Genomic DNA, 72089 nt, shown 5'->3' with positions numbered 1-72089 from the left:
GACACATGCTCCACCTTGTTCATAGCAGCCTTATTTATAATAGCCAGAAGCTGGAAAGAACCCAGATGCCCTTCAACAGAGTAATGGATACAGAAAATGTGGTACATCTATTTGAATAGCACTCAGCTATGAAAAACAATGACTTTATGAAATTCATAGGCAAATGGAGGGAACTGGAAAATATCATCCTGAGTGAGGTAACCCAATCACAGAAAAACACACATGGGATGCACTCATTGATAAGTGGCTAATAGCCCAAATTCTTTAATTGCCCTAGATGCACAGAACACATAAAACTCAAGAGGGATGATCAAAGTGTGAATGCTTCTTTCCTTCTTTAAAAGGGGAACAAGAATACCGTTGGGAGGGAATAGGGAGGCAAAGTTTAGAACAGAGGCTGAAGGAACACCCATTCAGAGCCTGCCCCACACGTGGCCCATACTTATCCAGCCACCCAATTAGATAAGGTGGATGAAGCAAAGAAGTCCAGGCTGACAGGAATGGGATGTAGACCTCTCCTGATAGACACAGCCAGAATATGGCAAATACATAGGCTAATGCCAGCAGCAAACCACTGAACTGAGAATGGGACCCCCGTTGAAGGAATCAGAGAAAGGTCTGAAAGAGCTGAAGGGCCTTGAACTCCATGTGAACAACAATGCCAACCAACCAGAGCTTCCAGGGACTAAGTCACTACCCAAAGACTATACATGGACTGACCCTGGCTCCAAATTCACAGGTAGCAATGAATAGCCTTGTAGGAGCACCAGTGGAAGGGGAAGCCCTTGGACCTGCCAAGGCTGAACCCCCAGTGAATGGGATTGTTGGGGGAAGGGTGGCAATGGGGGGAGGTTGGGGAGGGGAACACCAAAATAGAAGGGGAGGGGGAGAGGTTAGGGAGATGTTGGTCTGGAAGCCAGGAAAGGGAATAACATTTGAAATGTAAATAAGAGATACCCAATTTAATAAAGATGGGAAAACAAGAAATTAGCTGACATTTAAGCAGTTTCTCATGTTGTGGTGATCACAAACCGAAATCATGTTTTACCTGGATATGATGGCACACACCTACAATCCTAATACTTGAGAACTAGAGGTATTTAATCTTTTTTTTCTTCCTTTTCTTTTTTTCTTTTTGAGACAGTGTCTCACTATGTAGCCCTAGAACTCAGAGATCTGCTTGTTTCTGCCTCCCAAGTGCTGGGGTGTGTGCCACCATGCTTGGTCTTCTTGGTACCTTTTAGAAGAACAGAGAGTGTTCTGCATTGCTGAGTCATACTTCAGCAACCAAAAGGGCTTGAGTAATCCAGGAAACTCCCGTGCTTCTCTTTGTTTGCTGACGATCCAGATTCTAGTCCTGTTCCTATAATGTTCACATTCAGATGACTGTGTATGGTGGGGCTTTTGGGGGTCTCACGTGTGATTCATGTGTTTGTGGGTATATGTGTTTGTGAATGTGTATGTATGTATGTATGTATGTATGTATGTATGTGGTTGTGTGTGGTGTGTGTGTGTGTGTGTGTGTGTGTGTGTGTGTGTGATCTGAAGAATTCAATAGGCTGTTTGAATGGACATAGCCGGGGGCCTTATTACTGAAGCATGGGCAACTTGCCAGTGGCTACACCAGTGAAGAGAATGACTCCTCTTTCCCCATCCACTATGACAATAGTTTCTTAGGGAGGGATGGGGCCTTTGAGTACTTTTGCAAAAATAATCTCATGCTCTTGAGATTTCACCCGACGAAAAAGAAAAGGAGGGTAGTGGGTTAAGAGTGGTTGTTACTCTTTTAGAAAACCAAGTTTAGTTTACAATACCCATAAGGGACAGCTCACAGCTGCCTATAGCTGTAGCTACAGGGATCAAACATCCTCTTCTGGCCTTCACAGGCACAACACTCACATCCACAGTCCCACAGATACACAAAGATAATAACAAATCTTTAGAAACAAAACTAAAAGAAGACACAATGATTTTTATCCCTCCAGACCTAGTCCTGCCTCTGGGAACATTCCTGATAATTGTAGTTTAACAGGACCTCTTCAGGAGTGTCTCAGTCTGGCTTGGGGAGAAAAGAATGTTCCTCCAGTCTAAGGTTTTTGAAACTTTAGTCCTTATCTCTGCACTCTTGTATGACTTTGTTGTGACACTAGGATTGTTTTTTTTCTTTTCTACAAGGTGTCTACAAGGAAAAACCCATCCTTTCTGCCCCACCAAGTGTTATGGTCCCTTTATGAGAATGTATTGTGGAAAACATTTGTACTGGCTGGTTTTGTGTGTCAACTTGACACAAGCTGGAGTTATCACAGACAAAGGAGCCTCAGTTGAGGAAATGCCTCCATGAGACCCAGCTGTAAGGCATTTTCTCAACTAGTGATGAAGGTGGGAGGATCCAGATGATTGTGGATGGTGCTGTCCCTGGGCTCCTAGTCTTGGGTTCTATAAGAGAGCAAGCTGAGCAAGCCAGGGGAAGCAAACTAGTAAGTACATCCCTCCATGGCCTCTGCATCAGCTCCTGCTTCCTGACCTGCTTGAATTCCAGTCTTGACTTCCTTTGGTGATAAACAGCAACATAGAAGTGTAAGCTGAATGAACTCTTTCCTACCCAACTTGCTTCTTGGTCATGATGTTTGTGCAGGAATAGAAACCCTAACTAAGACATCTCAATCCAGGTTTCTATCCCACCTTTGATCATTCAATTCCCAATAAAAGACATACAACTTTTATATTGATAAGCCTTGATTGGCATTACAGCTGGGCAGATATCTACCCTCTAAGCTATAATCTGTTTCCCCATCAATAGCCCTAAATTATAATTTGCCATGTTCTGTCTGGGATACTCTTTAACTTCAGTTGGCCAGCCCTCATGGCCATGCTTTCATGACTTACCTAATCCATGGTGTTTTCCTTTTCTTCATCTTCTCTCTCCTCCTCATGGTCTCTGTTTCTGACCCCAAGCCTGGGAACCCCCCCAAACCCTACCTATCTCCTGTCCAGCTATAGGCCATCAACATCTTTATTTACCAGTCAGGAATAACTTGGGGGTCAAGGTCAAATAGTGTCACGTAGGTCCACATGCACATTTTTTTGACCTTGGGGGCAATCAGGCCTTGGGGGCCAGTATTTAGCATTATAATACACAGAAAAAGATCAAACCTCAACAACAGGGGCTCTTAACTTTCCTAATGCTTTGACCCTTTAATATAATTCCTGATGAGGTAGTGACCCCCAACCATAAAGTTATTTCATTGCTACTTCATAACTGTAATTTTACTACTGTTAAGAATCATAATGTAAACATCTTTTTGTAGGCTATCTGATATGTGACCCCAAGGGACAGGGTCAATTGATCCCAAGGGAGTCGCAACCCACAGGTTGAAAATCTCTGCTTAAGAAAGAACTGTGACCTTTCATTGTCTTTTGCCAGACACCTAAGACCATTTCTTCTGTTTAAAGAAGAAATGTTATCTTATTTCCAAATTTTATCCAAGAAAGACTTCCAAATATGCTTTTTTCTCCTGGGACTACGCAGGGCCCTACCCATGCCTTGCTTCTGTCAATTGTTCCACAAGCGGTCAGACCCCAGTGACCCGGAAGTGATTGCTACAGGTGAGGAAGCCGCAGTCCAATCCAATACCTTTTCAATTGGAGGATTCCCTGTGACTGTTTGGGTAATGCTGGGGTGCATTGAGTGCAGGTTTTACTAGTGTTCTGCTGTGGTGAGACCAAAGGATTGGAGATGAATGACAAGGAGGGAAAGTTATTATGGAGGAGAGCCATGCCATGTGAGGTTGGGCTGGCTGCAGGCAAGAGAAAGGAGAGATGGGAAGGGGAGAGGGGAGAGGGAAAGGGGAGATGGAGGTAGAGTCAGGATCCTTTATTCTGGTTTTATGGGAAAGGTAGGATAAAAAGGGTTCGGAGAGATTCATTTGAATAATTTTAGCATTTCTGGGGTGTATGGGTCATCTTAATTCTTGGTAGCCTGATTCTGTAGCATGGAATGGAATGGAGTGGTAAGTTGGAATGGAGTGTAGGTATGAGAGAGGGTGGGCTCTGGTTTGATAGGTTTGGTGTGAATAGTGCAATGGTAGCCCTGGGATAGGAATTCTCCAAAAGGCCAAACAGACTCTAAGATCCCAGACCATAAGGAACAGAACAGTCAATTCCAGAGGCCACAGAAGTGACCCTCAGGGGGTCCCAGCGAGCACAAGAGAGATCAGGTTCTGAATTTCTGACCTCATAGAACATGCAGCTTGGGACTATTGGAATTGGTTTCCTAGGTGAGGTGAGTTTTTGAGGGATGGGTTAAAGTTGGGACTATAGGGAGAATGGGGAAACTTCAGAATCCACATGACAGAAACACCAGACAAACAGATGGCTGAGACGTGTATTTAAGGTAGCTGAGTAACCGCATTGCTGGGTTTACAGGAGAAACAGGAAGTGGGAGGACTTTGTAGAGTGAGTTCAGCTGGGTCAGGAAGTTGCTGGCCATCAATTTAGCTGGCTATCAGGCAGGAGGGGGTGGCTCATTGGATGAAAGATAATATTAGGAAGTTGTCAGATGTCTGCAGCTGAAAACTTCCCTTTAGGTAGAGTGAGTTCTAGTTCTTAAAAACAATTAGGTTCCTTTTGTCCTCAGCAGGGGATAAGCATGATTTGCTCCACAGGGTTTCTATGGCAATATTAGGGATATGATGGTCGTCATGACTAGGGAGGGAGTAGTGTAACTGCTTACACAGCGAGTGAAGTTCCAGGACACTGCCAGAACTGAATAATAGACTGGTATCAAATACAATTTTAAAGACTGATTCACAAAGATTTTCCTTGTGTACATTTATTACATTATGTACATTTAATGACTTTATTATTGGAAAGAGCATCCATGAGTATAACACTGTAGGAGCTGGCTTCTCCCTGGGACCCAAGGCAACACTCACATGCTTTTAGGTCTTTGATTTGCATTTCCCTTATGACTAAAGATATTGAATATTTCTTTAGGTGTTTTGCAGTCACTCGGCATTCCTCAGCTGTGAATTCTTTGTTTAGCTCTGAACCCTATTTTTTAAATAGGGTTATTTGTCTCCCTGCGGTCTAACTTTGTGATTTCTTTGTATATTTTGGATACAGGCCCTCTATCAGTTGTAGGATTGGTAAAGATCTTTTCCCAATCTGTTGGTTGCCATTTTGTCCTAACCACAGTGTCCATTGCCTTACAGACGCTTTGTAGCTTTATGGGATCCCATTTGTTGATTCTTGACCTTAGAGCATAAGCCATTAGTGTTTTGTTCAAGAAATTTTCTCCAGTGCCCATGTGTTCGAGATTCTTCCCCACTTTTTCTTCTTCTTTATTATTTTTTTCCAACTTTATTAACGAGTATTTCTTATTTACATTTCGATTGTTATTCCCCTTCCTGGTTTCCGGGCCAACATCCCCCTAAGCCCTTCCCCTCTCCTTCTATATGAGTGTTCCCCTCCCCATCCTCCCCGCATTGCCACCCTCCCCCCAACAATCACGTTCACTGGGGGTTCAGTCTTAGCAGGACCAAGGGTTTCCCCTTCCACTGGTGATCTTAATAGAATATTCATTGCTACCTATGAGGTTGGAGCCCAGGGTCAGTCCATGTATAGTCTTTGGGTAGTGGCTTAGTCCTGGAAGCTCTGGTTGTTTGGCATTGTTGTTCATATGGGATCTCGAGCCCCTTCAAACTCTTCCAGTCCTTTCTAAAATTCTTCAACGGGGGTCCTATTCTCAGTTCAGTGGTTTACTGCTGGTATTCAGCTATGTATTTGCTGTATTCTGGCTGTGTCTCTCAGGAGCGATCTACATCCGGCTCCTGTCGGCCTGCACTTCTTTGCTTCATCCATCTTATCTAATTGGGTGGTTGTATATGTAGGGGCCACATGTGGGGCAGGCTCTGAATGGGTGTTCCTTCTGTGTCTGTTCTAAACTTTGCCTCCCTATTCCCTCTCAAGGGTATTCTTGTTCCCCTTTTAAAGAAGGAGTGAAGCATTCACATTTTGATCATCCTTCTTGAGTTTCATTTGTTCTAGGCATCTAGGGTAATTTGAGCATTTGGGCTAATAGCCACTTATCAATGAGTACATACCATGTATGTCTTTCTGTGATTGGGTTAGCTCACTCAGGATGATATTTTCCAGTTCCAGCCATTTGCCTACGAATTTCATAAAGTCATTGTTTTTGATAGCTGAGTAATATTCCATTGTGTAGATGTACCACATTTTCTGTATCCATTCCTCTGTTGAAGGGCATCTGGGTTCTTTCCAGCTTCTGGCTATTATAAATAAGGCTGCTATGAACATAGTGGAGCATGTGTCTTTGTTATATGTTGGGGCATCTTGTGGGTATATACCCAAGAGATGTATAGCTGTATCCTCAGGTAGTTCAATGTCCAATTTTCTGAGGAACCTCCAGACTGATTTCCAGAGTGGTTGTACCAGTCTGCAATCCCACCAACAATGGAGGAGTGTTCCTCTTTCTCCACATCCTCGCCAGCATTTGCTGTCACCTGAGTTTTTTATCTTAGCCATTCTGACTGGGGTGAGGCGGAATCTCAGGGTTGTTTTGATTTGCATTTCCCTTATGACTAAAGATGTTGAACATTTCTTTAGGTGATTCTCAGCCATTCGGCATTCCTCAGCTGGGCATTCTTTGTTTAGCTCTGAACTCCATTTTTTAATCGGGTTATTTTTGTCCCTACAGTCTAACTTTGTGAGTTCTTTGTATATTTTGGATATAAGGCCTCTATCTGTTGTAGGATTGGTAAAGATCTTTTCCCAATCTGTTGGTTGCCGTTTTGTCCTAACCACAGTGTCCTTTGCCTTACAGAATCTTTGCAGCATTATGAGATCCCATTTGTCAATTCTTGATCTTAGAGCATAAGCCTTTGGTGTTTTGTTCAGGAAATTTTCTCCAGTGCCCATGTGTTCAAGATGCTTCCCCACTTTTTCTTCTATTAGTTTGAGTGTGTCTGGTTTGATGTGGAGGTCCTTGATCCACTTGGACTGAAGCTTTGTACAGGGTGATAAGCATGGATCGATCTGCATTCTTCTACATGTTGACCTCTAGTTGAACCAGCACCATTTGCTGAAAATGCTATCTTTTTTCCATTGGATGGTTTTGGCTCCTTTGTCAAAAATCAAGTGACCATAGGTGTGTGGGTTCATTTCTGGGTGTTCAATTCTGTTCCACCGGTCTATCTGTCTGTCTCTGTACCAATACCATGAAGTTTTTATCACTATTGCTCTGTAATACTGCTTGAGTTCAGGGATTGTTTTTCGCCTAGAAGTCCTTTTAGTGTTGAGGATAGGTTTAGCTATCCTGGGTTTTTTGTTATTCCAGATGAATTTGAAAATTGTTCTGTCTAACTCTCTGAAGATTTGGCTTGGAATTTTGATGGGGATTGCATTGAATCTGTAGATTGGTTTTGGCAAAATGGCCATTTTTACTATATTAATCCTGCCAATTCATGAGCATGGGAGATCTTTTCATCTTCTGAGATCTTCTTCAATTTCCTTCTTGAGAAGCTTGAAGTTCTTATCATACAGATATTTCACTTGCTTGGTTAAACTCACACCGAGGTATTTTGTATTATTTCGGACTATTATGAAAGGTGTCATTTTTTAAATTTCTTTCTCGACTTATTTCTCTCTTGGGTGGAGGAAAGCTACTGATTCATTCGAGTTAATTTTATACCCAGCCCCTTTGCTGAAGGTGTTTATCAGGTTTAGTAGTTCTGTGGTGGAAGTTTTGTGATCACTTAAGTATATAATCATGTCATCTGCAAATAGTGATATTTTGCCTTCTTTTCCAATCTGTATTCCTTTGATCTCCTTTGGTTGTCTGATTGCTGTGGCTAGGACTTCAAGAAATATATTGAATAAGTAGGGAGAGAGTGGACAGCCTTGTCTAGTCCCTGATTATAGTGGGATTGCTCCAAGTTTCTCTCCATTTAGTTTAATGTTAGGTACTGGTATGCTGTATATGGCTTTTACTATGTTTAGGTATGGGCCTTGAATTCCTGTTCTTTCCACTACCTTTTACACGAAGGGGTGTTGAATTTTGTCAAATGCTTTCTCAGCATCTAATGAAATGATCATGTGTTTTTTATCTTTCAGTTTGTTTATATAGTGGATTACATTGATGGTTTTCTGTATATTAAACCATCCCTGCATGACTGGGATGAAGCCTACTTGATCATGATGTATGATTGTTTTGATGTGCTCTTGGATTCGGTTTGCAAGAATTTTATTGAGTATTTTTGCATCTATATTCCTAACAGAAATTGGTCTGAAGTTCTCTTTCTTTGTTGGGTCTTTGTGTGGTGTAGGCATAAGAGTAATTGTGGCTTCATAGAAGGAATTTGGTAGCACTACATCTGTTTCAGTTTTGTGGAATAGTTTGGATAGTATTGGTATGAGGTCTTCTATGAAGGTCTGATAGAATTCTGCACTGAAGCCATCTGGACCAGGGCTCTTTTTGGTTGGGAGACTTTTAATGACTGCTCCTATTTCTTTAGGAGTTATGGGGTTGTTTAAATATTTATTTGATCCTGATTTAACTTGGGTATCTATCTAGGAAATTGTCCATTACCTCCAGATTTTCAAGTTTTGTTGAATATAAGCTTTTGTAGTAGGATCTGATGATTTTTTGAATTTCCTCAGGCTCTGTTGTTATATCTCCCTTTTCATTTCTGATTTTGTTAATTTGTACACAGTCTCTGTTTCCCCTGGTTAGTCTGCCTAAGGGTTTATCTATCTTATTAATTTTCTCAAAGAACCAGCTTTTTGTTCTGTTCATTCTTTGTATAGTTCTTTTTCTTTCTACTTGGTTGATTTCAGCTCTGAATTTAATTATTTCCTGCCTTCTACTCCTCCTGGGTGTATTTGCTTCTTTTTGTTCTAGAGCTTTTAGGTGTGCTGTCAAGCTGCTGACATATGCTCTTTCCTGTTTCTTTCTGCAGGCACTCAGTGCTATGAGTTTTCCTCTTAGCACAGCTTTCATTGTGTCCCATAAGTTTGGGTATGTTGTACCTTCATTTTCATTAAATTCTAAGAAGTCTTTAGTTTCTTTCTCTATTTCTTCCTTGACTAGGTTATCTCTGAGTAGAGCATTATTCAACTTCTATGTGTATGTGGGCATTCTTTCCTTATTTTTATTGAAGACCAGCTTTAACCCATGATGGTCTGATAGGACGCATGGGATTATTTCTATCTATCTGTATCTGTTGAGGCCTGTTTTATCACCGATTGTACAGTCAATTTTGGAGAAAGTACCATGAGGTGGTGAGAAGACGGTATATCCTTTTGTTTTAGGATAGAATGTTCTATAAATATCTGTTAAGTTCATTTGGTTCGTGACTCCTCTTATTCTGTCTACATCTTTCTTTAATTTCTGTTTCCATGATCTGTCCATTGATGAGAGTGGGGTGTTGAAATCTCCTACTATTATTGTGTGAGGTGCAATGTGTGCTTTGAGCTTTAGTAAGGTTTCTTTTATGTATGTAGGTGCCCTTGTATTTGGAGCATAGATATTTAGGATTGAGAGTTCATCTTGTTGGATTTTTCTTTCATGAATATGAAGTGTCCTCCTTTATCTTTTTTGATGACTTTTAGTTGAAAATCAATTTTATTCGATATTAGAATGGCTACTCCAGCTTGTTTCTTCAGACCATTTGCTTGGAAAGTTGTTTTCCAGCCTTTTACTCTGAGGTAGTGCCTGTCATTGTATCTGAGGTGTGTTTCTTGTAGGCAGCAAAATGTTGGGTCCTCATTGCATATCCAGTTTGTTAATCTGTGTCTTTTTATTTTGGAATTGAGTCCATTGATGTTGAGAGATATTAAGGAATAGTGATTCTTGCTTCCTATTATATTTGTTTTTGGATGTGATATTTTGTCTGTGTCCTTGTCTTCTCTTAGTTTTGTTTCAAAATGATTAGTTTCTTGCTTTTTCTAGTGTATAGCTGACCTCCTTGTGTTGGGCTTTACCATTTATTATTTTTTGTAGGGCTCGATTTGTAGAAATATGTTGTGTAAATTTGGTTTTGTCATGGAATATCTTGGTTTCTCCATCTATGTTAATTGAGAGTTTTGCTGGATACAGCAACCTATGCTGGCATTTGTGTTCTCTTAGGGTCTGTATGACATCTGTCCAGGATATCCTGGATTTCATAGTCTCTGGCGAAAAGTCTGGTGTAATTCTGATAGGTCTGCCTTTATATGTTACTTGACCTTTCCCCCTTACTGCTTTTAATATTCTTTCTTTGTTTTGTGCATTTGGTGTTTTCACTATTATGTGACGGGAGGAATTTCTTTTGTGGTGCTATCTATTTGGAGTTTTGTAGGTTTCTTGTATGTTTATGGTCATCTCTTTCTTTAGGTTAGGGAAGTTTTCTTCTATGATTTTGTTGAAGATATTTACTGGTCCTTTGAGTTGGGAGTTTTCACTCTCTTCTGTACCCATTATCCTTAGGTATGATCTTCTCATTGTGTCCTGGACTTCCTGTATGTTTAGGGCTAGTAGCTTTTTCTGTTTTACATTATCTTTGACAGTTGTGTTGATGATTTCTGTGGAGTCTTCTGCTCCTGAGATTCTCTCTTCTATCTCTTGCATTTTGTTGGTGATGTTTGTATCTATGGCTCCTTGTCTCTTCCTTTGGTTTTCTATATCCAGGGTTGTCTCCCTTTTTGCTTTCTTATTGTTTCTATTTCCATTTTACTTGTTTATTTGTGTTTTCTTGCATTTCTCTAAGAGAATTCTTTATGTCTTTCTTGAAGTTCTCCATCGTCATGATCAAATGTGATTTTAAATCTAGATTGTGCTTTTCTGGTGTGTTTGCATATTTTGTGTTTGCTTTGGAGGGAGAATTGGGCTCTGAAGAATCCATGTATTCTTTATTTCTATATCTTGGGTTCCTGTGTTTGCCTCTTGCCATTATGTTGTCTCTGGTGTTACCTTGTTCTGCTATTTCTGACAGTGGTTAGACTGTCCTATAGGCCTGTGTGTTAAGAGTGCTGTAGACCTGTTTTCCTCTTTTCTTTCAGCCAGTTGTGGGAAGAGTGTTCTGCTTTCAGGTGTGTTCCTGTCTACTGGTCTTCAACTCTTCCTGTGGGCCTGTGTCCTGAGTCCACCAGGCAAGTTGCTTGGAGCAGAAAAGTTGGTCTTACCTCTGGTCTCCAGCCTGGAGTTGCTTCTTAGAGCTGGGTTTCAGCACTCCGTGAGGTCAGCAACCAGCAGGGCCTGCCCCGCCATCGCTTGGGACCCTGTGCACAGGTGGCCCAGATGGCGCTAGGCATTTTCCTCTAGAGTCAGAAATGTGGGCAGGGAGTAGTCTCCTCTTGCTTCCCAGGTGTGTCTGCTCCTTTGAAGGTCTAGCTCTCCCTCCCAAGGAATTTGGGGGCAGGGAGCTGTTTAACTGGGTCCCTTCAGATCCGGGTGGTGTCTGGACTGTAGTGTTGAGTGCCCCTATCTTCCTGTTCTCAGAGGCCCCATACAGTTTCCTCTTGGGCCAGGGATTCCATAATCTGCTTTTAAGTTGCATTATTTTTGTTTCTGTTATTTGCATTGTCAGTGTAGGGACTTTGCTGTGTAGTTATTTGCTCAGAAGAGTTACCGAGAAATGCACATATTGCAGAAGCATTGCTTTTTTTTTTTTTTATTATTAACTTGAGTATTTCTTATATACATTTTGAATGTTATTCCCTTTCCCGGTTTCGGGCAAACATCCCCTCCCCCTCCCCTTCCTTATGGGTGTTCCTCCCAACCTCCCCCCATTGCTGCCCTCTCCCCAACAGTCTAGTTCACTAGGGGTTCAGTCTTAGCAGGACCCAGGGCTTCCCCTTCCACTGGTGCTCTTACTAGGATATTCATTGCAACCCTACGAGGTCAGAGTCCAGGGTCAGTCCATGTATAGTCTTTGGGTAGTGGCTTAGTCCCTGGAAACTCTGGTTGGTTGGCATTGCTGCACATATGGGGTCTTGAGCTCCTTCAAGCTCTTCCAGTTCTTTTCTCTGATTCCTTCAACAGGGGTCCTGTTCTCCAGTTCAGTGGTTTCCTGCTGGCATACGCCTCTGTATTTGCTGTATTCTGGCTGTGTCTCTCATGAGCGATCTGCATTCACATTTTGATCATCCGTCTTGAGTTTCATTTGTTCTAGGCATCTAGGGTAATTCAAGCATTTGGGCTAATAGCCACTTATCAATGAGTACATACCATGTATGTAGAAGCATTGGTTTTTATCGTTTCTGGCTCTACCCTCCTGTAATCCAAGTTGTCTTATTTCATCTCTGCCTGTTTCCCATCCAGACTATTCTGACTGTTCCAGTAGATTTGTGGGTTATTTGGGATCCACGTTTTCTGCTTGCATCTCACTGTTTTCTCTCAAACATTGACAAGAATATACATATATGGGAATACCAGAGGATAGTATATCTATACATATAATATCTTTGAGAATTTAAAGCCTGAAGAGACAGAATATAAAGGAACCACTGCCTGCCTGGCCTCTATATGTGGTATAGAATTAAGAAGTCATAGACATGGATTGTGCAAGAGTTTATGCCCTTCCTGTTTTGTTGGATGTCATAATTCTTGACAGGGTTTCCAGGAACCAGTCTGCTCTATCCGATGGGTGTGTCCCCCTGTGCAGAGAGTGTCACTAGTTCTCTGTGTGTGGATGTGGAGATCTGGCACAAATCATTGTCATGGGCCTTGGGGCTGCTCTTCTTGGATTTGGTAAGTACTACAGGAGTCATTATTCTTAGCCAGAAGGTAATTAATACAAACTCCAAGGTTTAAAACTCCCTCCCTCTCCCCCCCCCAAATTCTTCCTTTAGGAAGACCTGGCCTGATGGCTGCAAAATGTCCATTCCTGACCTCTGCCTGTCTATCTTGCCCTGCTGTTTTTAATCTGAACTCTGGGTTGGGATCAGTGTATAACAGGGCAGACTTCTCTCATCAGATCTTTTTTTCCTGTTTCAGTGTGTTTAATAGAGCAGAGGATCTGGGCACACTATGGTGAGTCTGTTTCTATTTTAGCCCTGGGGAACTGAATTTTGGTTTGGAGTAGCATTGGAAGTTTAGGAATCTTGAGCAGATCCTGAGATGCAGTTTATATTGGCAGCCACCTTTATACCTCCTTCATATTTAGTCCTTACTAGTGTAGCCATCTTTGGGGTATGGATCTTTCACCATGGGCTACAAAGACCTCCATGCTATCCAGTCTAGAAGGATATGGAGGAGGGGGCACCCAGACCCTTGTTTATTCCTTAGGATTCAGGCATTTAATTTTGAATTTAATTTGCTTTCTTTTTCTTCTCATCTCTTCTCATGTGTGCTGTGTCTGGCTCTCTTACTGAGGCCTGCTCCTAGGAAGACACATCATCAATGGGACAGAGTTGAAGTAAATGCTTTCTAATAAGGGGGCAGCACAAAGGAGGTTCATTTATATTCAGAGGCTCCCAGGTTTTTTTTTTTTTTTTGTGAGATTGGAGTGGTAGATAATGGTTGGTTTTTACAGAGAAGCAAGAGACAAAGAAAGACATAGGTCAGTGATTTAATGGAACATCATGCTGACTGGCCCATGGAAATGTTAAGGTTTGGTGATAAGAATGTCAATCCTCAGGGTTGATTCCCGGGCTGGCAGGAGACAAGGAGAGAAGTCACTTGATAGCACTAAAGTATGAGAGTTATCCCTATGTTGTTTGAAAACAGTAAAGATGATTAGGCCTATTGAAACATGCCAGAAATTCTGCTGGTTTGTTTTCATTCAACATGACATAAGCTAGAGTCATCTAGGAAGAAAGAATGCCAACAGAGCAATTGCCTCCACCATACTGGCCCTTCCACCTGACTGTGTGACCATTTTCTTGATTCATGATTGATGTGGGAGCTACTCTATAACTTTCTGGAACCAGGCTCTCCTGACATTAGATGACAAGAAATCTTCTGTGTCTCTGTAGGACCATCTCCTTATCTTTCAATCTGGGCAGTACCAGGAACTGTGATTTCCACAGGCAGTACAGTGACTGTCTTCTGCAGGTCCCCTCCAGGAGTGACCAACATGCGTCTACAGAATTATTTACACAATGAAATATGGTATGATAAAACCCCACAGGGAGACCAGGAGGTTTTTGAGTTCAGTCTGCAGAATATCATACACACCCATGCTGGGATTTACTACTGTTACTATTACAATGGAGGCAAATGGTCACAAACTAGTGACAAATTGGAGTTGATTGTGACAGGTGAGTAATTGCCATGAACACTGTTCTTCAGCTTTTTGCCTACCTCAGTGAACTGCACATGCCCCATCACAGGCCCTGCCCTGTATGTCTGCTCCTATACATTGATCTCTCTTCTTTCTTTTCCTCTTTTGTCCTATCCTCCCTTTGCTTCCTCTTCTCTTATTTTATCCTTTCCTTTTTAATTTCCATTTTCTCTACTTCTTTTGGAAACAGGATCTCAAATATCTCAGTCTGATCTTGAACTTGATGTGTATCCACACATAATCTTGACCTTCTGCTCCTTCTGATTCTACTTTGTTAGTACTAGCACTATATACTTGGTCAGCCACATCATTCATTTGATGATGGGCATAAAACTCAGGGCATTGTATATATTTGGCAAGACCTCACCAACCTAGATTCATAACCTGATCCTTTGTAGGTTTGTGATCCTTCCTCTGTGCTAACTGTAGCCTAGGCTCCCTTCAGAATGGTGACTATGGTCCCTAAGTGATGGAGATCATGGGGAACGACAGCACATTCTGTAACTACATAGAACCTTCTATGGTTGTTTTTCATAGAAAATAATATGAGCATGCTTCGTGATATTTATAGATTGATGAATTAACTTTTGGTTTCATATTGTCTTTTATAAGACTGAATTTTATGGTCAATTTTAATAATGTCTTTATTTTTAAAATTTTTAATTTTTAAAATAATTTTATTTTTCTTGAATATTTTATGTATTTACATTTCAAATGTTATCCTCTTCTCTCCTCTCCCATATCCCTTCCCTCTCCCCCTGCCTTTATGAGGATGCTCCTGTTGCCACCCACCCACTCCAACCTCAATGCCCTGGCATTACCCTACACTGGGGAAATAAGCCTTTACAGGACCAAGAGCTTTTCCTCCCATTAATGCTGGACTATGCCATCCTTTATCTCATATGTGGCTGGAGTCATGGGTCCCTCCATTTGTACTCATTGGTTGGTGGTTTAGTCCCTCGGAGCTCTGGTGGAGTCTGGTTGAATGATATTATTGTTCTTCCTATGGGGTTGAAACCCCTTCAGCTCCTTCAGTCTTTTCTCTAACTCCTCCACTGGGGTCCCCTTGTTCAGTCCAATGGTTAGCTGCAAACATTCTCTCAGGTTAATTATGTTTTTAAATAACAGGGTCTTTTTGTGATTTTGAAATCTCTATTTAGAGCAGGATGATTTCAAATTCACAGAGATTTACCTGCCTCTGCTTCCCGAGTCCTACCTAAGATTAGAGGTCTGTGTTACCATAAGCAGCTAACCACAGGGTCTTTCCACTTCTAGGTGCTTACAAGGAGAAACCATCTCTTACTATTGATTCAGGACCCCAGGGATTCTCAAAAAGAAATGTGACCCTGGTCTGTCACACACATCATTTCTTTGACCTCTTCATCCTCTGCAGAGATGGAAATGCTTCCTTTCCTCGGAACTGCTTACAACAGGACCATAACACATTCCTCATCTCCCCTGTGAGCCCAGGGTACAAGAGGACCTACAGATGCTTTGTATCTCCCAAAGTCAATTCCTATTTGTGGTCATTGCCTAGTGACCCCCTTGAGCTTTTAATCCCAGGTAAGAATATCTGATAGTTGGTCATTGTCTCTGTGCTTAGAGCAGTCCCAAAGGATGCCATGTGGGATATTATTGCATCTGGACTATGAAAAATTTCTGCCAATCATGTGAAATTAGGTCAGATGCAGGTGTATTCTTTTGGAGAACAGATATTACCCAGCATAGTACATGGTGTTCTACATAGTTGTGACTTTGTAACTTACTTCAGTGTATGCACAGGTGTGCGCGCATGCACACACACACACACACACACACACACACACACACACACACACACACACCTCTCCCTAGCTAATAGTGATATTGAAAATGAAAGAGTCTATGCTAGTTTCTTTATTCAGGAAGTCTTGAATCTTTTCTCACAACATCTTTTGTGAGCACAGTGCTGTGTCTAAACTGCCATGATGGGCATTATGTGTTAATTATATTTTTTGGGGACAGATGCAAGTATAGTCATGCTGGGGGTAACAGTACTTACCTATCCATAGTAAGATGCATTCGGAAAGATGCTGTACCACTTGTTTACTGTTACCCATCAACATTCCTTTCTGAATCTTGTGCGTGACAAGTACAGCACTAGTCAGTCAATGGTGACCGAAAATTTGAGTTTGTGCTAATGTTTTCATTGGAGGTGATTTTCCAGAACTCAAAAGATCTTCACCTTTCTTTTCTTTACTTTTATTTTTTAGATTATAATCTATTTACATTATTTTCTCCCTTTTAAATCCACCCATATACCCCTCCTTGTTGTCTTTCAAATTTATGGTTTATTTTTCCATTAATTGTTATATATCTATCTATACATATTACACATATATCTCTACCTCTGTCTGGGCCTGTCTATCTATCTGTCTGTCTATCTATCTATCTATCTATCTATCTATCTATCTATCTATCTATCTATCTATCTATCTATCTGAAACCTGCTCAGTCTGTACAATGTTCTTGTTTGTATGTTTCCAGAGATGATTTTTTTGTTGTTGGATAACCAACTGATGTGCTATTCTCTGGGGAAGACTATTTCTCCCATTCTTAGCAGTCTTAGTTCCCTCTAGTTATTTTTGTAGGGTTTAGCCCATACCCTTTGATATGTCTACTTTGTTGTTGTTGTTCAGTGCATAGTTAGGCAGTCATGTTAATGAGACTTAACATGTGTTGCTTCTGACATTACTAGAAGTCACAATCTCACAACAAAATCCCTTATCCTTTGGCTCTTATAATTTCCCCCCCCTTCTTTCAAAATGTTTGAGTCATTTTGTAGATGTATTCATTGTACCTGGGCCTCATACTGTCCATTTGTTTGTAATGTTATACATAACATAATGTGCAATGGTCTTCATCTGTTGAAGGGAACTTTCCTGGATGAGGGATGAGGACTACACTTATTTGTTCCACCACCTTTTGTCATCACAGTGCTACCTCTGAATAACCATCAGTCCAGCAGTGTCAGACTGTGTGTCTGCCTCCATGCTGGGGTGCCTGATCATTGCTGGCAAGCTGTTTAGGGGAGGAGAACAGCCAGAGATAGGGGTCCAGGCCCATGTTTTCCTGGGTGAGAAGATACAGGATCTCGGATGCATGCTGTGGTTTCCGTCCTCCTGACCTCAGGGAGTTGGGAATGGGGGTCTACAGGTCTGTGATTCTCCTACGTGCCAGGCAGAAAGGGATGAGCCTATGGCAGGGATGGAATCCTGTTTGGTTCCAAGTGAGTGATGAGCATGAGAAGGGGCTAAAATACAGAAGGCCTCCTCCTGGATATTTAGGCATGACTCTTTCAGATGAAACCTCCCCTCTCCATGATTCTTGATGAGGGAGATGGTCCTTGCTTGGCCAAACTGCTTTATTTGATGGTGGATATGAAGGTGTACATCTTCCTCAGGGCGGACCAGGGATTAAATATCCTTTGCAGGAAGGAAGGACCAGGAACAGAAGAAGCTCATTGGCTTCTGCGGCCCATCTAGATACCTCATCAGCAAGGAGAACTCCAGGCAGGGCCAGGGAAATTCAACTTGGGAATTAGAGAAATCATCAAGTGTGCATGGGTAAGATGGCCATGAGGAGACAGGAGGAAGAAATCCCATGTAGAATAGAGATGAGTTTTTATGGGAGCAGGCGGCATACAGGGCTGTTGGTGGTGTCTTCACACAATTAGACATCTACTTCTGTGCAACATCTGCTGATGGCTTTTAGTTTTATTGTTGCATTCAAGAAATTCTCTGTGATCTTCAGAATTCTATGTCCAATGGGATATTTGAAATACACATCTCAATAGAGCCCTGAACTGGAAAGTCTCCACACATCTTCCTCACATACGTCTTTGTACTGACAGAGGGTCTGGATGTCTGTCTTGAACTGGGACTCTTCAGATATCCTCTTTTGCTGTCAATTCTCACATGGCTCATTGTCAAAACATCTTTTGTGTTTGGAAATACCTTTTAAACTCCCATTTCTTCTTTTTTTTAATGTCATCTCTGTCATGCCACAGTCACCTTTAACCCAGCCGATTCATTGTCTTTCTTCTTTCTCCCTGATACTTATATCTATTCTTCCCACAGAAAGCTCACATTAAATATTTTTCTAAGTGTTTATTTGTTGCACAAAGTGATGGGTTCCATGATGCCATTTCTTTTTTTTTTTTCTTTTTTTCGGAGCTGGGGACCGAACCCAGGGCCTTGCGCTTACTACCACTGAGCTAAATCCCCAACCCGATGCCATTTTCTTTTAAATATATTCTCTACTATGGCAATATTCACCTTCATTATTTTCTTTTGTATCTGTCCTCACTCCCACAGTCTTCTATTCTTGTCTAGTCTCTTTTCTCCTTGATGTCATTAATATGTATATTCTACAGATGTGTACACACACACACACACACACACACACACACACACACACACACACACACACACACACACGGATACCCAACTTCCACAAAGGTAAACCATATGCCTTTTGAGTCTGATTTATTTTGCTCAATATGAAGACCCCATTTTCATTTGCAAGTCTGGCCAGTTACCTCAGTTCATCTTTATGTCTGAATAAAACCCCACCCTGTGTAAATACTATTGCTTTAGCTACCTTTTTCTTTTTGCTGCCATGAAACATGTAACAAAAGCAACTTAAGGCAGTCAAGGTCTACTTTATTTCACAGTTTGAGGTAATTGAGGTTTATTCATTGTAGTGGCAGGAACTTGAGGCAGCTGGCTATGTTGCATCAGAATTTAGGCATCTAAGGAACAGAGAGAGGCGACTGCTTGGGCTCAGCCACCTTTCTCCTTTTTTATACAGTGCAAGACTCAAGTACTGGAAATGATGTTTCTCACTTATAGAATGGGGGCTCCCACTTCAATTATTCTATAGAGTATGATCATTCACAGGCATGACTATACACTACACAAAAGTAGAGCATTCTACATACAGATATTCCCAGAAGCTTATCTCCTAGGTAGATGCCGTCAAGATTCTAATCAGTACTACCAACACAATGACATTTTTAAAAAAAAATAGTTTTTATTTCAGGACACACAAAGCAATATATTTTATTGAAGCATCTTTACACATATGACATTATGATTTGTTCTCATTGCCACCCTCCTCTCTGTCCTCCCCCATGTCCCTTCTCTTCTGTCAACTGGTTTTTTTCCTCGCATAGTTAGTTCCCATTTTCTTTTCTTTTTGTAAAAGTGTGAGTGGTGTGTGGTCTGTGTGTAATACATGCACACATAAGGGATTGCTTGTATGCACACACGTGGAGTCCAGTGCAAGATGGTGCCCAATGTCTTCCTCTACTGTGTTCTACCTTATTTCCTTGAGATAGAGCCTATCATTGAACCTACAGCCTGCTGTTTTGGTTAGGCTGGCTGACCACTGAACTCTTGAGACTCTGCTGTCTCCTCTCCCCGATGGTGAGGTTACAAGCATGTACAGATTATGCCTATGTTTTCATGTGGCTGCTGGAGATTTGAACTCAGGTCCTCATGCTTACAAGGCAAGTAAGTTCATCCTTTGAGCCATTTCACTAGCCTTTTGTCTTCTTTCTTTTTAAACAAATGATTTTGTTTTGGCTTTTTGAGACTGGTTTCTCTGTTTAACCATCATGGAACTTGCTCTGTAGATCATGCTGGCCTTGAACTCAGTGATATGCTTGTCTCTATCTCTCAAGAGCTGGGATTAAAGGTGCGTCACACTGATGACTGGCTCAATTCATGTTTACATTAAAATTTCAGGACAGGTATGATGGCTTGCAGACATATCTTTAATTCCAGCACTCAGATCTTGGTGAGTTTGAGGCCATATGTGTTATTACTGTGTAGAGAAAATCTCTTATAAACATCACCTGTCAATATAAAAGCCAATAGTCAGAGAGCTGGGACAATAAATATGAGGTGGGACACTGGCAGGAAGAGAAAAGGTTCTAGGAAATAGTAAGAGTATAAGAAATAGTAAGAGTATAAGAGAAAGATTCAAGAGAGACACAGGGAGAGATTGGAGGCATGAGATGGACTAAGGAGAGGGTCATAAACCAGCAGGAAGAAAAACTTGGAGAGACGCTAGATGAGAAGAAAGAAATAGGCTGGGAAGATGTGATGAGATGGATACATGTTACTTGAGCACAGGTAACCAACCACATGGCAGAATGTAGGCTGGAATAAATTGGATATCTTTTGTTATATCTAGTCAGAGAAGAGAATAGCTATATAGCCAAGGTACTCGTAAATATACTTTGAGTCTGAGTCTTATTTCTGGAAACATGGGGCTGGAAGGAAGAACCAGGGCCATTACTTCTTCTTTTTTTGCCCCGAAGATAGTCCCCACTGCTGCTTTCCTGTTACATAATTTCATCACACATTCAGTTTCTTACATATCTTAAGTTCTCTTTCCTTATGATAGCCTTTTTTAGTTTCAATACATGCACTCATAGTTTTAAATGTGAATTTCTTACATGAGTGAAACTGTGTAGTACTTTCCCTCTGAGTCTGCTTTACTTAGTATACTATAATGATTTCCAGTTTCATCTATTTTCTTATGGCCATTGTGATTTCATTTTCTTTCCAGCTGCATCAAGGTCTACCCTGCCTATATGTTACATTGTCTTATCCATTTATCAGTGAATAAACATCTAAGCTGTGTGTAAATTCCACGGTTGCTGTGACTAGTGCACTAGTGCACACAAATATGAAAGACCCTGCTATGTAGAGTTAGAGTTTTCCAGGATTTGCTATGAGGCTCTTCCTTTTTTTATTTTTTTATTTTTTTATCTTTAGTAACTTGAGTTTTTTTTTTTTTATTAACTTGAGTATTTCTTTTTTTTTAACTCTTTTTTTTTTATTAACTTGAGTATTTCTTATATACATTTCAAGTGTCATTCCCTTTCCGGCTTCTGGGCAAACAACCCCCCTCCCCCTCCTTATGGGTGTTCCCTCCCAACCCTCCCCATTACCGCCCTCCCCCAACAGTCTAGTTCACTGGGGTTCAGTCTTTAGCAGGACCCAGGGCTTCCCCTTCCACTGGTGCTCTTACTAGGATATTCATTGCTACCTATGAGGTCAGAGTCCAGGGTCAGTCCATGTATAGTCTTTAGGTAGTGGCTTAGTCCATGGAAGCTCTGGTTGCTTGGCATTGTTGTACATATGGGGTCTCAAGCCCCTTCAAGCTCTTCCAGTTCTTTCTCTGATTCCTTCAACGGGGGTCCTATTCTCAGTTCAGTGGTTTGCTGCTGGCATTCGCCTCTGTATTTGCTGTATTCTGGCTGTGTCTCTCAGGAGCGATCTACATCCGACCCTGTCGGCCTGTACTTCTTTGCTTCATCCATCTTGTCTAATTGGATGGCTGTATATGTATGGGCCACATGTGGGGCAGGCTCTGAATGGGTGTTCCTTCTGTGTCTGTTTTAATCTTTGCCTCTCTATTCCCTGCCAAGGGTATTCTTGTTCCCCTTTTAAAGAAGGAGTGAAGCATTCACATTTTGATCATCCGTCTTGAGTTTCATTTGTTCTAGGGATCTAGGGTAATTCAAGCATTTGGGCTAATAGCCACTTATCGATGAGTGCATACCATGTGTGTTTTTCTGTATTGGGTTTACCTCACCCAGATGAAATTTTCCCATTTCCTTCATTTTGCTATTAATTTTATAAAGTCATTGTTTTTGATAGCTGAGTAATATTCCATTGTGTAGATGTACCACATTTTCTGTATCCATTCCTCTGTTGAAGGGCATCTGGGTTCTTTCCAGCTTCTGGCTATTATAAATAAGGCTGCGATGAACATAGTGGAGCATGTGTCTTTTTTTATATGTTGGGGCATCTTTTGGGTATATGCCCAAGAGAGGTATAGCTGGATCCTCAGGCAGTTCAATGTCCAATTTTCTGAGGAACCTCCAGACTGATTTCCAGAATGGTTGTACCAGTCTGCAATCCCACCAACAATGGAGGAGTGTTCCTCTTTCTCCGCATCCTTGCCAGCAACTGCTGCCACCTGAGTTTTTGATCTTAGCCATTCTCACTGGTGTGAGGTGAAATCTCAGGATTGTTTTGATTTGCATTTCCCTTATGACTAAAGATGTTGAACATTTCTTTAGGTGTTTCTCAGCCATTCGGCATTCCTCAGCTGTGAATTCTTTGTTTAGCTCTGAGCCCCATTTTTTAATAGGGTTATTTGTCTCCCTGAGGTCTAACTTCTTGAGTTCTTTGTATATTTTTGATATAAGGCCTCTATCTGTTGTAGGATTGGTAAAGATCTTTTCCCAATCTGTTGGTTGCTGTTTTGTCCTAACCACAGTGTCCTTTGCCTTACAGAAGCTTTGCAGTTTTATGAGATCCCATTTGTTGATTCTTGATCTTAGAGCATAAGCCATTGGTGTGTTGTTCAGGAAATTTTTTCCAGTGCCCATGTGTTCCAGATGCTTCCCTAGTTTTTCTTCTATTAGTTTGAGTGTATCTGGGTTGATGTGGAGGTCCTTGATCCACTTGGACTTAAGCTTTGTACAGGGTGATAAGCATGGATCGATCTGCATTCTTCTACATGTTGACCTCCAGTTGAACCAGCACCATTTGCTGAAAATGCTATCTTTTTTCCATTGGATGGTTTTGGCTCCTTTGTCAAAAATCAAGTGCCCATAGGTGTGTGGGTTCATTTCTGGGTCTTCAATTCTGTTCCATTGGTCTATCTGTCTGTCTCTGTACCAATACCATGCAGTTTTATCACTATTGCTCTGTAATACTGCTTGAGTTCAGGGATAGGGATTCCCCCTGAAGTCCTTTTAGTGTTGAGGATAGTTTTAGCTATCCTGGGTTTTTTGTTATTCTAGATGAATTTGCAAATTGTTCTCTCTAACTCTTTGAAAAATTGGATTGGTATTTTGATGGGGATTGCATTGAATCTGTAGATCGCTTTTGGTAAAATGGCCATTTTTACTATATTAATCTTGCCAATCCATGAGCATGGGAGATCTTTCCATCTTCTGAGATCTTCTTCAATTTCTTTCTTCAGAGTCTTGAAGTTCTTATTGTACAGATCTTTTATTTGCTTGGTTAAAGTCACACCGAGGTACTTTATATTATTTGGGACTATTATGAAGGGTGTTGTTTCCCTAATTTCTTTCTCGGCTTGTTTCTCTTTTGTGTAGAGGAAGGCTACTGATTTATTTGAGTTAATTTTATACCCAGCCACTTTGCTGAAGTTGTTTATCAGCTTTAGTAGTTCTCTGGTGGAACTTTTGGGATCACTTAAATATACTATCATATCATCTGCAAATAGTGATATTTTGACTTCTTCTTTTCCGATCTGTATCCCCTTGGTCTCCTTTTGTTGTCTGATTGCTCTGGCTAGAATTTCAAGAACTATATTGAATAAGTAGAGAGAGAGTGGGCAGCCTTGTCTAGTCCTTGATTTTAGTGGGATTGCTTTAAGTTTCTCTCCATTTAGTTTAATGTTAGCGACTGGTTTGCTGTATATGGCTTTTACTATGTTTAGGTAAGGGCCTTGAATTTCTATTCTTTCCAGGACTTTTATCAAGAAGGGGTGTTGAATTTTGTCAAATGCTTTCTCAGCATCTAATGAAATGATCATGTGGTTTTTGTTCTTTCAGTTTGTTTATATAATGGATCACGTTGATGGTTTTCTGTATATTAAACTATCCCTGCATGCGTGGGATGAAGCCTACTTGATCATGGTGGATGATTGTTTTGATGTGCTCTTGGATTCGGTTTGCCAGAATTTTATTGAGTATTTTTGTGTCGATATTCGTAAGGGAAATGGGTCTGAAGTTCTCTTTCTTTGTTGGGTCCTTGTGTGGTTTAGGTATAAGAGTAATTGTGGCTTCATAGAAGGAATTCGGTAGTGCTCCATCTGTTTCAATTTTGTGGAATAGTTTGGATAATATCGGTATGAGGTCTTCTATGAAGGTCTGATAGAATTCTGCACTAAACCCATCTGGACCTGGGCTCTTTTTGGTTGGGAGACCTTTAATGACTGCTTCTGTTTCGTTAGGAGTTATGGGGTTATTTAACTGGTTTATCTGTTCCTGATTTAACTTCAGTACCTGGTATGTGTCTAGGAAATTGTCCATTTCCTGCAGATTTTCAAGTTTTGTTGTTTATAGGCTTTTATAGTAAGATCTGATGATTTTTTGAATTTCCTCTGATTCTGTACTTATGTCTCCTTTTTCATTTCTGATTTTGTTAATTTGTACACACTCTCTGTGTCCTCTCGTTAGTCTGGTTAAAGGTTTACCTATCTTGTTGATTTTCTCCAAGAACCAACTTTTAGTTCTGTTGATTCTTTCTATAGTCCTTCTAGTTTCTACTTGGTTGATTTCAGCTCTGAGTTTGATTATTTCCTGCCTTCTACTCCTCCTGGGTGTATTTGCTTCTTTTTGTTCTAGAACTTTTAGGTGTTCTCTCAAGCTGCTGACATATGCTCTTTCCTGTTTCTTTCTGCAGGCACTAAGCGCTATGAGTTTTCCTCTTAGCACAGCTTTCATTGTGTCCTATAAGTTTGGGTACGTTGTACCTTCATTTTCATTAAATTCTAAAAATTCTTTAATTTCTTTCTTTATTTCTTCCTTGACCAGGTTATCATTGAGTAGAGCATTGTTCAATTTCCACGTATATGTGGGCATTCTTCCCTTCTTGTTATTGAAGACCAGCTTTAGCCCGTGGTGGTCTGATAGCACGCATGGGATTATTTCTATGTATCTGTATCTGGTGAGGCCTGTTTTATGACCAATTATATGGTCAATTTTGGAGAAAGTACCATAAGGTGGTGAGAAGATGGTATATCCTTTTGTTTTAGGATAGAATGTTCTATAAATATCTGTTAAGTCCATTTGGTTCATGACTTCTCTTAGTCTGTCTTTGTCTCTGTTTATTTTCTGTTGCCATGACCTGTCCATTGATGAGAGTGGGGTGTTGAAATCTCCTACTATTATTGTGTGAGGTGCAATGTGTGTTTTGAGCTTTAGTAAGGTTTCTTTTACGTATGTAGGTGCCCTTGTATTTGGAACATAGATATTTAGGATTGAGAGTTCATCTTGGTGGATTTTTCTTTTGATGAATATGAAGTGTCCTTCCTTATCTTTTTTGATGACTTTTAGTTGTAAATCGATTTTATTCGATATTAGAATGGCTACTCCAGCTTGCTTCTTCTGACCATTTGCTTCGAAAGTTGTTTTCCAGCCTTTACTCTCTGAGGTAATGTCTGTCTTTGTCTCTGAGGTGTGTTTCCTGTAGGCAGCAGAATGCAGGGTCCTCGTTGCCTATCCAGTTTGTTAATCTATGTCTTTTTATTGGGGAGTTGAGACCATTGATGTTGAGAGATATTAAGGAATAGTGATTGTTGCTTCCTGTTATATTCATATTTGGATGTGAGGTTATGTTTGTGTGCTTTTCTTCTCTTTGTTTTGTTGCCAAGACGATTAGTTTCTTGCTTTATCTAGGGTGTAGTTTGCCTCCTTATGTTGGGCTTTACCATTTATTATCCTTTGTAGGGCTGAATTTGTAGAAAGATATTGTGTAAATTTGGTTTTGTCATGGAATATCTTGGTTTCTCCATCTATGTTAATTGAGAATTTTGCTGGGATTTGTGTTCTCTTAGGGTCTGTATGACATCTGTCCAGGATCTTCTGGCTTTCATAGTCTCTGGTGAAAAGTCTGGTGTGATTCTGATAGGTCTGCCTTTATATGTTACTTGACCTTTTTCCCTTACTGCTTTTAATATTCTTTCTTTATTTTGTGCATTTGGTGTTTTGACTATTATGTGAGGGGAGGTGTTTTTTTTCTGGTCCTATCTATTTGGAGTTCTGTAGGCTTCTTGTATGCCTATGGGTATCTCTTTTTTCAGGTTAGGGAAGTTTTCTTCTATGATTTTGTTGAAGATATTTACTGGTCCTTTGAGCTGGGAGTCTTCACTCTCTTCTATACCTATTATCCTTAGGTTTGATCTTCTCATTGAGTCCTGGATTTCCTGTATGTTTTGGACCAGTAGCTTTTTCCGTTTTATATTATCTGTGATAGTTGTGTCGATGATTTCTATGGAATCTTCTACTCCTGAGATTCTCTCTTCTATCTCTTGTATTCTGTTGGTGATGCTTGTATCTATGGCTCCTTGTCTCTTCCTTTGGTTTTCTATATCCAGGGTTGTTTCCCTGTGTCCTTTCCTGATTGCTTCTATTTCCATTTTTAATTCCTTCAACTGTTTGATTGTGTTTTCCTGGAATTCTTTCAGGGATTTTTGTGACTCCTCTCTATGGGCTTCTATTTATGTATATATGTTTTCCTGCGTTTGTCTAAGGGAGTTCTTCATGTCTTTCTTGAAGTCCTCCAGCATCATGATCAAATATAATTTTAAATCTAGATCTTGCTTTTCTGGTGTGTTTGGATATTCAGTGTTTGCTTTGGTGGGAGAATTGGGCTCCGATGATGCCTTGTAGTCTTGGTTTCTGTTTCTTCGTTTCCTGCGCTTGCCTCTTGCCATCAGATTGTCTCTGGTGTTACTTTGTTCTGCTATTTCTGACAGTGGCTAGATCATCCTATAGGCCTGTGTGTCAAGAGTGCTGTAGACCTGTTTTCCTGTTTTCTTTCAGCCAGTTATGCGAATAGAGTATTCTGCTTTCTGGTGTGTAGTCTTTCTTGTCTGCTGGTTTTCAGCTGTTCTTGTGGGCCTGTGTCCTGAGTCCACCAGGCAGGTCTTGGAGCAGAAAATTTGGTCTTACCTGTGGTCCCACGGCTCAAGTTTGCTCGTCGGGGGTTGCTTTTGAGCTCCATGAGGGTGGCAACCAGGAGGCCCTCCACCACCTTTTTTTTTTTTTTTTTTTTTTTTATTAACTTGAGTATTTCTTATGTACATTTCGAGTGTTATTCCCTTTCCGGTTTCGGGCAAACATCCCCTTCCTCCCCCCTTCCTTATGGGTGTTCCTCCCCACCCCCCCCCATTGCCGCCCCTCCCCCAACAGTCTAGTTCACTGGGGGTTCAGTCTTAGCAGGACCCAGGGCTTCCCCCTTCCACTGGTGCTCTTACTAGGATATTCATTGCTACCACGAGGTCAGAGTCCAGGGTCAGTCCATGTATAGTCTTTAGGTAGTTCCACCACCTTTTCTGGGAGCCCCCGTGCCCCAGGGTCCCAGATGGCGTTAGGTGTTTTCCTCTGCAGTCAGAAATGTGGGCAGAGTGTAGTCTCTTCTGACTTCCCAGGCGTGTCTGCCTCTCTGAAGGTTTAGGTCTCCCTCCCATGGGATTTGGGTGCAGAGAACTATTGATCAGGTCCCTTCAGGTCCAGTGGTGTTTGGAGCATGGGGCACCTGCAGCTCCAGTGCCCCTACCTTCTGGTTTCCAGAGGCCATATACAGTTTCCTCTTGGGCCAGGGATGTGGGCAGGGGTGAACAGTATTGGTGGTCTCTTCTGCTCTGCAGTCTCAGGAGTGCCCACCTGTCTGGGCTGTGAGCTCTCCCTCCCAAGGGGTTTGGGAACAGTGAGCTGCGGGCCGGGATCATTGAGGTTGGGGCTCCAGCTAAAAACCAGAAGTGTCTGGTCCCAGAGGTATTTTGCCTCTGTATGTCCTGAGACCACCAGACAGGTCGCTTGGAGCAGAAAAGTGTGTCTTACCTGTGGTCCTGCAGCTCAAGTTTCTTGTGGGGGCTTGCTTTTGAGCTCTCCATGAGGGTGCCAACCAGGAGGGCCTGCACCGCCTTTCTGGTAGCCTCTGTGCACTGGGGTCCCAGATGGCATTAGGTATTTTCCTCTGGAGTCAGACAACCGAGGCTCTTTCTTTTATTAAAACAAACAAAACAGAATACATTAGTCACTGTATGCTAGTCACTTTGTAGACTGATATTTCATTTAGATATATATTTGAAACTTGTTATATTTTTCAATTTCTGACTGTTGTATTTCATGGTTGACCTCCAATTTTTATGATAAAACACTTTCCCTGTTGTTTCCTAATTGTCTTTTCTGTATGAGGTTAACTCAGGCCCCTGGACAAGATTAGTGTATGTTCTTCGTAGACTATCTGGAAACAGAACTGAGTGCTGTCTTTTATGAATCACTTCCCCAAATGAATTTTGTTTGGTACTGTATTTAATTTCTCTCATCAGTTAGGTATGCCTATGATCTCAGCTGAAGACAGCAGAAGTCAAGAAGGTCTCAAGGTTGAAGTCATCATGGGCTACACTGTAAGACTATTTTATAAGACTTATCATAGATACTATGTATATGATCAATAACATGAATTTATTGCTTCAACTCTTTTGTTAGGTAGGTTCCCTATAGTTTCCTAAATACCTCGTTTTGTGTTTGGTAAAAGGTAGGCACTCAATAAATTTTTGATTGAATGAGTGAATTAATATAACAGACCTTTAATAACAGATTACTACTGTTTTCTAATTGCAGGTCCATCTGTGTCTCCCATTGTGGTTTGGGTCACAGTTGCTGCTGTCTGCTTTCTCATCTTCTTCCTCCTCCTCATCTACCTCTGCCATCATTGGGCTAAATGCAGTATGTCCCAGGAAGGATATTAATCTGGGAGGGGTATATGGGGTGTAAGAAGTATGTGGGATGTATGGGGTGTATGGGGCTTGTTGGGTTCTAAGATTGATCTTTGTTTCTTTGTAGAGACCAGCAGTGCTAAGACCAGGACCCAAGTGAAATATAAGAGGTATGGAAATTTGGCCCTCTTAATAAATACACCTCTGCATATCCATCTAAGACTGAGCACTGGAGATTGAAGCCAGGGCCTCTGCTGCTCAATAAGCACTCTTAACTACTAAAAATTCTACTCATATATAATTTCTATATATGTATATATAATATATACATAATTTAACATTTCTACTTTATTTTTACTCAGCTCCAGCCCAGCCATGGACACCGATGAAAAAATTAAATGTAAGGTGGAGTGTCTCTGAGGAAAGTGATGCTTGTGGAACTTAGTAGGCTTTCATGGAAGAGCAGAAGAGGTGTGGGGTGGGGTGCCATTCTGCTGTGTGATGTTGCTGTCTTTCCCTAGGATTCTGTTGGTCATTTGTGAAATATAAAATACAAATCTATATAGTTTAAAGGCTCATGTGGAAGAGGCCCACTCTCTCAACTTTCCTTTCAGATGACGAATTGGAATGCATTCAGCCTGAGAACTGCTGCCAGGCGGACACAAAGGTGAGCTTTCCCTACCTTCCTGCTCTCATTTTCTTAAATCCTACCTTGGTATTTTCTTCATAATTTGTGTCTTATGATAGAAGTTGTCTGCAGTAGAAGACTCAAAGGAGGTGACTTATGCCCAACTATGCCAAGAGATCTTCCTGGAGAACATGGATTCACTTCCCTCCAATACTCTTCACCACATGTCTACACAGACCTGTGTGTATGCCACACTCAGATTATCCCAAGAGGAGAGCCAGAGCTAGCAATGAAGTGTGAAGCTATTTCTTCAGCAGAGGGAGGTGACATGAATGAAGCTTCTCATGTTCTTCAACTTAACCCATCGCCTTGGAGCTCCAATGAACTCAAGTGTAGAGAAGCTTGTTAACTGTGAAGGAACTCTGGAGCTTATAGACGTCACTCAGCAACCTTCCAATTCCTTGTGATTTTCTCATTCACTTGCTTGTATACCTGTCAGATGTGTGCAGATGACTCTTTCCTTTGGCTCACATTAACTTAGTAAGACATGGTTTCCATCATCTACTGAAAGAGGCAAGTGGTATAATGTGAAATCCTGTTGATTAGTGATACAGAACACTTCAACAGTGTGATCCTTAACCTTGGCTGTCAAGTGATGTGTTTTAGAATCATGTAGGAGATATACTTGTAGGTATGTCTGCAGAGCTCTTCCAAAAATGTTTTCCTGAAGTGGAAAGGCATACCATGAATATGGGTCATACTATTTTATGGGGCAGGGTCTTAGATGAAATAAAAAGTAGAAATTAAGTGAAACATCATTATTCATTGATCTCTGCTTTCTGACTACGGATTTAGAATGACCATCTGTATCATGTGCCTACCACTACACCTAGAGGCGTGTTTATCTACTGTATTCTCACTTCCATAATAGACTACACCTTTAAACTAAGTCAAATGAGCGGAATTAGGGTACATGATGTGAAATTCACAAAGAACAAATAAAAAAGTTAAAAAAGCCACAATAAATATCAGTCAGGGCAATATGTCACCACCAAATCCTTGGTATCCTTCTATAGTAAGCCCTGGGTAGTCTGACACACCAGAAACACAAGAAAGAGATCTTAAAACCAATTTTATTAAGTTGATAGGGTCCTTTAAAAATTAAGTGAATAAATCCTTTGAAGAATTTGAGAAAAAGACTGAAAAAGTTGGAGGAAGGAATAAAGTCCTTTACAAACAGCCAAGAAAGCTAACAAATAAACACCCTTCTGGCTGGCACCTTCTGCATAGGCAGATTGCTAGTTAGACTGCTCCCCTGAAGACATCACAGCCTGAAGGCAACCCGGGAGGTCAGATGTACTCAGGGCCACTGCCTGAAGGCATTCCAGGAGTTCCTCTGCACACAAAGCAACTGGGAAACTGACACCATAATCTGAAAACCTCCCAGGGGCTCCTCAGCGTCAGGACAACTGACCCAACAGTCTGAAATCCCCACTGGACTTCTGCTGCACACAGGGAAACAGAAACCACAGTCTGTAGGCCTCTCTAGATAATAGCTGCACACAGGGCAACAGCTTGACTGATCCTCTGAAGACTCAACAGTCTGAAGGCCTCCCAGGAGATCTGCTGCAGCCAGGGTAATGGATCAGCAGCTTCTCTGGCCCACTGAAGACCTCACAGTTGGAAGGCCGCACAGGAGGTCTGCTACAATTAGGGACACAGGCCTACCGGGAGACCTGAAGCAACCCACAGACAAAAGAGGCAGACTCCAGACAGAGCCATTCAGACCAGCAAACCCAAGGATAAACAGATGGAGAGAGGCAAGCACAAGACCATAAGCAACAGAAGCCAATATATGTGGGCATCATCAGAACCCAGTTCTCCCACCACAGCAAGCCCTGAATACACTAAAACACCTGAAAATCAAGATGCTGAACCTAAAATCCTATCTCAGGAAGATAATAGATTCCTTTAAGAAGGATATAAATAACTCACTGAAAGAAACACAGAAAAACACAGACAAACTGGTAGAAGCTCTTAAAGAGGAAACAAATCCCTTAACGAAATACAGGAAAACATAATCAGATAGGTGAAGGGATTGAATAAAGTGGTCTGTCCAGGACCTAAAAGTGGAAGTAGAAACAATAAAGAAAACAAAATTGGAGCCAACCCTGGAATGGAAAACCTAGGAAAGAAGTCAAGAAGTACAGATGTAAGCATCACCAACATAATAGAAGAGATAGAAGAGAGAATCTCAGGTGTAGAAGATACCGTAGAAGATATTGACACAACTGTTGAAGATAATTTGAAACATTAAAAAAAACTCCTACAAAATTCAACACCCCTTCATGATAAAAGTCCTGGAAATAATAGGAATTCAAGGCCCATACCTAAACATAGTAAAAGCCATATACAGTAAACCAGTCACTAACATTAAACTAAATGGAGAGAAACTTGAAGCAATCCCACTAAAATCAGGGACTAGACAAGGCTGCCCACTCTCTCCCTACTTATTCAATATAGTTCTTGAAGTTCTAGCCAGAGCAATCAGACAACAAAAGGGAGATCAAGGGGATACAGCTTGGAAAAGAAGAAGTCAAAATATCACTATTTGCAGACAACATGATTGTATACTTAAGTGATCACAAACGTTCCACCAGAAAACTACAAAACCTGATAAACACCTTCAGCAAAGTGGCTGGGTATAAAATTAACTCAAATAAATCAGTAGCTTTCCTCTACTCAAAAGAGAAACAAGCTGAGAAAGAAATTAGGGAAATTACACCCTTCGTAATAGTCCCAAATAATATAAAATACCTCGGTGTGACTTTAACCAAGCAAGTGAAAGATCTGTACAATAAGAACTTCAAGACTCTGAAGAAAGAAATTGAAGAAGACCTCAGAAGATGGAAAGATCTCCCATGCTCATGGATTGGCAAGATTAATATAGTAAAAATGGCCATTTTACCAAAAGCGATCTACAGATTCAATGCAATCCCCATCAAAATACCAATCCAATTCTTCAGAGAGTTAGACAGAACAATTTGCAAATTCACCTTGAATAACAAAAAACTCAGGATAGCTAAAACTATCCTCAACAATAAAAGGACTTCCAGGGGAATCATTATCCCTGAACTCAAGCAATATTACAGAGCAATAGTGATTAAAAACTGCATGGTATTGGTACAGAGACAGACAGATAGACCAGTGGAATAGAACTGAAGACCCAGAAACGAACCCACACACCTATGGTCACTTGATTTTTGACAAAGGAGCCAAAACCACCCAAGGGAAAAAAGATAGCATTTTCAGCAAATGGTGCTGGTTCAACTGGAGGTCAACATGTAGAAAAATGCAGATCAATCCATGCTTATCACCCTGTACAAAGCTTAAGTCCAAGTGGATCAAGGACCTCCACATCAAACCAGATACACTCAAACTAATAGAAGAAAAAGTGGGGGATTGGGGATTTAGCTCAGCAGTAGAGAGCTTGCCTAGCAAGCGCAAGGCCCTGGGTTCGGTCCCCAGCTCCGAAAAAAAGAAAAAAAAAAAAAAAGAAAAAAAGTGGGGAAGCATCTCGAACACATGAGCACTGGAGAAAATTTGCTGAACAAAACACCAATGGCTTATGCTCTAAGATCAAGAATCAACAAATGACATCTCATAAAACTACAAAGCTTCTGTAAGGCAAAGGACACTTTTGTTAGCACAAAACGGCAACGAACAAATTGGGAAAAGTTCTTTACCAATCCTACAACTGATAGAGGGCTCATATCCAAAATATGCAAAGAACTTATGAGGTTAGAGTGAAGGGGGACAAATAACCCTATTAAAAAATGGTGTTCATGGAAGAGCTTGAAGGGGCTTGAGACCCCTTATGAACAACAATGCCAAGCAACCAGAGCTTCCATGGACTAAGCCACTACCTAAAGACTATACATGGACTGACCCTGGGCTCTGACCTCATAGGTAGCAATGAATATCCTAGTAAGATCACCAGTGGAAGTGGAAGTCCTTGGTCCTGCTAAGACTGAACCCCCAGTGAATGTGATTGTTGGGGGGAGGGCGGCAATGGGGGGAGGATGGGGAGGAGAACACCCATAAAGAAGGGGAGAGGGAGGGGTTAGGGGGATGTTGGCCCGTAAACCGGGAAAGGGAATAACACTTGAAATGTAAATAAGAAATACACAAGTTAATAAAAAAAATGGTGCTCAGAGAGAAATAAAGAATTCACACCTGAGGAATGCCGAATAACTGAGAATCACCTAAAGAACTGTTCAACATCTCTAGTCATAAGGAAAATGCAAATCAAAACAACCCTGAGGGCTGGGGATTTAGCTCAGTGGTAGGCGCTACCTAGGAAGCGCAAGGCCCTGGGTTGGTCCCCAGCTCGAAAAAAAAGAAAAAAAAAAAAAAACCAACCCTGAGTTTCAACCTCACACCAGTGAGAATGGCTATGATTCAAAAACTCCATCAACAGCAGATGCTGGCGAGGATGTGGAGAAAGAGGAACACTCCTCCATTGTTGGTGGGATTGCAGATTGGTACAACCATTCTGGAAATCAGTCTGGAGGTTCCTCAGAAATTTGGACATTGAACTACCTGAGGACCCAGCTATACCTCTCTTGGGCATATACCCAAAAGATGCCCCAACATATAAAAAAGACACATGCTCCACTATGTTCATAGCAGCCTTATTTATAATAGCCAGAGGCTGGAAAGAACCCAGATGCCCTTCAACAGAGGAATGGATACAGAAAATGTGGTACATCTACACAATGGAATATTACTCAGCTATCAAAAACAATGACTTTATGAAATTCATAGGCAAATGGATGGAACTGGAAAATATCATCCCGAGTGAGGTAACCCAATCACAGAGAAACACACATGGTATGCACTCATTGATAATTGGATATTACCCCAAATGTTCGAATTACCCTAAATGCACAGAACACATGAAACTCATGAAGGATGACCAAAATGCGAATGCTTCACTCCTTCTTTAAAAGGGGAACAAGAATACCCTTGAGAGGGAATAGGAAGTCAAACTTTAGAACAGAGGCAGAAGGAACACCCATTCAGAGCCTGCCCCACTTGTGGCCCATACATATACAGCCACCAAACTAGATAAGATGGATGAAGCAAAGAAGTGCAGGAACCGAATGTAGATCTCTCCTGAGAGACACAGCCAGAATACGGCAAATACATAGGCAAATGCCAGCAGCAAACCACTGAACTGAGAACTGGACCCCCGTAGAAGGAATCAGAAAAAGGGCTGAAAGAGCTTGAAGGGGCTTGAGACCCCATGTGAACAACAATGTCAACCAACCAGAGCTTTCAGGGACTAAGCCACTACCCAAAGACTATATATGGACTGACCCTGGGCTCCAACCTCATAGGTAGCAGTGAATAGCCTATTAAGAGCACCAGTGGAAGGGGAAGCCCTTGGTCCTGCTAAGAGTGAACCCCCAGTGAATGGGATTGTTGTGGGGAGGGCATTAATGGGGGGAGAATGGGGAGGGGAACACCCATATAGAAGGGGAGGGGAAGGGATTAGCGGGATGTTGACCTGGAAACTGGGAAAGGGAATAACACTTGAAATGTAAATAAGAAAAACCCTTTTTAATAAAGATGGAGAAAAAATAATAAAAAATGAGAAAAAATGAAACGATAAATTTTGATTGCACAATTAACAAAAAATAGAATCAACTTTAAGGTTTTAAAGTAACCAAGAAATGATGCTACTCTATATGAGAGACAAAGCAGCAAAACTTCACATAAAAAGCCCTTTTTAAAAAGCTATATTTTGGGCTGGAGATATGGCTCAGTGGTTAAGAGCACTGATTGCTCTTCCAGAGGTCCTGAGTTCAATTTCCAGCAACCACATGGTAGCTCACAACCATCTGTAATGGGATCTGATGACCTCTTCTGGTGTGTGTGAAGACAGCTACGGCGTATTCATATACATAAAATAAATAAATCTTGTTTTTAAAGCTGAAAAATATATCCTGACTCATTTATTTATTTATTTGGTTCTTTTTTTTTTCGGAGCTGGGGACCGAACCCAGGGCCTTTCACTTCCTAGGCAAGCGCTCTACCACTGAGCTAAATCCCCAACCCTGACTCATTTATTTTTTATAAGTGTATCAGTATTGAATCTTTGAGAATTTCATACATGTGTACAAAGCATTTTGATCATATTTGCTTCTTACTCTCCACTAACTACCTGTCTACTTTGACTATCTACTGTAACACCTCCCAACTTCATGCCAACTTAAAAAAAAAAAACCAACTCCGAGATTCCACTTCACACCAGGCAGAATTGCTAAGGTAAAACACTCAGGTGACAACAGATGCTGGCGAGGATGTGGAGAAAGAGGAACACTCCTCTGTTGTTGGTGGGATTGCAGACTGGTACAACCACTCTAGAAATCAGTCTGGAGGTTCCTCAGAAATTTGGACAGTGAACTGCCTGAGGACCCAGCTATACCTCTCTTGGGCATATACTCAAAAGATGCCCCAACATATAACAAAGACACATGCTCCACTATGTTCATCGCAGCCTTATTTATAATAGCCAGAAGCTGGAAAGAACCCTGATGCTCTTCAACAGAGGAATGGATACAGAAAATATGGTACATCTTCACAATGTAGTACTACTCAGGTGTCAAAAACAATGACTTTATGAAATTCATAGGCAAATGGATTGAATTAGAAAATATCATCCTGAGTGAGGTAACCCAATCACAGAAAAACACACATGGTATGCACTCACTGATAAGTGGATATTATCCCATAAGCTGGAATTACCCAAGATACAATTCACAGACCACATGAAGCTCAAGAAGAAGGAGGACCAAAGTGCAAATGCTTCACTCCTTCTTAAAGGGGGAACAAAAATATTCATAGGAAGGTATATGGAGGTAAATTTTGGAGCAGAGACTGGAGGAATGTATATATATATACAGTCACCAAAATTTGATAAGATTGATGCAGCTAAGAAGTGCATACTGACAAGAACCAGATATATGTCTCCTGAGAGACACAGCCAGAGCATGTCAAAAACAGAGGTGAATGCTATCAGCAAACCACTGAACTGAGAACGGGCCCCCCATTGGAAAAATTAGAGAAAGGATTGAAAGACCTGAGGGGCTTGCAAACCCATAAGAAGGACAATGCCAACTAACCAGAGCTCCCAGAGCCTAAACCACTACCGAAAGACTACACATGGACTGATCTGTGGCTCCAGCTGCATATGTAGCAGAGTACAGCCTTGTTAGGCACCAAAGGAAGGAGGAGCCCTTTGTCCTGCCAAGGTTGGATCCCCAGTGTCAGGGGATGTCATGTGGTGTGGGAAGGGGTGGTGGATGGAGAGGCAAACACCCTTATATGAGAAGGGGAGAGGTAGAGAATAGGGGGCTTATGGACAGCAAAATGGGAAAGGGAATATCATTTGAAATGTAAATATAGAAATATCCAATAAAAATAAATAAGGTTTGAAGAAAATTACAGAGTATCATTAATAATGTCAGGGATTGGTGTTTCCTTATGGGATGTGTTGAGAGTCGGGCCAGTTGTTGTTTGGCCTTTTTTTCAGTCTCTACTCCATCCCTGTATTTCTTTTATACAGAACAAATTTTGGGTCTAACGTTTTGTGGTTTGGTTGGTGTCCCCATCCTTCCACTTGGGGTCCTGCCTGGTTCCATGTCACTACTCTTACGCATCTTGACTAAGGTCACACGCATTGACTCCTGGGAGCCTCCCCTATCCCAGGTCTTTGCAACTTCCTAAAGATTCTCCTCTCTCTCCCAACCCCAGGCAGCTGCAGATTTCTATTTATTCCCTTGGTACACTGGTCCTCTTTCCTGTGTCCCCCTGCACCTGATCCTACCTTTCCATTCCACTGCTCCACTCTCTCATCCATTCCCCTCCCTCTCTCTGCCTCCTATGACATTTTTGTTTCCCTTCTAAGTGTGACTCAAGCATCCTTGCTTGGGCCTTCATTCTTGTTTAAGTTCTTTGGGTCTGTGGGGTATATCATGGGTATTCTGTACTTTTTGGCTAATATCCACTCATCTGTGAGTACACACCATCCTTTTGCATCCGGTTACCTCACTCAGGATATTTTCTACTTAGAGAATTCCCCTCCAAAATTTAAAACATCCTCGTTTTTAGTAGCTGAATAGTATTACATGGTATAACCACAGTTTTTGTATCCATTCTTTGGTTGAGGAACATCTGGTTTTTTTTTTTTTTTTCTGGTTATTATGCATAAGTCTGCTATGAACATAGTGGAGAACATGTCCTTGGGGTATGGTGGACCATGTTTTGGGTATATGCCCAGGAGTCATATAGCTGGGTCTTCAGGAAGAACTATTCCCGATTTTCTGAGAAACCACCAGATTGATTTCTAGAGTGGTTGTACAAGTTTGTTGTCCTGGCAGCAATAGAGGAGTATTCCCCTTTCTCCTTAACCTCACCAGCATGTGTTGTCCTTTGAGAGTTTTTATCTTATACAATCTCACTGGCTTAAGGCAGAATTTCCAGTTGTTTTGATTGCATTTCCCTGATGTTTAAGGATGTTGAGCATTTTAAAAATGATTTTTATTGGTTATTTTATTTATATATGTTTCAAATTTTATCCCCTTCTCAGTTTCCCCTTCACAAGCTCCCTATCCCTTCCTCCCTCCCCCTTGCCTCTAAGAGGGTGCTCCCTCACCTGGTCACCCACTCCTGCTTCAGTGACCTAGCATTCCCCTATCCTGGGTCATCAGGCCAAGGGGCTTCCCTCCCAGTGATGTCAGATAAGGCCATCCTTTACTACATATCCATCTGGAGCCATGGGTACCCCCTGTGTACTCTTTGATTGGTGGTTTAGTCCCTGGGAGCTTTGGGGAGTATGGTTGGTTGATATTGTTCTTCCTATGAGGTTGCAAACCCGTTCAGCTCCTACAGTCCTTGCCCCAACTTCCCCATTGTGGTCCTGGCATTCAGTCCAATGATTGGCTATGTACATTTGCTTCTGTATTGGTTTGGCTCTGGCAGAGCCTTTTGAGCATTTCTTTAAGTGCTTCTAAGCCATCTGAGATTCCTGTGTTGAGAATTCTCTGCAGTTCTGTGCTCCATTTTTAAATTGGGTTATTTGGTTTATTGGAGTTTGTCTTCTTAATTTCTTTATATATTTTAGATGTTAGCCCTCTGTCAGATGTAGGGTTAGTAAAGATCTTTTTCCAATTTGTTTTGTCCAATTGATAGTGTCCTATGCCTTTTAGAAACTTTTCAGTTTCACGAGGTCCCATTGATCAATTGTTGATCTTAGGGCCTGAGTCACTGGTGTTTTGTTCTGGAAATTGTCTCCTCTACCAATGATTTTAAAGCTCTTTCCCACTTTCTCTTCTTTTAGATTTAGTGTATCTGGTTTTATGCTGAGATCCTTCATCCACTTTTACTTGAGTTTTGTGCAGGGTAGTAAATATGGATCCATTTGCATACTTCTACATGCAGACATTCAATTAGACCAGAACCGTTTGTTGGAGATGCTTTCATTCTCATTGTATGGTTTTGGCTTCTTTTTAAAAATTCAAGTGTCCACAGGTGTGTGGATTTATCTTTAAGTCTTTGATTCTAAACCATTGATCAACCTGCCTGTTTCTGTACCAATACCATGCAATTTTTATCACTATTGCTCTGTAGTACAGCTCAAGGTCAGGGATGGTGACTCCTCCAGAGGTTCTTTTATTGTTCAGGATTGTTTTGGCTATCCTGGGCTCTTTGTTTTTTCCCATATGAAGTTGAGAATTGTTCTTTCAGTCTTTAAAATATTGTGTTGGCAGCCAGAATACAGCAAATACATAGGCGAATGCCAGCAGCAAACCACTGAACTGAGAATAGGACCCCCATTGAAGGAATCAGAGAAAGAATTGAAGAGCTTGAAGGAGCTCGAGACCCCATATGTACAACAATGCCAAGCAACCAGAGCTTCCAGGGACTAAGCCACTACCTAAAGACTATACATGGACTGACCCTGGACTCTGACCTCATAGGTAGCAATGAATATCCTAGTAAGAGCACCAGTGGAAGGGGAAGCCCTGGGTCCCTAAGACTGAACCCCAGTGAACGTGATTGTTGGGGGTAGGGCGGCAATGGGGGTAGGATGGGGAGGGGAACACCCATAAGGAAGGGTAGGGGGAGGGATTAGGGGGATGTTTGCCCGGAAACCGGGAAAGGGAATAACACTCGAAATGTAAATAAGAAATACTCAAGTTAATAAAAAAAATATTGTGTTGGTATTTACGATTTCTTTGTGGGTGTTATGTGTGTGTGTGTGTGTGCGTGTGATATGGTTTAATTTATTAATTTACTGGGCATTATAAAGAAACCTACAGGTGCAAATGGTTTCAAATTGTCTTGATTTGACTTTCAGATGTCATGTTCTCTTGAACAGAGAAGAAAAGAGGAGGGCAATCACAGTAATGGAAATGACACAGAAATACTTGCACAGTGCTCTTCGAAGCTCACTAAAAATTGTTTTTACTCTTTTAAAACTCTGAGAGGACCTGCATGTCAGTGGGAAAATTATCACTGTTATTTCTTGTTGTTTTAATGTTATCTGCCTATTCATATTGTTTTTTATGATTTTGTATTATTACTTTAAACTTAATCCTAAGCCTACAAGACACATACCACCAGGTGAGAGCAGTGTCACTAGAAGATAGTACAATTAAATATGGTCTTATTGTATAACTCAAAGTAAAATATTTTTTAAATCAAAAAATTAAAATATTGTGTTGGAATTTTGATGGGGATTGCAACAGTTGTGTCAATGTTTTCTATGGTATCTTTTGCCTCTAAGATTATATTTTCTTTCTTTTGTATTCTGTTGGTGATGTTTGTGTCTATGACTCCTGATCTCTTTCCTAGGTTTTCTATCTCCAGGATTGTCTCCTTATTGTTTCTATTTCCATTTTAGATCCTGGATAATTTTGTTCAGTTCCTTCACCCGTTTGATTGTGTTTTCCTCTAATATTGAAGGGATTTTTGGGTTTCCTCTTTAATGGTTTCTACTTGTTTACCTGTGTTCTCATGTATTTCTTTAAGGGAATCACTATGTCCTTTTTAATGTCCTTTATCATCATCATGAGATATGGTTTTTAAATCCAAATCTTGCTTTTCTGATGTGTTTGGATATCCAGTATTTGCTTTGGTGGGAGAACTGGGCTCTGATGATGCCATGTAGTCTTGGTTTCTGTTGCTTAGGTTCCTGTGCTTGCCTCTACCCATCAGGTTGTCTCTGGTGTTAACTTGTCTTGCTGTTTCTGACAGTTGCTTGACCCTCCTGGAAGCCCGTGTGTCAGCACTTCTGGAGACCAGCTTTTTTCCAGTGGGATATGGGTACAGAAAGCTGTGGCACAGGATCAACTCTAGGCTCAGGCAGAAACCAGAAGGCTCCTGCTCCTGACTGCACCTAGGTTCATGTGCCCTGAGGGTGCAGAGGGTACTAGGCAGATTCCTCTTGGTCCAGGAATGTGAGCAGAAGTAGTTGTCTTCTCTGAGCTCTCAGGTTTGTCCATACTTCTGAGATTCCAGCTCTTTTCCCCACAGGATTTGGGTACACTTCTCCTCTTCTTTCAGACTTATTTTCATACAAGCATGTCACATTTATGAAGGTTCATGCAGAAACCAGAAGATGGCATCAGATTCTGTGAAGCTGCCATTTCACATGGGTGTTATCCAGACAATGTTGTTGGGAAGTTAACTGGGGTCTCCGGGAAGATTAGCAAGCACTCTTAACCACAAAACTGTCTTTCTAGTCTATTTCTTTCCTTCCCCTCCTTCACTTTTCCCTCTTCCCCTGTTCTTCTGTTTGTGAGCTCCTAAATCCAATTAGTGCTGTCCATACACACATAGGTGTAGGGTGATCCAATGAAACGTGGGCAACCTATTGTGGGTCAAACCACTGAAGAATGATAACTTTCCTTCCATTAGCAGCCATCACCTACCAAATGCTCCTCAATTAGGGGTGGGATAATTAAAAAAGTTAACTTCAATTATATGTTTATATGTAAGTGTATACATTACATTAGTGTAGGTAGCAACAGGATCCGAAGAGGGAATTGGATTCTCCGGTGCTGGAGATACAGGCTAATGTGGATATTGGGAACTGAGCTGCAGTCCTTTGGAAGATCACCAAGTGCTTTGAACTGCCAAAAAATCACTCCACATGTCAGGAATGAGGTAGTTTTCACTTTTGGAATTATTATGATCCCAGTAGGTACTAGTAGGTATATGTATTTGAGAGGGTTCAATAAAGAAACCACCAAAATGGCTGCTCCATTCAGAGGGGAGTTTTTTTTTTTAATTTTTATTGTGAGCAAGACAGAGAGAACATTCAGAGGCATCTGGAGGAGTCCAGACTAGGGATAAAAACAAACAGACAGGACTTGGCCAGGGCTAGGGAAGGGGAAATAGCAGATAATATGGAAATAGCAAGAATGAATGGCTGTCTAGGAGAAGGGAACCACAAGGAGTTGAGAAAGGCCAGGATACTAGTGTGGAGGTTTGGATTGTATAACAGCTACCTGTGAATAGGAACTGTAGGAACCTGCAGGCCAGTATGGGCTTTGATAGGCTTTGATAGGTATGTGCCAATGGAGAGCCATATCTCCATTCTGCCAGATGCAAGGGAGATAACTTCTAGAAGTCTGGAACTGTTTTACAAATTCTTGGGGAATGCTAACTGTAGAAATTCTTCTACAGTTTAGCTTGAGATGGACCAATGTACTTATTTCTAGACATATGCACTACCCTTTGGAGTTTGGGGAATTAGATTGACTTTTGGACCTGACAGTCTATGAAGTCTGGACTAGCCTTTCCATAGTAATGGTTAGGGATTTTATGGGAGTCTAGGATACAGTTTATGCTCCTCCAGGCAGACAGATGGCTGACATACAGCTGGCAGGAAGAGATAAGTGATGGCTTTAAAAGTTGTGTGCAAGTCATCCTACTGAAGAAATGGCCCTGGCTTGATGACTCTCAATCAGGAAAGCTGGGGCTGGTACAAGCAGGGAGGAGGGGCGTTCTTCACCCTCGGCACATCCTGTTCCTAGGTTCCAGGCATCTATAACTTTCCTACTTGGTCACATAGTGCAGGACTGGGCTGCAGAACCATGTCTCCAGCCTCACTCACTTTCTTCTGTATTGGTGAGTCTGGAGGGTGACCTGGGAGGTGCTTAGAACAGTCCCCTGTGTACAAAGAGATTAAAAACATCTTGTCAGTGGTAAATTTCGGTATAAGAATGGAGTCTATGAAGTTCCATTTGTTGGAAGGGAAAATAGAGATGTGGTATATTTGGTTTAATTGTTTTAATTTGCATTGGGTTGGCCAGGACACTTAAGCATGCGTTGCAGGGCTGGTTATACTTTTCTTCCTCTATACCAGGAACACCAAAGCTTTCTCTCTTTCTTCTCTCTCTCTCTCTCTCTCTCTCTCTCTCTCTCTCTCTCATTCTTTCTCTTATTTCTCTTTTTCTTCTCATCTGAAAAACACCATTTATTTATTTATTTATTTATTTATTTATTTATTTATTTATTTATTTGTTGTGTGTGAAATGAAAAGGATAGGAACATGACTGCTCCTAGATATAGTGGAGAAAAAAAGATTTATTATAGATATGTGGGAGAGCTTAGCCAGGGGCAGGGGCATCTGGGACATCAGAGAGGATGTGACCCTGAGCCATGGGGCGAGAGGGGAAACAGGAAGGTAGAGAGAAGAGAGGGGAACCAGGGGCAGCAGCCGGGGGGGCCCAAAGATACGCAGAGAGATTGGGTAACCAAATGTTCAGCAGTCCACTGATTGTTAAAACCCTAAAACTTTTAAGTCTTAGTATAAATTAGCATAGTGAGAAAAAGAAATCTGAAAACATTTTATTTTCCCATTCATTCATTCATCCATTCATTCATTTTACATCCAGAACGGACCCCTATCTCCCAATCTCCCAGTCCTCCCTCCCAGGCTCCTCCCTCTTCCCCACCTCTCCTCCCCTCCACCTCTGAGAAGGAGAGGACCCTCCCGGGGGAACCAACCCACTCTGGCACTGCAGGACTAGATACATCTTCTCCCATTGAGGTCAGATGAGACAGCCCAGCTGGGGAATCAGGATCCACAGGCAGGCAAGCTAAGCCCCTTCTCCAGTTGTTGGGGGGCTTGCAAGAAGACCAAGCTGCACATCTGCTACTTATGTGTGGGGAGCCTAGGTCCGGCCCAGGCTTTTTCTTTGATTAGTGATTCAGTCTCTGGGAGCCCCAAAGGTTCAGGTTAGTTGACTCTGTTGGTCTTCTTGTGGAGTCCCTATCCCCTTTAGGTGCCTCAATCCTTCCCTCAATTCTTTCACCAGACTTCCTGAGCTCCCTCTAATGTTTGGCTATGGGTCTCTGTATCTGTTTTTGTAGCTGCTGGTTGAAGCCTCTCAGTGAATAGTTATGCTAGGCTTCTGTCTGTAAGTATAACATTATATCACTAATAGTGTCAGGGATTGGTTCTTGTCCATGGGGTGAATCTCAAGTTGGGCCTGTCATTGGTTGGCCACTCCCTCTGTCTCTGCTCCATCTTTGTCTCTATGCATCTTGTAGGCAGGACACATTTTGAATGGAAGGTTTTCTTGGTGGGTTGCTGTCCTTATCCCTCCACTGGGAGTCCTGTCTGGCTACTGGAAGTGGCCACTTCCGGGTCCATATCCCCTACTATCTAAAGATCACCTTTTCAACATCCAATTATTTACCATGAGACGCAGGGGGTTGATTACTAAGAGCAGTCCTTGAGAAACAAGTTGCTTTAAATAAAGGAATAGAAAAACTTACTTTAGAATCTGTTTTTGTGAGTTTGTTTGCTTATTTACTATTTGTTTTAGAGTCCGATAGCCAGGCAAACCTTTTGTCTTCTAGGCTGGAGGCCTAGAAGCTGAAGGTAAGTGAAGCCTGAGACCTGGTTTTTACATTATGAAGAGTACTGAGAAGGCAGGAGAACTGAGAAGGCCTCTGAAGCCTTGGGGGAAGAGCTGGGTACAGTTTGTCAATATTGTCAGCGATCTGAGAAGGATAGAATAGCTAGAAGTATAGTGCATAGTCTAGTTAAAAGTATAAACACTATATGTACCAATTAAAATGACAGAGATATCCCTATTACCCAAGATGATGGTCTCCATGGATTCGCTGGGGGGCAGTGGTCAGTCTTTGGAGGCAATATAGGGCAACATTTAATCTTTAGCTATCATACAAAGCAGGTTGGGTCTTTGAGCATTTTCCTGTAGAGGAACTTGCCCCATATTATTATTTCTTCTTCCTCTTCCTCTTCCTCTTTTTCTTCCTCCTCTTCCTTCTCCACCTCTTTTTTGTTTTCTGTTTTTCCAAGTAAATCTATTTTTATCCTTTGTCTTCATACATAGCCACAGGAATACTGCAAATCATTTTAAAATGCTATAAAGTTAATTGTGATATAAGTTTTTTGAAGATCTCAAAGTTAGAGGCTAATATAATCAATGTCAATTATTAGGTAAATTTTCCTTTTATCTAATTGGAAGAAATATTGACAAATAAAGAAATAATTGATATTAAGTTAATATTTAAAAATGAACATTTCATTTGTTTCTGACTTCATTGTATCCATATCAGATGAAATTGTCATTCATAACTAAGTTTTCCTCACATCAAATTTGCCATTTTATTATTAATAACAAAAAAGTGTATCTTTTTTCTATCAAAATTCAGCCTTTTGGTTATAATACTACCAATTAACCTAGTTTCCTATCATTTATTTCATTGAAAGGTAGGCAGAGGTAAATCCAAATCTGAAATTTAGTTACAGATGAGATTTGAAGAATCAAACAAAAGGTAATCTAAAAAATATACTAATAGTTGACATAAGATCATTAAATTGATCCATGTCTGCTATTGATTAGCTTGAGTTAGACAGATAAAAGCTCTCAACATAGGTCCAAAAACTATGAAACTGCTGAAGAAAAAGTAGAGCTCATAAACATACAGGCACAGCTACAGATTTCTTTTTTTTTCCATCTTTATTAACTTGAGTATTTCTTTTTTTTTTTTTTTTTGGTTCTTTTTTGGAGCTGGGATCGAACCCAGGGCCTTGCGCTTCCTAGGCAAGCACTCTACCACTGAGCTAAATCCCCAACCCCATCACTTGAGTATTTCTTATTTACATTTCGATTGTTATTCCCCTTCCCGGTTTCCAGGCCAACATCCCCCTAAACCCTACCTCTCCTCTTCTACATGGGTGTTCCCCTCTCCATCCTCCCCCCAACAATCATGTTCAGTGGGGTTCAGTCTTGGCAGGACCAAGGGCTTCCCCTTCCACTGGTGCTCTTACTAGGATATTCATTGCTACCTATGAGGTTGGCATGCCAGGGTCAGTCCATGTATAGTCTTTGGGTAGTGGCTTAGTCCTGGAAGCTCTGGTTGGTTGGCACTATTGTTCATATGGGGTCTCAAGCCCCTTCAAGTCTTCCATTCCTTTCTCTGATTCTTCAACGGGGGTCCCATTCTCAGTTCAGTGGTTTGCTGCTGGCATTCGCCTATGTATTTGCTGTATTCTGGCTGTGTCTCTCAGGAGAGATCTACATCTGGCTCCTGTCGGCCTGCACTTCTTTGCTTCATTCATCTTATCTAATTGGGTGGCTGTATATGTATGGGCCACATGTGGGGCAGGCACTGAATGGATGTTCCTTCAGCCTCTGTTCTAAACTTTGCCTCCCTTTTCCCTCCCAAGGGTATTCTTGTTCCCCTTTTAAAGAAGGAGTGAAGCATTCACATTTTGGTCATCCTTCTTGAGTTTCATGTGTTCTGTGCATCTAGGGTACTTTGAGCATTTGGGCTAGTATCCACTTATCAATGAGTGCATACCATGCATGTTTTTCTGTGATTGGGTTACCTCACTCGGGGTGATATTTTCCAGTTCCAACCATTTGCCTATGAATTTCATAAAGTCATTGTTTTTGATAGCTGAGTAATATTCCATTGTGTAGATGTACCACATTTTCTGTATCCATTCCTCTGTTGAAGGGCATCTGGGTTCTTTCCAGCTTCTGGCTATTATAAATAAGGCTGATGATGAACATAGTGGAGCATGTGTCTTTTTTATATGTTGGGGCATCTTTTGGGTATATGCCCAAGAGAGGTATAGCTGGGTCCTCAGGTAGTTCAATGTCCAATTTTCTGAGGAACCTCCAGACTGATTTCCAGAATGGTTGTACCAGTCTGCAATCCCACCAACAATAGAGGAGTGTTCCTCTTTCTCCACATCCTCGCCCAGCTACATATTTCTAAACAGGATTCTAGTGCTAACAGTGAGTCCAACAATAGACCAAACAATCAAGGTAGAATGTTTTCTTTTCCTTTTATTTATTGGAGATTTTATGTATTTACATTTCAAATGTTATTCCCTTTCTTGGTTTTCCCTCCAGAAACCCACTATCCCATCCCCTCTCCCCATGCTTTTATGAAGGTGCTCCCCCCCAAAGCAACCACTCCCACCTCCCTGTCCTGGCATTCCTCTACACTGGGAAATGGACCAAGGGCCTTTCCTCCTATTTATATCAGACAAGGCCCTCCTCTACTACATAAGTGTGTGGCTGGAGCCATGGGTCCCTCCATGTGTTGTGCAGCAGTGTCTTTTGAAATAGTAAAATAATTATTATGGTATGGGAATGTAGATCAGTGGAATGACTTGACTAGCATTGATGAAGCCCTGCTGCATTCCATTCCCAGCACCAAATAAAATCAGGTGTGGTGGTGTATCGTCCCAGTCTCAGCACTTGTGGGATGGAGGCAATCTAATCAGAAGTTCAAGTTCATCTCTTGTCATAGAACAAATTTGAGGCCAGCCTGGGTTGCATAAATCAATTAAAATAGAAGATAATTATACAAAGTAATGCACGTGTATAGGTGTCCATTCAAGGGAGTCTCTAGCCTCTGTTTTTTTCCTCAGGGCTGTGTGTACTACAAGTGATCCAAGCACAGCATGGTGAGTACCCCAAGCCTCTCCAGCATTCGGCTAATGAGAGGTTGGAGGGTATGCCAGGGCTCAAAAGGGATTTGTTTCCATTGAAGCTAACCTAGAGTCTAATTCCCTTCCAAGGCCCACTCCCCAAGCCTTCCCTCCAGGCTCAGCCCAGTTCCCTGGTGCCCCTGGGTCATCCAGTCACTCTGAGGTGCCTGGGGCCTCCAGATGCGGATTTATATCGTCTGGAGAAAGTGAAACCCGGGAAGTTGATCTTCATAGATCAAGACTTTCTCTTCATTCCAATCATGGAAATAAATAATGCTGGACACTACCGCTGCTCATATCAGAATGAGAGTAACTGGTCCCTCCCAAGTGACCAGCTTGAGCTAATTGCTACAGGTAACTGGACAGGGGAGGGATAAGGTACTGTTGGCCCTATGGTTTCGGGGGCTGCCTGGGCTTTAGTTCTGGACTTAGGGAGTATGAAAGTGGACGCATGGTGGGTGATAGACAGTAAACTCCTAAATCCTTGGGTGCTGGAGTTATAATAAGACAAATGAATCATTGGTATTGCTTACTGAATTTAGGTGTGGTATCTTCAGGACAGTCATTAATCAAGACAAACAACATTTTACTGCAATACAAAAAACTTAAAAATTTAGTTTTGGAGAATTTCATGCCTGCAAACAATGAAATATAATCCTACCTTTGTCCATTTCTTACCTCCAACTCCCCTGCCATCCTTTTTAACACATTCACTTTCTCAATTTCAAGATCTTAAAAAAACCAAAACCTCACTATGTCTAGTTAGTGCCACTGATCTGTGCATAGGTGTGGGGGGGCCATCACAGAACAAGATTTTCCTTCCTTCAGCAGCTATCAACTGCCAGCAATTCCTCAGGGAGGCCTTTCCCTCTCCAATATTAAACTGGCTTGATCTTGTATAGGTAACCATAACTTCTGTGAGATGATGTTTACAATGCCCATGTCATTCACTGAAAATATCATTTTGTACTTTCTCCATGCTTTTAAGCTTTTTCTGTTCCTTCTTCTTCAATGCTTCTTTTTAAAAGGGTTTTTAAAAATTGGATTTTTTTTTATATGTCAAATGTTATCCCCTTTCCTAGTTTTCCCTCTGGAAACCCCTCATCTCATCCCCCAACTCCTGCCTCCATGAGGGTGCTCTCCCATCCATCCACCCACACCCTCCTCCCTCCATGCTCTAACATTCCTCTACACTGGGGCATCTAGCCTTCACAGGACCAAGGGCTCTCCTCCCATTGCTGCCCCACAAGTCCCATCCTCTGCTATATATACAGCCGGAGCCATGGGTCGCTTCATCTGTCCTCTTTGGTTGGTGGTTTAGTCCCTGGAAGCTCTGGGGTGTATGGTTGACTGATATTGTTTTCTTCCTGTGGAGTTACAAACCCCTTCAGCTCCTTCAGTCCTTTTACTAACTCCTCCATTGGGGACCCCATTCTTAGTCTAATGATTGGCTGTGAGCATTTGCCTCTGTATTTGTCAGGATCTGGCAGAGCCTCTCAGGAGACAGCTATATCATATCTATGGGAGATGCCAAGAGATGCATGTTGGCAGGAGCCTGATATAGCTGTCTTCTTCAATGTTTCTTGAGCCCTAGGAAACATTTGCCTAAATGTCATGTTTAGGTTTGAGTTTGATGGTTGTATATTCTAAGAGTCTTAAGCAAGCAAAGAAATGCTTCATCTCCCCAGTCTGTTTCCTGTCTTTAACAGAGTTTTCTTTCTTCCCAGGTGTTTACTCTAAGCCCTCACTTTCAGCTCATCCCAGCTCAGCAATCCCTCCAGGCAGGGATGTGACTCTGAAGTGCCAAAGCCAATATAGTTTTGATGAATTTGTTTTATACAAAGAGGGGGATACTAGGCCTTATAAGAGACCTGAGAAATGGTACCAGGCCAATTTCCCCGTCATCACAGTGACTGCTGCTCACAGTGGGACTTACCGGTGTTACAGCTTTTCCAGCTCATCTCCGTACCTGTGGTCAGCACCGAGTGACCCTCTAGTAGTTGTGGTTACTGGTAAGGGGATCCAGATTCAAGATTTTTTTCTTTGTCATATGTGGACATTTCAAGGGAGTCAGAGGTGTGGGCAAGGAGAGCCTCTGGCTCCAATCTGCTTTGGAAGTGTATGAGTGTCCTATAGCTGCTATAACAAATCACCACATACTCTTGTTGGCTCACAATAACACAAATTTATTACCTTAACATTGTGAAAGTCTCAAGTCTGTAGAGGGTCTCACTTTCTATAAAATAAAACTATCAATTACTGCAGTTCCAATCACAAAGCTAAGGTATACAACTGACCAAAGGAATGTATAAAGAAAATAAATATTATTAGCCTCTCAAATGATTAAGTACTAATAAACATGAAAAAGTGTTCCACTAGCACTATCACTAGCAGCATAGAAATGCAGATTAAAAATATTTTTGAGAATCTAGCTTATCCCAGACAGAATAGTCATCATCAAGAAAGCAAATTATAAATTACACGCGGCTGGAGCCATGGGTTGCTTCATGTGTCCTCTTTTTTTGGTGGTTTAGTCCCTGGGAGCTCTGGAGTGTCTGGTTGGTTGATATTGTTGTTCTTCCTGTGGAGTTGCAAACCCCTTCAGCTAGTGAGAATGTGGACAAAAGTGAGTTACTATTTATGGCCATTAGAAATATAAAACAGTCCAAACACCATGGGAACCAATATAGATTTTATTTAGAAAACTAAAAATGTATATCTATATCTATATATCACAGAGACATACACCACTGTTTACTATAACACTGTTATAACAGTTAAGTTATGGAACCAACCTATATATATATCAACAGAAGGATGGATAAAGAAAAATAAATGTAGTTCCTAACCAGAGGGAACTTTTTTGGCCATAAAAATGAATATATTTATGGATATATAGAAATGGATCCAACTGACTGATAAATTAATTCACTCTCAGAAAGACAAATATCATATTTTCCTTCATTTGTGTCTCATAGATTTTATATAGATACATACAATCATATATTTACATATAACAAGAAAGCCGAAAGAAAACTATCTAGAAAAGTAGTTCTGAACCTGTGGATCAATAACTTTTTCATTAGAGGTCATCTAAGGCCATTGAAAAACAGATATTTACATTATAATTAATAACAGTAGCAAATTACAATTATGAAATAGCAACAAAAATAATTTTAAGGTTGGAGGTCACCACAACATGAGGAACTGTATTAAAGGGTTCTCAGCATTAGGATGTCTGAGAACCACTGCTTTAAGGGATGCAATAGGACTAATGGGAGGGAGGCAAAGCAGGGAGAATCTGTTCAAAGTACTCATATACATATATGTATATATGTATATCGATATATACATAAATATGCATTTATATATATGTGTATATACACAACATGGCCTAACATAATTCAGTATAATAAAAATAAAGAAACAAGGAAGGACAACAAAATGTTACAAGGATCTGTGGTATATAAAAAGATGAAATAAAACAAAATGCATAGTCAAGAGTTTACTAGCAGAATGTCTTTTGTTTCCATATTTCTTTAGAAAACTTTTGGTCTAATCAGCTTTTAGCTGACCTGAACCAGGAGGTCATTCTTTAGTAACAAAATCCTGAGAGAGAGGACCAGCAGGTCAGAGAATAAAGGGGATTGAGAAGAGGGAAGATAAGAAACTTGAGGATTGGGAGTAAGATTATTAATAAGTACATACAGTATCTTATATACTATTTTCAGGGAAAAGGTAGAATAAAGTCAGCAGAAACTATTATACAATGGGATGATGCCAGTGGGAGGCTAATTAAGCAATGTACAAGTGGAACAGAGTATCTTAAGAGCATTACAGAGCAGCCTTGTGACTGGAATTTCCAAGTTCTTCAGGGCAAAAATTTAAGTTCTGGGGAACTGAAACTTTGACTCCTCCAAGGCCCTGACCCCAAGTCCTGAGCAGGATAAAGAACTAAGCTCCTTTTGTTCTTTCATCAGAGCCTCTAAGAAAGCCTTGGGTCCATCCAGCCTTCTACATTTTGTCATTGTGTAAAGTTGCCTGAGAAACAATGTAAAGGAGGAAGGATTTATTTGGTTTACATTTTCAGAGGTTTCCATTCATGGTAGTGTGCTTCTGTGTTCCTGGGATCATGGTAAGGCAGAAGAACTTCAAGGCAGAAAGATGTCACAGAGTAAGGTCACTGAACTCATGGCAGCCAGGAAGGAGAATGATCATAGCAAGGGACTAAGTCAAGATATGCTCTTCCTCTACAACATCCCCTACTACCCGATAGCATAGCCAAAAATTGAATCCATCAGTGGGTTAATCCATTGATCATGTCATTTTTGATGTTTCTGGAAATGCTCTCATAGACACAGCTAGAGGAGCGCATTCATACTTTCTTAGGCATTTCTCAATCCAGACAAGTTGATAGCTGAGAACTATCATTTATTGTAAAAATATAATAGTATAGGTACCCATAAAATAGGATCTGAAGGGTTTTCTTCTTTAATCTTCTAAAGATTTATTTATTTATTTTATGTATGTAAGTACACTGTAGCTGTCTTCAGACACACCAGAAGAGGGCATCAGATCTCGTTACAGATGGTTGTGAGCCACCATGTGGTTGCTGGGATTTGAACTCAGGACCTCTGGAAGAGCAGTCAGTGCTCTTAACCACTGAGCCATCTCTCCAGCCCTTCTTTAATCTTCTAAACTTCAACTAATTCTTGGATTTTGTGCTTTAACAGCTTTACTGCCTGTGACTTTATAGAAACAGCAGTCTGAATAAAAATGATTAGATCACTAAGAAAAAGGAATGTAAACATATTAAAGATTATGAGGCACATGACCAGGATGCCTGCTGTGAGATAGTGTCTTCTTGATATGACAGGGAAGCTGTGCCCATGAAATCTCAATGCTACGGTTGTCCAAACAAGACCAGGATAATGAAAACTCCACTTGACATTGCCAACGCGGTGAAATGTCACAAAAGGCTCCACCTTTAGATGGAGAGCTGTAGGGCAATCAGTGGCTGTTGACAGAGGGAGAATTAGTCTTCCCTAGGAACAAACTTCCTGATAGACTATTCAATCTTAGATGGAAATCTGTAAACACTTGTACAGCTGAGGAAAATCAAATGGAATCAGCTTATATTTTTCATATGCATAACAATAATGAATGTCACGAATTTGAGGTGGAGTAGGGGAAACATGGGGTGAATTGGAGAAGGAAAAGTACAGGTTAGAAATGATGTAAGTACAGTATATATATTATATATACACACATACATATATGTATATATATGTATAAATATATATGACATTCTCAGAAGATTAAATAAAAAATAAATGAATATATAACATAGCAACCATTATTTGGGCTCATGAATTACTGGGATAGTTCCTTTTGGTTTTGTCTTCACAGTATTTTATTTTTTTCTATTTTTAAAATTTTATGTTTAAAATCAGGGTGGGATGTACCTCACACTGGTTTGAATTTGTTATGTTCAAACCAAGGAGGATAACATTGAACTTCTGATTACTGGGACTACAGGCTTGAGCTACTCTGTGGTTCATGTGGCAGGGATAGGGTCCAGGACATTTTGCATACTAAGCAAACAGTATCCCAACTGAGTCACATTTTCAATCAACATTCTGACTTTTCAATTTTCATTTTCGTATAGAATAGAAACTAGAAAACATTACTTAAAAACTGAGAGTCTGAAATGTGATGAGTTATAAGAATGGTTTAAAATAATGAATGAAATGCATCTCAGTGGTAGGGCACATCCTCAGCATGCACAAGGCACCCAGATTCAATTCCAAGTACCAAAAAAATGAATGAATAAATTTTATTTATTTTATAAATAATAAAATATAATTATATAATAATATATGCTATAATATATAATTATATTTATTATAAATAATGAAAAGGACTATCACATACTCTTCTGCTCCAAAACTCAGAATACTGTATACTATTTTAAGTCTTTATCTCATCTCCCATTGCATACTCCTTCGCATCTGTGATTTCTGATGCATTTCCAAAACTTTCCCCATGGTTCTCGTCTCCACATCTAATTCCTGGGGACAAGTACCAGGAAAGTGACAAATGACAAGTGAGGGTATTGGAGACAAGATTCTTGGAAGAAAAAGATAGGAAAGCAGTTGTAGAGTGTACCAAGGAGCATTTCCAGCTACTCAGCAATGGAAGCTTCTTCATATTCACTTGCTTTGTGAGAAAAATCAAGTCACAGAGATGTTTCATTATTTTCTTAGAACCCATAGTTAACCAATAGAGTATTGACATCTCTCCTTTTATGATTTCTCAGGACCCTCTGCCACTCCCAGCCAGGTACCCAAAGAGGTACCATCTCCTGTGACAGGTGAGTTCAGTAGATTCTGTTGTCTAGGAATGAAGTTCTACTACAAATGTGCCTGAAAATATAGTCCCTATCCTCAAGCTGTATACTCACAGACTTAATGGGTTCAAGAAACATTTTTTTTTGTAAAAACAATAGACAATTTCATATGAAGACATTGTGTTTAGGAGGAAAGGAGACTCCTAAAGTACAGACTTAATAAATGGTTCTCCCACGACACTTGTTTAAAACTGAGATACAATTCACATACTATGTATCCATTAAGATGGTTATAATTACACAAATACAAGCCAACCAACCAACCAACCAACCAACCAACCAACTAAAAAGCCAACAATACTCAACAAAGTAATCAATCAGGACAAGCATTGGAAAGATTTAGAGCCTATCTTAGTTTGGGTTTTATTGCTGTGAAGAGAGAAGATGACCATGGCAACTCTTATAAAGAAAAACATTTAATTAATAGTGATACACTTCCTATACCAAGGCCACAGCTACTTCAAAAAGGCCATAGCTCCTCGTAGTGCCACTCTCTATAGGTCAAGCATTCAAACACTTGAGTCTATGGGGGCCATACATTTTAAAACTACCTCAGAGTTTTCTGCATCACATCTACTACATATGACTTGAAGACTAGTCTTGTATTCTCTCAGAAGTTAAACAGAGTTATCTTATGATCCAGTGATTCTGAGACTCTTGTGCTAGTACTAAACAAAAATTAAAAACCTAAAAGAAAAAGAAAATTGAAAACTTACTGTCTTAGCTACATTTTATTGCTGTGATAATTTACTATGATCAATTGAAGAAAAAGTTTAATGAACCGTACAGTTTCAGAGGGTGAGTTTATGACCATCATGGTGTAGAGCATGGTACTAGACAGGCAGGCATGGCATTGTAGCTGTAACTGAGAGCTTGCCTTATAATCTACAAGCATGTGGCAGAGAGAGCATGAGAACAAGAGTGAAAGAGCGAGAGAGCAAGACACACACACACACACAGAGAGAGAGAGAAAGAGAGAGAGAGAGAGAGAGAGAGAGAGAGAGAGAGAGAGAGAGAGAGAGAGAGAGAGAGAGACCTTCTCCAATAAGGCCACACCTCCTAATCCTTCCCAAACACTTTTACCAACTGGGAAACAGACATTCAAATATATGAGCTTATGCAGGCATTCTCATTTAAACTCTCACATTTTTGTTCATTTAGGTTCTCATATGTGAATGTTTGTAACAGCTTCATTCATACTAGCTCCAAAACAGAAACATCTTAAATGTCTATTAGTTGAAAAAATGGCCCAATTCTTTGAGGTCACTAGGCACTAAGTGCAGGGCCTTTTGAATTTATTAACCACAGTAGTTGTACAATATATGCCAGATGAAGGAGCTTTAGAGAATGCAGGTGTCTCAGAATAGGTCTGGAGAGTGGGGGCACTTGCACTTGGGATGAACTGTCATTATTCTATTTCCTTATAACATTCCTGTTTGAAACTCTTAGAAGCCTCCAGGAGACCTTCCATCTTACCCACAAACAAAATATCTACAACTGGTGAGTAAGTAGACATTTAAGTCTCAATATAAAAGGGGCATAAGGACCTGTGGAAGCTCAATGAACCAGCTTAGGTTAATGCTAGGGCTCTGAGGCAGGAGTGGGTAGGTGGGGGAGCACCCTCATAGAGGCAGGGGTAGGGGGTAGGGGGTAGGGAGATTGTGAAGGGGAAATTGGGAAGGGGGATAACATTTGAAATGTAAATAAATAAAATAACCAAAAAAAAGGGGGCATGAGGATGGGTTTCTCTTCCCTACCATCAAAGACTATCTATAGTCATTTTTCATTGAGTCATAATTTCATGTAACCTTGGCTGACCTCAAACCCATTATATAGCATAGGATGACTCTGAACTTCTGTTTCTCTTGTTTGCACCTCTTGTGTACTGGAATTTCAGGTATTTGCCATCACACTCAGTTTATGTTGTGCTGGGGATCAAACTCAGGGCTTGAGGCATGCTAGTAAAGCACTTTACCAACTGAATTATCTTTCTGGTACCCATTTATATTATTTTTTATGGCAAGTTTCCACTGTGTAACCCTGGCTGACTTCAACTTGCTATGTAGGCCAATTGTCCCCAGAATCAGAAATATTCACTGGACTCTGCTTCCTAATTGCTGGGATTAAAGATGGGCGTTAGCACTGCTGGCCCCTTCTTTTTTTTTCTCCATCTTTATTGAAATGGGTATTTCTTATTTACATTTTAGTTGTTATTCCCTTTCCCAGTTTCCAGGCCAACATCCCCCTAACCCCTCCACCTCCCCTTCTCTATGGGTGTTCCCCTCCCCATCCTCCCCCCATTACTGCCCTCCCCCTAACAATCACGTTCAGTGGGGGTTCAGGCTTGACAGGACCAAGGGCTTCGCCTTCCACTGGTGCTCTTACTAGGCTATTCATTGCTACTTATGCAGTTGGAGCCCAGGGTCAGTCCATGTATAGTCTTTGGGTAGTGGCTTAGTCCCTGGAAGCTCTGATTGGTTGGCATTGTTGTTCATATGGGGTCTCAAGCCACTTCAAGATTTTTCAGCCCATTCTCTGAATCCTTCAACGGAGGTCCCGTTCTCAATTCAGTGATTTGCTGCTGGCATTCGCCTATGTATTTGCTGTATTCTGGCTGTGTCTCTCAGGAGAGATCTACATCCGGTTCCTGTCGGCCTGCACTTATTTGCTTCATCCATCTTATCTAATTTGGTGGCTGTATATGTATGGGCCACATGTGGGGCAGGCTCTGAATGGGTGTTCCTTCTGCCTCTGTTCTAAACTATGCTTCCCTATCCCCTCCCAAGGGTATTCTTGTTCCCCTTTTAAAGAATGAGCGAAGCATTCGCATTTTGATCATCCGTCTTGAGTTTCATGTGTTCTGTGCATTTAGGGTAATTCAAGCATTTGGGCTAATAGCCACTTATCAATGAGTGCATACCATGTGTGTTTTTCTGTGATTGGGTTACCTCACTCGGGGTGATATTTTCCAGTTCCATCCATTTGCCTATGAATTTCATAAAGTCATTGTTTTTGATAGCTGAGTAATATTCCATTGTGTAGATGTACCACATTTTCTGTATCCATTCCTCTGTTGAAGGATATCTGGATTCTTTCCAGCTTCTGGCTATTATAAATAAGGCTGCTACGAACATAGTGGAGCACGTGTCTTTGTTATATGTTGGGGCATATTTTGTGTATATGCCCAAGAGAGGTATAGCTGGGTCCTCAGGTAGTTCAATGTCCAATTTTCTGAGGAACCTCCAGACTGATTTCCAGAATGGTTGTACCAGTCTGCAATCCCACCAACAATGGAGGAGTGTTCCTCTTTCTCCGCATCCTCGCCAGCATCTGCTGTCACCTGAGTTTAGGATCTTAGCCATTCTCAGTGGTGTGAGTTGGAATTTCAGGGTTGGTTTGATTTGCATTTCCCTTATGACTAAAGATGTTGAACATTTCTTTAGGTGTTTCTCAGCCATTGGGCATTCCTTAGCTATGAATTCTTTGTTTAGCTCTGAACCCCATTTTTTTTAAATGTGAGAACCTTATTATTTTATTTTATTTTCTGTATACATGCTCTGGAAAAATTTCCCAATATTATGTTCAGTGGTGGTGGAAAAAACAAGAATGTCTATTTTGACTTGTAGAAGACCTTAGGAGAATTTACCTTCACAGTACAAACAATCTCTTTTGTAGAAGATTAAAATCTTTATAAATGAATGGCATTGACTATTATAGAACATTTTTCTGCATTTGTTAAAATTGACATGTCATCTTCTTTTTTTTTTATTAACTTGAGTATTTCTTATTAACATTTCGAATGTTATTCCCTTTCCCGGTTTCCGGGCAAACATCCCCTAATCCATCCCCCTCCCCCTTCTTTATGGGTGTTCCCTCCCCACCCCCCCCTTGTCGCCTCCCCCCAACAATCACGTTCACTGGGGCTGAACCCCATTTTTTAATAGGGTTATTTGTCTCCCTGGAGTCTATCTTCTTGAGTTCTTTGTATATTTTGGATATGAGCCCTCTATCAGTTGTAGGATTGGTGAAGATCTTTTCCCAATCTGTTGGTTGATGTTTTGTCTTAATAACAGTGTCCTTTGCCTTATAGAAGCTTTGCAGTTTTATGAGATCCCATTTGTAGATTCTTGATCTGAGAGCATAAGCCATTGGTGTTTTGTTCAGGCAATTTTCTCCAGTGCCCATGTGTTCGAGATTCTTCCCCACTTTTTCTTCTATTAGTCCGAGTGTATCTGGTTTGATGTGGAGGTCCTTGATCCACTTGGACTTAAGCTTTGTACAGGGTGATAAGCATGGATCGATCTGCATTCTTCTACCTGTTGACCTCCAGTTGAACCAGCATCATTTGCTGAAAATGCTATCTTTTTTCCATTGGATGGTTTTGGCTCCTTTGTCAAAAATCAAGTGCTCATAGGTGTGTGGGTTCATTTCTGGGTCTTCAATTCTATTCCACTGGTCTATCTGTCTGTCTCTGTACCAATACCATGCAGTTTTTATCACTATTGCTCTGTAATACTGCTTGAGTTCAGGGATAGTGATTCCCCCAGAAGTCCTTTTATTGTTGAGGATAGTTTTAACTATCCTGGGTTTTTTGTTATTCTAGATGAATTTGCAAATTGTTCTGTCTAACTCTCTGAAGAATTGGATTGGTATTTTGATGGGGATTGCATTGAATCTGTAGATCGCTTTTGGTAAAATGGCCATTTTTACTATATTAATCCTGCCAATCCATGAGCATGGGAGATCTTTTCATCTTCTGAGGTCTTCTTCAATTTCTTTCTTCAGAGGCTTGAAGTTCTTATACAGATCTTTTATTTGCTTGGTTAAAGTCACAGCGAGGTATTTTATATTATTTGGGACTATTATGAAGGGTGTCGTTTCCCTAATTTCTTTCTCAGCTTGTTTCTCTTTTGTGTAGAGGAAAGCTATTGATTTATTTGAGTTAATTTTATACCCAGCCACTTTGCTGAAGGTGTTTATCAGGTTTAGTAGTTTTCTGGTGGAACTTTTGGGATCACTTAAATATACTATCATATCATCTGCAAACAGTGATATTTTGACTTCTTCTTTTCCGATCTCTATCCCCTTGATCTCCTTTTGTTGTCTGATTGCTCTGGCTAGAACTTCAAGAACTATATTGAATAAGTAGGAAGAGAGTGGGCAGCCTTGTCTAGTCCCTGATTTTAGTGGGATTGCTTCAAGTTTCTCTCCATTTAGTTTCATGTTAGCTATTGGTTTGCTGTATTTGGCTTTTACTATGTTTAGGTATGGGCCTTGAATTCCTATTCTTTCCAGGACTTTTATCATGATGGTTTCTTGAACTTTGTCAAATCCTTTCTCAGCATCTAATGAAATGATCATGTGGTTTTGTTCTTTAAGTTTGTTTATATAATGGATTACGTTGATGGTTTTCCTTATATTAAACCATCCCTGCATGCCTGGGATGAAGCCTACTTGATCATGGTGGATGATTGTTTTGATATGCTCTTGGATTCGGTTTGCCAGAATTTTGTTGAGTATTTTTGCGTCGATGTTCATAAGGGAAATTGGTCTGAAGTTCTCTTTCTTTGTTGGGTCTTTGTGTGGTTTAGGTATAAGAGTAATTGTGGCTTCATAGAAGGAATTTGGTAGTGCTCCATCTGTTTTAATTTTGTGGAATAGTTTGGATAGTATTAGTATGAGGTCTTCTACTAAGGTCTGATAGAGTTCTGCCCTGTTGGGAGACTTTTTAACGACTGCTTCTATTTCTCTAGGAGGTATGGGCTTGTTCAAATGTTTTATTTGTTCCTGATTTAACTTCGGTACATAGTATCTGTCCAGGAAATTGTCCATTTCCTGCAGATTTTCAAGTTTTGTTGAATATAGGCTTTTGTAGTAGGATCTGATGATTTTTTTTAATATCCTCTGAATCTGTTGTTATGTCTCCCTTTTCATTTCTGATTTTGTTAATTTGGACACACTCTCTGTGTCCTCTCGTTAGTCTGGCTAAGGGTTTATCTACCTTGTTGATTTTCCCAAAGAACCAGCTTGTGGTTCTTTTGATTCTTTGTATAGTCCTTTTTGTTTCTACTTGGTTGATTTCAGCTCTGAGTTTGATTATTTCCTGCCTTCTACTCCTCCTGGGGATGTTTGCTTCCTTTTAGGTGTGCTGTCAAACTCCTGATATATGCTCTCCTTCGTTCTTTCTGCAGGCACTCAGAGCTATGTGTCTTCTTCTTAACACAGCTTTCATTGTGTCCCATAAATTTAGGTATGTTCTACCTTCTTTTTCATTAAATTCTAAGAAGTCTTTAATTTCTTTCTTTATTTCTTCCTTGACCGCATTATCATTGAGTAGAGCATTATTCAACTTCCATGTATAAGTGGGTATTCCTTTCACTCCTTCTTTAAAAGCGGAACAAGAATACCCTTGGCAGGGAATAGAGAGGCAAAGATTAAAACAGAGACAGAAGGCACACCCTTTCAGAGCCTGCCCCACATGTGGCCCATACATACACAGCCACCCAATTAGACAAGATGGATGAAGCAAATAAGTGCAGGCGGACAGGAGCCAGATGTAGATCCCTCCAGAGAGACACAGCCAGAATACAGCAAATACAGAGGCGAATGTCAGCAGCAAACGACTGAAATGAGAACAGGACCCCCGTTGAAGGAATCAGAGAAAGGACTGGAAGAGCTTGAAGGGGCTCGAGACCACATATGAACTACAATGACAAGCAACTAGAGCTTCCAGGGACTAAGCCACTACCCAAAGACTATGCATGGACTGACCCTGGACTCTGACCTCATAGGTAGCAATGAATAGCCTGGTAAGATCACCAGTGGAAGGGTAAGCCCTTGGTCCTGCTAAGACTGAACTCCCAGTGAACATGATTGTTGGGGGCAGGGCGGTAATGGGGGGAGGATGGGGAGGGGAACACCCATAAAGAAGGGGAGCAGGAGGGGTGGGGGATCTTGGCCCAGAAACCGGGAAAGGGAATAACATTCGAAAAGTAAATAAGAAATACTCAAGTTAATAAAAATAAATAAATAAATAAATAAATAAATAAATAAATAAATAAATTTTAGCACTACAAAAAAAAAAAGTTGGCATTCTTGCCTTATTGTTCTTGAAGACCAGCTTTCGCCGGCGATGGTCTGATAGGATGCATAGGATTTGTTCTACACTTGTGTATCTGGTGAGGCCTGTTTTATGAGCAATTATATGATCAATATTGGAGAAAGTACCATGAGGTGGTGAGAAGAAGGTATATCCTTTTGTTTTAGGATAGAATGTTCTATAAATATCTGTTAAATCCATTTGGTTCATGACTTCTTAGTCAGTCTATGTCTCTGTTTAATTTCTGTTTCCATGATTTGTCTATTGATGAGAGTGGGGTGTTGAAATATCCTACTATTATTGTGAGAGGTGCAAAGTGTGCTTTGAGCTTTAGTAAGATTATTTTTATGTATGTAGGTGCCTTTGTATTTGGAGCATAGATATTTAGGATTGAGAGTACAATTTGGTGGATTTTTCCTTTGATGAATATGAAGTGTCCTTCCTTTTTTTTTTTTTTTTGTTGACTTGTGGTTGAAAATCATTTTCATTCCACATTAGAATGGCTACTCCAGCTTGCTTCTTCAGATCATTTGCCTGGAAAGTTGTTTTCCAGCCTTTTACTCTGAGGTAGTATCTGTCTTTGTCTCTGAGAATTTTTCCCTGTAGGCAGCAAAATGGTGGGTCCTCATTGTGTATCCAGTTTGTTAATGTTTGTCTTTTTCTTGGAGAATTGAGTCCATTGATTTTGAGAGGTATTAAGGAATAGTGACTGTTGCTTCCTGTTTTATTCGTGTTTGGATGTGAGATTATGTTTGTGTGCTTGTCTTCTCTTTGTTTTATTGCAAATCGATTAGTTTCTTGCTTTTCCTAGGGTATAGCTTGCCTCTTTATGTTGAACTTTACCATTTATTATCCTTTGTATGACTGAATTTGTAGAAAGATATTGTGTAAATTTGGTTTTGTCATGGAATATCTTGGTTTCTCCATCTATGTTAATTGAGAGTTTTGCTGGATATAGTAACCTGGGCTGGCCTTTGTGTTCTCTTAGGGTCTGTATGACATCTGTCCAGGATCTCTTGGCTTTCATAATCTCTGGTGAGAAGTCTGGTGTAATTCTGATAGGTCTGCCTTCATATGTTACTTGACCTTTTTCCCTTATTGCTTTTAGTATTCTTTCTTTGTTTTGTGCATTTGGTGTTTTGACTATTATGTGACAGGAGGAGGTTCTTTTCTGGTCCAATGTATTTGGAGTTCTGTAGGCTTCTTGTATGTTTATGGGCATCTCTTTCTTTAGGTAAGAGAAGTTTTCTTCTATGATTTTGTTGAAGATATTTACTGATCCTTTGAGCTGGGAGTCTTCACTCTCTTCCATACCTATTATCCTTAGGTTTGATCTTCTCATTGTGTCCTGGATTTCCTGTATGTTTTGGGCCTGTAGCTTTTTCTGTTTTACATCATCTTTGACAGTTGTGGCGATGATTTCTATGGAATCTTCTGCTCCTGAGATTTTCTCTTCTATCTCTTGCATTCTGTTGGTGTTGCTTTTATCTATGGCTCCTTTTCTCTTCCTTTGGTTTTCTATATCCAGAGTTGTCTCCCTTTGTGCTTTCTTTATTGCTTCTATTTCCATTTTTAATTCCTTCACCTGTTTGATTGTGTTTTCCTGGAATTCTTTCAGGGATTTTTGTGATTCCTCTCTATAGTCTTCTGCTTGTATATTTCTGTTTTCCTGCATTTCTCTAAGGGAGTTCTGTATTTCTTTCTTGAAATCCTCCATCATCATGATCAAATGTGATTTTAGATCTAGATCTTGCTTTTCTGATGTGTTTGGATATTCAGTGTTTGCTTTGGTGGGAGAATTGGGCTCTGATGATGCCATGTACTTGGTTTCTGTTGCTTGGGTTCCTGCCTTGCTTCTTGCCATCAGGTTGACTCTGGTGTTACCTTGTTCTGCTATTTCTGACAGTGGTTAGACTGTCCTATAGGTCTGTGTGTCAGGAGTGCTTTAGACCTGTTTTCCTGTTTTCTTTCAGCCAGTTTTGGGAACAGAGTGTTCTGCTTTCAGGTGTGTAGTCGTTCCTGTCTACTGGTCTCCAGGTGTTCTTGGTGCCGTGTATCCTGAGTCCACCAGGCAGGCCACTTGGAACAGAAAATTTGTTTTTACCTCTGTTCTTGTGCCTGAAGTTGCTCCTCAGATACGGCTTTCAGCTCTCTATGAGGGCAGCAACCTGAAGGGCCTGCCCCGCCTTCGCTTGGGACCCTGTGCACAGGGGGCCCAGAGAGCACTAGGCGTTTTCCTCTAGAGTCAGAAATGTGGGGAGAGAGTAGTCTCCTCTGGCTTCCCAGGTGTGTCTGCCACTCTGAAGGTCTATCTCTCTCTCCCACTGGATTTGGGTGCAGGGAGCTTTTTGATCATGTATCTTCAGATTTGGGCGGTGTCTGGACAGCAGGGGACCTGCAGCTTGAGTGTCCCTATCTTCCTGTTCCTAGAGGCCCTATACAGTTTCCTCTTGGGCCGGGGATGTGGGCAAGGGTAGGCAGTACTGGAGATCTCTCCTGCCCTGCAGTCTCAGGAGTGCCCACCTGTCTGGGCGGTGAGCTCACTCTCCCACAGGGTTTGGGAGCAGCCTCCTGGCCCCTTCTATGTTTTGTATACATAGCCAAAATGTGATTTTATATTTATTTTTTTATTTAAAATTTTTACATACAATATATTTTGAGCATATTCTTTCCTCTTCACAATTCCTTCCAGATCAACCACACATTTTGATTGAAATATGTCCTATGAATGTCAAGTGTGGATTTTTTACTTGTTGCATGCTGTTAGTGCTTATAAATATCAAATTTTTGAAGTATTTCATATTTTGGACTACCAGATTAATAATACTAAATATGCCTTATTATTTGTAAGTCAACCCATTGTATGGTAGTACCAATTCCACTGGACAGATGGGAAAATTGACTCACAGATGTTGAGGTACTTTTCAGAGATTTCCTTATATAAGTCTATACTGGGCAGTCAAATCTGGACAGCCTAACTCTATGGATTGTGTTCTTAAATGTGATGGACTTCTGCTTCACAAGCATGTGAGCACATGTTTGTCTCCAGCAGGGGAGATGTTTCCATTTGTTTATACTTGTCCCTTATTTTTTATTCTCAGAAAAGCCTATGAATATCACTGTCTCTCCAGAGGGGCCAAGCCCTCCATTTGGTAAGTGGTCTTGTTCATATCCACTTCGTTTGCATCCCATCTCTTCATGCAGACTATTTTCCCTGTGCATGGAATCTGTAGATCTATAATTTTGGAGCCTGGTCCATAAATCATTAAGGGGAGTAGAATATTAATATATGAAGGTTCAGAATTTGTCAAGAAAATTTAGTGAGAAGGTTGAAAATTTCCAAATAGTCAAATAAGGACATTCCTCATATCCCTCACTCTCTCACAGATATCTTCTTTTATAAGTCAGTAATATAGTAAGGTATTGATTGTATCTGAGGAGAGATTGTATTAGGATTCAGGAAGAGATCTATGAGAGCATCATTGTATAGAGAATTGGACTTAATTCTGTTTTGATCCTTGTTTGTGATGGTAGGGATGATCATTTTTTCTATTTACTTTAATTATTTTATTTATTTACATTTCAAATGTTGTCCCCCTTCCCAGTCTCCCTTCAGAAATCTCCCTACCCTATCCCCCTTCCCTTTGCTTCTGAGAGGTGCTACCCCACCCAACCACCACCACTCCCATCTCACCCCTCTAGCATTCCCCTTCTCTGGGTCATCAAGCCTCCACAGGAGCAAGTGCCTCCCCTCCAATTGGTGCTAGATAAGGAAGTCAGTCCTATGCTACATCTGTAGTGGGAGCCCTGGACAGGCCCATGTTATACTCTTTGGTTGGTGGTTTAGTCCCTGGGAGCTCTGAGGAGTCTGGTGAATTGATATTGTTAGTCTTTCTATGGGGTTTAGACTGAGACGCTCTGTATCTGTGCACAGCCTGCACTTGATAGCTGCACTATGCCCTAGGAAGAGAATGTCTTGTGGCTAGGAAATTGGTTCTAAAGGGAATAGCATTCCAGTCTACTCTCAGCTCTGTCCTATGTGTGCATACCTATAGAGAGGTGGACACAGTGAAGGAATGAAGAACACCTGTGTCATGTTTTTGAAAATAAATGGATCTGGATAAATAGTAACTGAAGCTAATCTACATTTTTATAAGTTTAAAATAATTTTTGTTTTTAAACTTAGTTTTATCTGGGTGTTACTATTGTTCTGTTTTTAATTGTTTTTTCAGATTTTGTGCATATGAGTGTTTGTCTGCATGTGTGTATGTGCACCATATAAATGCCTGGTGCCCAAGGAGGTCAGAAGAGGTCTTCAAAACTTCTGGGATAGGGAAACTGAAAAACATAACATTTGAAGTGTAAATACATAAAATATCGAATAAAAACATTCATCTTTTTTCTTTATTGTTTATTTTTTATTTACATTTCAAATGTTATCCCCTTTCCTGGTTTTCCAGACATAAGCCCCCTATCCCATCCCTCTCCCCTTCTTCTGTGAGGGTGTTCCCCTCCCCATCCACCCCCTCTTACCACCCCGTGAAATTCCCTTACATTGGGGGTTCCAGTCTTGGCAGGACCAAGGGCTTCTCCTTCCACTGGTGCCCAACAAGGCCACCCTCTGCTAAATATGGAGCTTGAGCCATGGGTCAGTCCATGTATAGTCTTTAGGTAGTGGCTTAGTCCCTGGAAGCTCTGGTTGGTTGGCATTGTTGTTCTTATGGGGTTGCAAGCCCCTTCAGCTCTTTCAATCCTTTCTCTAATTCCTCCAACTGGAATCTTGTTCTTACTTCAATGGTTTGATGCTAGCATTCACCTCTGTATTTGACATGCTCTGGCTGTGCCTCTCAGGAGAAATCTATATCCAGTTCCTGTCAGCACGCACTTCTTAGTTTCATCAACCTTATCTAGTTTTGGTGACTGTATATATATGGGCCACATGTGGGGCAGGCTCTGAATGGTCATTCCTTCAGTCTCTGCTCTAAACTTTGCCTCCATATCCCCTCCTATGGATATTTTTGTTCCCCTTTTTAAGTAGGAGTGAGGCACCCACACTTTGGTTGTCCTTTTTGAGCTTCATGTGTCTGTGGATTGTATCTTGGGTAATTCGAGCTTTTGCGCTAATATCCACTTATCAGTGAGTGCATACCATGTGTGTTTTTCTGTAATTGGTTACCTCACACAGGATGATATTCTCTAGTTCCATCCATTTGCCTACAAATTTCATGAAGTCATTGTTTTTGATATCTGAGTAGTACTACCTTGAATGGAATCTCAAATTATGAATATGGAGTGGGGCATGGAGATGATCCTTGTAACATCTGTTGCTAACTTTCTTCTTTCCTTTAGGTTTTGCTCATCAGCACTATGCCAAGGGGAATCTGGTCCGGATATGCCTTGGTGTCATGATTATAATGTTCTTGGTGGGGTTTCTGGCAGAGGATTGGCACAGTCGGAAGAAACGCCTACAACACAGGATCAGAGCTGTGCAAAGGCCACTGCCACCTCTTCCACTGGCCTAGAAATAACATGGCTTTCAGCATAGGGATTGACCAGATGCTCATAACCATGGACATCACCATTAGAGCCACAGGCATAGGCAGTTTATATAAAAAATGAGTGTGGAGAATAAATATGAGGCAGAGCCAACAAGGTAGGATGGAGGGTCATGAGCTTTATTGATCAATCAAGCAGTTGAGCCAATTTCTACTTTGCCCAAAGAACTCCACATGGGATGGAAAAGTCTAGGGGAAGTTTCTTCTGATATCTTGTACATTAGATATCTTAATAGATCTGTGTAATGGCCTTTCTTCAACCTTCTCTTACATGGATTCAATAACATTTTACAAAATGCCTGTTTTTCCACAGCTGACCTGCTCCATATTTGTGCCAATCACTTGTTCTCTAATAGTCTGTATACTCTGATAGTCCATAGCTTTAGCCTTTACCCTAACCTCATCTTAAGCCATAGTCATGTCTACTTTTTAGAAGGGAAAAGTGCCATCCAGAAAATTGGGTAGGGTGTTATTTTTTATTATTATATAATTATTCATATGATCAGCCAGTCTTTTTCTTTTGTTTACAGTAGATATATTTTGAAACTCAAAATGGATGCCTAAAACTATAGAAAGTACCAAATCCTGTAGCCATTGTGATTTTCTTACATATATTCTTGCATTTGAGTCCATTAAAACAAGAAGTATCTGACTAGAATATCTGTGACAGTTGATCCAAACAAGATGGCTATTATATCTTCACACATAGGCAGGCAATGTATACATATCCACAATGGTGATTTATTTTCGGAAATGTAATAGTGTGGGATTGTGTAAAACTTTTATTTCTACATATTTTCCACTTAATATTTTCAACCTAAGGTTGAATACATGTGAGGGAAACCATATGAAACAAAACCACACAGGAGGGGACACTCTTGAAAACCATATCTGTGACTTCCCTGTATTAGAAAGAGTCTTAACTTTATCTGAAAGGCCAGCATAGTAAAATTCAGAAAGGTTGGTAATAATTATTTCTGGAAGATGAGGATTGTGAAGGGAATGATGGAAGTACTATTAACGAGTTCAGGACAATATATTTTTTAGTGTGATGAAGATGTTTTTGAACTAGAAAGAGTGATGGTTGTCCAATATTGTTGAGCCATTGACGAGTTCACTTAAAACAACTAGTAAGGCAGCTGAGAAAAGTAGTTAGTGCTATACTAGCACTTGGGAGGAAAGGTAAGAGGATATTGAGTTCAAGGCTGGCTTTGTACTACATATGATTCCCCATCTCAAAAACAAATGCAATCTTGTGATAACAATGTATTGTGTATTTAAAGGACAGAATAATTTTGAATGTTTTCAACAGAAAAAGATATATAATGTACATATGTATACCCCATAAAATGTACAATTTTAGTTTTTGTGTGTTAAATATTGATTTTAGCGGAGGGTAATTTATGTTTTATGAATCATATCCCCAAAAATATTAAAAGAAAAACCTGTCTCTTTGGTATCCATCATTTCTACATGGGTTGTCTCTTCTAGGAAACTGTGTAGAATTATCTAGAAAATGCATGCTCTTTGCTGTCATCCTGCCTTCCAGCCAGGGGTTGGTCCCTTCCTGCAAACTGAAGTTTCTATTTTGCTGGTGTTTTATGTCTCAGATAAGTCTCTGAAACGATGGAAAGGGTAGCTGTTGCCTTTTGTATGGACACATGTGGTCATGTGCACATCTATATCCACACCCACACAGAAACACTGCTATTGAGACTTTTTTGGGCTTATGTATTTTTTTGTAGTGCTTTTGTTGGAATTTAAGACTTCCCATATGTTAGGCACATGTTCTCCCACTGATCTAGATGTTTCTGTCCTGGAATTGTTAAAGTAGATAAACCTACACTTTTAAAAATAAGATAAATTGATAAGAATGTATACTTTTTGTCCCAGTTTAATTTTACTCTTTAATTAATTTTTCTTAATTTTCTTGGATATTTTATGTATTTTTACATTTCAAATGTTATCCCCTTGCTACCCTCTCCCATTACCTTTTCCCTCCTCCTGCTTCTGTGACGATGCTCCCACTCCCACCCACCCACTCTAACCAAAACATCCTGGCATTGCCCTACATTGGAGAAATGAGCCTTCATAGGACCAAGGGCTTTTTCCTCCTATTGATGCTGGACAATACATTCTCTGCTACATATGTGGCTGGAGTCATCGGTCCCTCCATGTGTACTCACTGGTTGGTGGTTTAGTCCCTAGGAGCTCTGGTGGAGTCTGGTTGAATGATATTGTTGTTCTTCCTATGGGGTTTCAAACCCCTACAGGTCCTTCAGTCTCTTCTCTAACTCCTCCATTGGGGTCACCTTGTTCAGTCCAATGGTTAGATGAAACTATCCTCATCTGTATCCGTAGGGTTCTGGCAAAACCTCTCAGGAGACATCCATATCTGGCGCCTGTCCACAAGCACTTCTTGGCATCAGCAATAGTGACTGGGTTTGGTAGCTGCACAAGGGATGGATCCCCAGGTGGGGCAGTCTCTGGATGACCTTTACTTCAGTCCCTGCTCCACTCTGTGTCTCCATATTTCCTCATATGAAAATTTTTGTTCCCCCTTCTAAGAAGGACTGAAGCATCCGTACTTTGGTCTTCCTTCTTGAGCTTCATGTAGTCTGTGGATTGTATCATGGGTATTCTGAGCTTTTGGGCTAATATCCACCTATCAGTGAGTGCATACTATATGTGTTCTTTTGTGAATAGGTTACCTCACTCAGGTTGATATTTTCTAGTTCCATCCATTTGCCTAAGAATTTCATGAACTCAATGTTTTTAATAGCTGAGTAGTACTCCATTGTGTAAATGTACCACATTTTCTGTATCCATTCCTCTGTTGAAGGATATCTGGGTCCTTTCCAGCTTCTGGCTATTATAAATAAGACTGCTATGATCATAGTGGAGCATGTGTTCTTGTTATATGCTGCAGCATCTTTTTGGTGTATTCCCAGGAGTGGTATAGCTGGGTCTTCAGGTAGTACTATGTTCAATTTTCTGTGAACCTCCAGACTGATTTCCAGAGAGGTTGTACAAACTTGCAATCCCACTAACAATGGAGCAGTGTTCCTATTTCTCCTTGTTCTCACAAGTATCTATTGTCACTTCAGGTTTTGATCTTAGTCATTCTGAGTGGTGTAAGGTGGGATCTCAGGGTTGTTTTGATTTGCATTTTCCTGATTACTAAGGATGTTGAACATTTATTTATTTAGTTTCTTCTCAGCCATTTGGTATTCCTCAGTTGTTTATCTTTGTACCCTATGTTTTAATATGATTATTTGATTCTCTGGAGTCTAACTCCATAAGTTTTTGTATATTAGTTATTAGCCCTCTATTGGATGCAGGATTGGTAAAGACCTTTCCCCAATCTGTTGGTTGCTGTTTTGTCCTATTGACAGTGTCCTTTGCCTTACAGAAGCTTTGTAATTTTTTTTGGCAGAATGCTTACTATTGTGGTGTATATTCTGCTACTAAGGAGAATTAAGGACAGAAAAATTATTAAAAATAATTTTCTGAAAGTGTTGTTCAAAATAAAAAAGACTTGTTTTTAAATCCAGTGTGTATGTGGGTATGTGTACATTAGGGCATTGCCTACAGAGGCCAGATGAGCGCATCAGATACTCAGTGCTAGAGTTACAGGAAGTTGTAATTACCTGATGTGAATGTTGAGAACTGAGTTTGGGTTCTCTGGAAGAGCATTATGTCCTCTTAGCTGCTCATCCATCTCTCTAGACAATGACAGAAAAATTTTTTCCTCAAGGAAAAGGACATGTTAATGGAGAGGAGTTCTTACATAGCACACCTATTTGTACTTAATACATACATACATGCATGCCTACATACATACATGTCAATTTCAAAATAAATGTTATAACAAATTATTACAAATCTTTCAAAATAATAAAAACCTAAGTAATCTTGAATGGAAATATTAATATTACAGGTAGTTTGAGACTAATGGTCAAGAAACCAAAACACAGCACAATAATCCAGCCATTCAGTCTTCCCCTAACCCCACCTCTAAAAATAAGAGAACCAGCAAAGAATGTCAAGAGTAGTGGCCTCTAATGTTTTCATGGGGGCAGTCGAGATATGTTGATGCCTAAGATTTTTCTAGTTACCCAAATATTACATCTGATGGATACACCAACACTCAGGGGTAAGTATGGGGAAATGGGGATCCACTTCTGCTGCTACTTCTTGTTTTAAATTTTTTGAATATAATTCATATTTATTTCATGATTGGGAAATCTAAGAAGGATTAGCTATTTTTTTCCATCTTTATTAACTTGAGTATTTCTTATTTACATTTCGACTGTTATTCCACTTCCCGGTTTCCGGGCCAACATCCCCCCAACTCCTCCCCCTCCACTTCTCTATGAGTGTTCCCCTCCCATCCTCCCCCATTACCCACCCTCCCCCCACAACAATCACGTTCACTGGGGTTCAGTCTTAGCAGGACAAGGGCTTCCCTTTCACTGGTGCTCTTACTAGGCTATTCATTGCTACCTATGAGGTTGGAGCCCAGGGTCAGTCCATGTATAGTCTTTGGGTAGTGGCTTAGTCCTGGAAGCTCTGGTTGGTTGGCATTGTTGTTCATATGGGGTCTCAAGCCCCTTCAAGCTCTTTCAGTCCTTTCTAAGACTCCTTCAACAGGGGTCCTGTTCTTAGTTCAGTGGTTTGCTGCTGGTATTCGCCTCTGTATTTGCTGTATTCTGGCTGTGTCTCTCAGGAGAGATCTACATCCCATTCCTGTCAGCCTGCACCTCTTTGCTTCATCCATCTTATCTAATTGGGTGGCTGTATATGTATGGGCCACATGTGGGGCAGGCTCTGAATGGGTGTTCTTTCTGCCTCTGTTCTAAACTTTGCCTCCCTATTCCCTCCCAAGGGTATTCTTGTTCCTCTTTTAAAGAAGGAGTGAAACATTTGGTCATCCTTTTTGAGTTTCATGGGTTCTGTGCATCTAGGGTAATTCAAGCATTTGGGCTAATATCGACTTATTAATGTGGCATACCATGTGTGTTTTTCTGTGATTGGGTTACCTCACTCAGGATGATATTTTCCAGTTGCATCCATTTGCTTATGAATTTCATAAAGTCATTGTTTTTGATAGCTGTGTAATATTCCATTGTGTAGATGTACCACATTTTCTGTATCCATTCCTCTGTTGAAGGGCATCTGGGTTCTTTCCAGCTTCTGGCTATTATAAATAAGGCTGCGATGAACATAGTGGAGCATGTATCTTTGTTATATGTTGGGGCACCTTTTGGGTATATGCCCAAGAGAGGTATAGCTGGGTCCTCAGGTAGTTCAATGTCCAATTTTCTGAGGAACCTCCAGACTGATTTCCAGAATGGTTGTACCAGTCTGCAATCTCACCAACAATGGAGGAGTGTTCCTCTTTCTCCCCATCCTTGCCAGCATCTGCTGTCACCTGAGTTTTTGATCTTAGCCATTCTCACTGGTGTGAGGTGAAATCTCAGGGTTGTTTTGATTTGCATTTCCCTTATG

At 40.7% G+C, this 72089-nt stretch overlaps 2 protein-coding genes across 2 annotated transcripts; both read left to right on the top strand.

Annotated features, from left to right (window-relative positions):
- The first annotated feature begins 12241 nt into the window (after nucleotides 1–12241).
- LOC116892651 (leukocyte immunoglobulin-like receptor subfamily B member 4) lies at nucleotides 12242–30049 on the top strand. Its single transcript, XM_032894472.1, has 7 exons — nucleotides 12242–12748; nucleotides 12995–13030; nucleotides 13975–14259; nucleotides 15558–15845; nucleotides 28732–28836; nucleotides 28954–28996; nucleotides 29189–30049. The coding sequence occupies exons 1-7, from the start codon at nucleotides 12718–12720 to the stop codon at nucleotides 29244–29246; spliced, it is 846 nt and encodes a 281-aa protein (XP_032750363.1). The 5' UTR covers nucleotides 12242–12717; the 3' UTR covers nucleotides 29247–30049.
- Nucleotides 29404–67645, top strand: Gp6 (glycoprotein VI platelet). The gene is made up of 7 exons (XM_032895212.1): nucleotides 29404–29493; nucleotides 47587–47869; nucleotides 49243–49527; nucleotides 53835–53888; nucleotides 55374–55424; nucleotides 64125–64175; nucleotides 66373–67645. The coding sequence occupies exons 1-7, from the start codon at nucleotides 29404–29406 to the stop codon at nucleotides 66543–66545; spliced, it is 987 nt and encodes a 328-aa protein (XP_032751103.1). The 3' UTR covers nucleotides 66546–67645.
- The last annotated feature ends 4444 nt before the right edge of the window (nucleotides 67646–72089 follow it).

The sequence above is a fragment of the Rattus rattus genome, chromosome 2 (genome assembly GCF_011064425.1).
Source record: "Rattus rattus isolate New Zealand chromosome 2, Rrattus_CSIRO_v1, whole genome shotgun sequence".
Lineage (NCBI taxonomy): Eukaryota > Metazoa > Chordata > Mammalia > Rodentia > Muridae > Rattus > Rattus rattus.
This window is presented reverse-complemented; position numbering and strand designations above follow the sequence as displayed.

Coding starts and splice junctions, on each gene's coding strand:
- LOC116892651 (XM_032894472.1), top strand. CDS start 12,718: ATGGGCCTTGGGGCTGCTCTTCTTGGATTTG. Junction 12,749..12,994: donor GGCTGCTCTTCTTGGATTTG/GTAAGTACTACA, acceptor TTCCTGTTTCAG/TGTGTTTAATAGAGCAGAGG. Junction 14,260..15,557: donor ATTGGAGTTGATTGTGACAG/GTGAGTAATTGC, acceptor TTCCACTTCTAG/GTGCTTACAAGGAGAAACCA.
- Gp6 (XM_032895212.1), top strand. CDS start 29,404: ATGTGGAAGAGGCCCACTCTCTCAACTTTCCTTTCAGATGACGAATTG. Junction 29,494..47,586: donor GCTGCCAGGCGGACACAAAG/GTGAGCTTTCCC, acceptor AAGCTAACCTAG/AGTCTAATTCCCTTCCAAGG. Junction 49,528..53,834: donor TCTAGTAGTTGTGGTTACTG/GTAAGGGGATCC, acceptor ATGATTTCTCAG/GACCCTCTGCCACTCCCAGC.